At 37.2% G+C, this 71,689-nt stretch overlaps 4 protein-coding genes, 1 long non-coding RNA gene and 1 pseudogene across 11 annotated transcripts in view; 4 read left to right on the top strand and 2 right to left on the bottom strand.

Moving 5' to 3' along the window:
* The window catches only part of LOC120106261 (uncharacterized), a 1,192-nt gene extending 754 nt beyond the window's left edge, over positions 1-438 (top strand). Inside the window, exon 2 of the long non-coding RNA XR_005508461.3 lies at positions 280-438. This is a non-coding gene — a long non-coding RNA (uncharacterized LOC120106261). The remainder of the gene's footprint in view (positions 1-279) is intronic.
* A 16,302-nt stretch (positions 439-16,740) lies between these two features.
* On the top strand, positions 16,741-26,007 carry LOC103697153 (MADS-box protein AeAP3-2-like). 2 transcript variants are annotated; one of them, XM_039119232.3, is made up of 7 exons: positions 16,741-17,555; positions 22,703-22,772; positions 22,849-23,010; positions 24,381-24,422; positions 24,510-24,551; positions 24,678-24,892; positions 25,570-26,007. In XM_039119232.3, coding segments are annotated over exons 1-7 (720 nt in total). In that variant the 5' UTR covers positions 16,741-17,367; the 3' UTR covers positions 25,571-26,007. The 2 variants fall into 2 exon arrangements, with proteins under 2 accessions (XP_038975160.3, XP_088572854.2); XM_088716728.2 differs by lacking the exon at positions 25,570-26,007 and having other exon boundaries at positions 24,678-24,896.
* A 2,014-nt stretch (positions 26,008-28,021) lies between these two features.
* LOC103720167 (putative protein S-acyltransferase 19) lies at positions 28,022-44,065 on the top strand. The gene is made up of 9 exons (XM_008809760.6): positions 28,022-28,488; positions 32,331-32,444; positions 32,559-32,969; positions 37,307-37,375; positions 37,466-37,537; positions 37,632-37,760; positions 41,894-41,974; positions 42,055-42,258; positions 42,565-44,065. The coding sequence occupies exons 1-9, from the start codon at positions 28,444-28,446 to the stop codon at positions 43,540-43,542; spliced, it is 2,103 nt and encodes a 700-aa protein (XP_008807982.1). The 5' UTR covers positions 28,022-28,443; the 3' UTR covers positions 43,543-44,065.
* Positions 44,066-49,396: 5,331 nt separating this feature from the next.
* Positions 49,397-58,951, top strand: LOC103697151 (uncharacterized). 2 transcript variants are annotated; one of them, XM_039120857.3, is made up of 10 exons: positions 49,407-49,676; positions 50,461-50,705; positions 55,758-55,869; positions 55,956-56,027; positions 56,107-56,230; positions 56,338-56,783; positions 57,000-57,127; positions 57,860-57,949; positions 58,247-58,388; positions 58,468-58,951. In XM_039120857.3, exons 1-9 carry the CDS (start codon positions 49,554-49,556, stop codon positions 58,356-58,358), a joined length of 1,452 nt encoding a protein of 483 aa, XP_038976785.3. In that variant the 5' UTR covers positions 49,407-49,553; the 3' UTR covers positions 58,359-58,388; positions 58,468-58,951. The 2 variants fall into 2 exon arrangements, with proteins under 2 accessions (XP_038976784.3, XP_038976785.3); XM_039120856.3 differs by having other exon boundaries at positions 49,397-49,676; positions 58,247-58,951.
* Positions 58,952-61,339: 2,388 nt separating this feature from the next.
* LOC103697150 (dehydrodolichyl diphosphate synthase CPT3-like) lies at positions 61,340-65,541 on the bottom strand. 5 transcript variants are annotated; one of them, XM_008778951.6, is made up of 4 exons: positions 65,383-65,541; positions 63,838-63,902; positions 62,897-62,966; positions 61,340-62,820 (listed from the first exon to the last, which is right to left on the bottom strand). In XM_008778951.6, exons 3-4 carry the CDS (start codon positions 62,908-62,910, stop codon positions 62,088-62,090), a joined length of 747 nt encoding a protein of 248 aa, XP_008777173.3. In that variant the 5' UTR covers positions 62,911-62,966; positions 63,838-63,902; positions 65,383-65,541; the 3' UTR covers positions 61,340-62,087. The 5 variants fall into 5 exon arrangements, 4 of the variants coding, with proteins under 4 accessions (XP_008777173.3, XP_008777172.3, XP_038976787.3 ...); XR_015975758.2 differs by having other exon boundaries at positions 62,724-62,820; positions 62,915-62,966; positions 65,383-65,523; XM_008778950.5 differs by having other exon boundaries at positions 61,340-62,966; positions 65,383-65,523.
* A 4,380-nt stretch (positions 65,542-69,921) lies between these two features.
* On the bottom strand, positions 69,922-71,637 carry LOC103698288 (trans-resveratrol di-O-methyltransferase-like; annotated as a pseudogene).
* Positions 71,638-71,689: the final 52 nt, after the last annotated feature.

Below are 71,689 nucleotides of genomic sequence, written 5' to 3'. Positions count from 1 at the left end.
AGCAGCACATCCATCTGAGAGTATGTTTTATAAAGTATGGATAAATGGCAATATTTTTATGTGACTTGCATTATCATGATTATGAACTTTTATGGATAGAACATGCATTGCTTTATGACCTGATTTGTGTATATCATCTATAAAATGTTTTATTTTACATCAACTGTTGGCTTTTTAATCACTGCATTGGCATAATTGTACTTGATCCAATAAGATAGTACCTGGTTACTTACTGAGCTGTGTAGCTCATACCTTTTTATCTACTTTTTTTCCCTACAGATGATTAAGACCACTAGGAGCTGGGAGCTTGATGTTATTCAGGGTTGGGGTAATTGAAAATGTTATGTAATAATCAGATTTTAGAAGCTCTGTACTGTTCCAACTTCATGAACAATGTTATGACATTAGTAAATGAAACTATTTATTTTTATTATGAAATTTTATGTGGCTTCGTGTTATTGTGTGCATAAGATAGCAATAGCACGGCCGTGTCATGATCCGGATTTGGGGCGTGACATTTAGTGGTATCAGAGCCGAGGACGGCTCTTGTCCGATGGTGGGAAGGGTGTGAGGCCCAATAGTCCCACATCGGAAAGACTCGTTCCAGAGCCTGAGCATATGAGGCGGGTATCTCCTAATCTTGCAGACGCGTTTTGGGTGGAAAACAAAATCGGAGAGGGGTGAAGGACGCTTGCGTGAAGCCCCAGAACCGGACAATATCTGGCAGGGGAGCCCCGTGTTCTCCCCTCATGTGGCCCCCACGTGGGCACTAGGTGCCTCACGTGCCTCGCAGAGGCGGGGGCGTGACAGTGCTTATGATACATGATTTCAGTAAGATATATATCTTAGGCTCAAAGATAAATTTTCCACCCTAGCATCATAAACCATCCTCATTGATTTTTTTTTCTAAAACAAAAAAACAAATAAAAGAAAGGATTGTTGGAATCCCTCGCACGCCGCAGAAAATTTCAGAAAAATTCTGCGCGCAGCGGAAGACATGCGCGAGATTCCGTTCATCGCATGAACATATTTTAAAACCGTCGTTCGTGGATAGATTAGGATTAAATACTTTTTATATGATTAAGAAGATCAGATCTTCACCTTGTGCGGGTAGATGATCACCGCAATCTGATGATCGTGGTATTTGTTGAAGGTTCGCTTAAAGCTGCACACGCGTCCGGCCTCTACAGGTATCCACACGAGGAGAGGACCGATCAAAGCTCTCGAATCTCCCCGGGGTGCTAGCTCCCTTGCAGAGATGTCTTTTGATGGTTGAAAACCTCCCTTTGAATCAACTCTTGATTGCCTTGGGGAGGAGGAAGAAGAAGGATGGATCCAAGGAAGAAAAACAAAAGCCTTGCAGCCTTTTCTTTTCCCTTTGTCTTGGAACCAAAAATGGACGAAGGAAAGGATGCACGTCTCCCTATATTTTTCATTGTCTCACGGCTGAAAAACTAGATTGGAGAGGTGCTGTTCATGGCTCTTAAGGAGAGGAGAAATTCCCACGTACTTCCAAGGAGGGAGGTCCAAGGGGGGGCCCGCATGCCCTCCTTTTTTTTTTTTTGTTGGCGGCTGAAAAACTGAGGAGAAGGGGGCTTCATCACGGCACAAAGGGAGGAGGAAATTAACCTAGTACGGCTGCCCCCTTGCCTTCATTTAATTTGGCATGTGGAGCTCCTAAAAAATAGGAGCTCCAAACCTATCCATAAGGAGAGAGGAGGGGCGTACGCCCCTCCTTCTTTTCCTCACGTAAAACCCAAGGAGAGGGGCGTACGCCCCTCCCTCTTATCCTCTCATGCCCCACGCCCAAGCCTCATCTCATGAGGTGCGTGGGCTCCACTTTCAGCCTCCTTAATTTCCTCATGTTTATCCATAAGATTAAATCAATTATGACTCTTAGAGTCCTAATCTAATTAGGACCCAATTGAATCATGACTCAATTGAACTCTTCAATCCTAATCCAATTAGGAGTCATCTTAATTTATTAGATCAAAATTAATTAGGACTTTAAGAATCCTAAACTAATTAGGACTCATATAATTTTAGTCCTAATCCAATTAGGACTTTAGGAACCTACTCCAAGTAGGACTCTAATTTAATTTGAAGTCCTAATCTAATTAGGACTCTAGGAGTCCTACTGCAAATAGGACTCTTATTAAATAAGATCAAGCCCAATTAATTAAGTCCAATTGATTTAATTAAATTGCAATCCAATTGCAATTATTCCTTCTTCTACTCACTAACTTTTAGTGAGTTAAAATAATTATCAATCAAATTGATAATTATAAATTATTTGTGATTGCAAATCACAATTCAACCATCAGATCGGTCAATACCTCTAATGTGTGTGACCCCATAGGTTTTATTCTGTCTGGTAGTGAGATATACTGCGATCTCTATCACAATATTATTAAAAACTCCTTTCAATGGGTTGGAACAATTCCAACTCAACTCACCAGGGATCATCAATCATCAAGATAGTCCATGTGAGTCTCACCATCCACTAGTGACACCTAGCAGCATGTAGTGGCTACCCAGCAGAATGGAATGATGAACCTCTAGGTGCAGTTAGTATATAATACAGTCCTTCTATCGTGGATCCCTACAGGACGGAGGTCATGGATAACTCGTCAAACTCCATCGTCTGTCATATGTCAAGATTTATTCGACTTAAGTTCGAGAATGGAAAACTCCTTTTCCACTGTACATACTACCCCGGCCGAGGATTTACGAACTCAGTCTCATAAATCACATAGGATCTCTCTTAACCTATCAAGATCGATAGATTCCATCTAGATGCACCCCTACTCCTATAATGAACCTACTGCAGCCAATCTGCACCACAAGAACCCAATTGGCTAGGGCTCATGTTTATGTGCTCGTCAAACTACAGCAACCTCACTGTGAATAGCCGAGGCATCGCAGGTCAAAGGACCAGTCATACAACTACAGCATCAAGTAAGTCACTGACGAGTGGATAGACATCCAAGTGACTACTTGCTATGGTCACGCTCAGTACCCTTGTTCTCTAACAAGCACTTGCACAATTGCTCCAGTGTCGCCACACTGTGGACTCAAGACTCGTCCATCAAAGAAAGCGATCTGTGCACTAATCTCAGCAGATCGATCACCGTCCTCGTGATGATCCATCGATCAGGAGCAATTCAGAAATTAATCACCAATGACACATGCCTCAAATTCTCAACTCTTGAAAATATGCGTCATCATCTTATTAATTTCTTGGACGATTAATGGACACATAAGAACATGAATGAAAAGAATGCCCATTCTAATAAATTCATTATTAGGTCAAGTATAAATTTATGTCCCAGAATAAAATAATGCGTCAGCCAAATTGGCTTCTAGGGCATACTTCTAACAATCTCCCACTTGCACTAAAGCCAATCAGCTATAAACCTAAGCCCCATCTTCTCAAGATGCGCTTCAGTTTTCTGCTGACTTATCTGCTTAGTGAATGGGTCCACCACATTTCCTGTGGAGTCTACTCTCTGATCCTTTACTTATTTCTTTTCAAGGTAGTCGCTTATTAGGTTAAACCACCGCTCTATGTGCTTCGGCTTCTGGTGAGACCTTGGCTCTTTAGCTAGTGCTATGGTGCCTTGGTTATCGCAGTAGCGTGTTATGGCATCTGATGACATTACACCTAACTCCGCAATGAACTTCTTAAACCAGAAGGTTTCCACTGCACCCTTAGATACGGCTTAACATTCAGCTTCTAAGGTAGAATCTACAATAATCGGTTGTTTGGAACTCTTCCAATTTACTGAACCATCATTGCATATAATCTGATGTAGACTTTCTATCATTAATATGTGTGCATCCTTCTACCTTCAACTCTTGATCTTCTTCCAAAGACCAAGAACATGTCCGTAGTTCTTCTCAAGTACTTAAGATTGTTCTTCACAGCTATCCAGCGCTTCTTGCCTGAATTTGACCGATATATGCTTGTGACACTCACAGCATGTACTATATCAAGTCACGTACATAGCATGGTATACATGAGGCTCCCTATAGCCGAAGCATAAGGGATCTTGCTCATCTGCTGAATCTCTTCAGATGTGTTGGGGCACATCTTCTTGGAGAGATTTATCCCATGCCTAAGGGGTAATAATCCCCTTTTAGAGATTTTTCATGCCGAACCTCTTCAGCACTCCCTCTACGTACATATTTTGTGATAGGACAAGCATCCTCTTAGATCTATCTCTATAGACCTTAATTCTCAAAATATAGGATGCTTTCCCAAAGTCTATCATGGAGAATTCCTTGCACAACCAAACCTTGACCTAAGTTAGTATGAGAATATCATTCCAAATTTGAAGGATATCATCCACGTACAATACGAAGAATGCAATAGCCCTCCCACTAACTTTCTTATAAACACATGGTTCCTCCTCATTCTTGATGAAATCAAACGATTTGATTACATCGTTGAAACGAGTGTTCCAACTCCGAGATACTTACTTTTGTCCATGGATGGACCTTTGCAACTTACATACTTTGTGATCACCATCACAATATCATGATATGCTGCAACAACAAGCAATATTCGAATGGACTTCAGCATGGCTACAGGTGAAAAAGTATCCTGATAATCAGTGCCCTCGCACTGACTATAACCTTTCGCCACTAGCCTTGCCTTATAGGTCTCTACCTAGCCATCCGAATTTAATTTTCTCTTATAGATCCATTTACATCCAATAGGTATTATACCTTCTGGTGGATCTACTAAGGTTCAGACTTGGTTGGAATGCATGGAGTCCATCTCTGACTTCATTGCTTCCAGCCATTGCTCGGAATCGATGTCTAACATCGCCTCTTGTAGGTATTGGGATCCTTACCTTGATCCCTATCTCCCATGAGGAACACTTCCTCTACATCCTCTGTAAGTATACCTAAGTAACTTTCAGGAGAATGGAAGATCCTACTAAATCTACGAGGTGGAGGAGGTACAACATGTACTGGCTCAATATGAATAGGTTCTATAGGCACAATGGCTCATTGCTCTTCAGAGACTTTCTCTTAGAGCTCATTTTTCCTCCCACTGTCTCGATCAAGGATAAACTATTTTTCATGAAGATAGCATGTAGGCTCACAAACACTTTGTGATCCTTTGGGACAAAAAATTGTATCCTAATGACTCTTTAATGATATCCAATAAAACGAGCATTAATTGTCCTATCCTCTAACTTGTCCGCCTGTTGTCGCTTGACGTGGGCCGGACATCCCCAAATCTTGAGATGACCAAGACTCGGCTTCTTACCATGCCATATCTCATACAATGTGGTAGGAACAGACTTAGAGGAAATACTATTCACTAAGTAAATTACTGAAAGTAGGGCATCTCTGTAAAGAAACAAGGGTTGATCAGTGAAGCTCATCATGGACCTAACCATATCAAATAGGGTTTGATTCCTCCTCTCTGACACCCCGTTGAGCTGAGGTGTACCAGGAGGGATCCATTGTGAAACTATACCATTCTCCTTGAGATAATCATGGAACTCTCTATTAAGGTGTTCACCTCCTCGATCCGATCGAAGAACCTTAATGAGTTTTCCTGTTTGTTTTTCTATTTCATATCTGAACTATTTAAACTTTTCAAAAGATTCAGATTTGTGTCTCACACACATATCCATACCGTGAGTAATCATCGGTAAATGAAATAAAAATTACAATCCCTAACCTGCGCATCGAATGGGCCACACACATAAGTGTGTACTAGGGTAAGTATCGCAGTGGACCTCTCCCATGTCCTACAAAGGGTAATTTGGCCATCTTTCCTTAAAGGCAGGATTCACAAATCGGATATGACTCAGAAGTCAATGAGTCTAGAAGCCCATGTTTCTCCAATTTGTTTATTCTGTCTTCTCCTATATGACCAAGCCTGAGGTGCCACAAATACTTTAGATTTATCTCATCTCTAGATCTTTTGGATCTTATGGTACTCACTGTTTGCTCAGATACATTCACAGATACATCTAATGTATGTGATAGAAACCGTCAATCATAAAACCACGTGCAACCATTTTATTTCTTAAATAAATGGAACAGTAGTCTTATAAAAATCTTTCTGTGATAAACAAGATACAGAAATCAAATTTCTGCTAGCAACAGGTAACAGTCCCTAAGTATCTTGAGCATATCTGACATTCCTTCTGAAGGTCTGTCACCCTTCATGTTCATTATGCTTCCTATGTATGTAGGACAGTTCCTCTTCCAATGGCCGTTGATGATGCAATGGAAACACTTTTTCTTGCAATTGGCCTTTTTCTTGGAACTTCCTTGCTTGGCGTTTTCTCGGTCTTCTGCTTCTTCGCAGGCTTCTTCTTCTTCCAGATAGACTCTCTCTTGGAAGTAGAAACCAACTCGACAGCGAGAACTATGCCCCTTGAACTCTTCAAGGTCCCTAAGGTAGTTACCAATTTATTTAACAATTCTATTTTGGTGCATACAATCTTGTTCATATGGTAATTTACTATAACTGTTCATATGAAGCTAGAAGGGATTGCAGGATCAAATCCGTTTGCAATTCCTTGTGCATGGTCATGCCGAGCTTCTCAAGCTCCTCTAAGTCCTTTATCATGGTCAAACCATGATTATGGACAGACTGCCCATCACGCATCTTGGCCTTGAAGAGCCTCTTGGACACTTCAAAATATGCTGCGTGACTCTGTTCACCATACAACTCTTGTAAATGATATAATATGTCCCTGGCAATCTTCATGTTCTCATGCTGGCATTAAAATTCATTGGACATGGATGCCTTTGTGCAGCACCTAACTTCATTGTCATTGTTCGTCCACTTAGCATGCGTCTTACGCTGATCAGTGATCGGACGGATTGGTAACACGGAGATTCCATGGTCTAGCACATACCCTAATTTCTCACAATTCAAAACTATTTTAAAAATTTGCTGAGCCAGTCTTTATAATTGGGTTTGGTCAAACGGTTGTTCTATAGGATATGAGTTAAGAGTCTAGAAGCTGAATTTCTAATCCTCAGAGAGTAAAGATTCTAATTAGAATTTTGTACTTGATCTCTATTTATTTTAGGGCCTTTTAAAACAAATATACCTCCCACTATTTTCTCGAATCTCTCACACTCCTCTAGTAGAGAAACGGAAACCTTGCGACTCTAGGTTTCAAGTGGGGTGCTACGGTCCCACCAATTTACATACCACCTCACCTAACAGTTATTGGTGACAAATAAACGATGAGTGTACAACTCTTGTACAATGCTTCTCAAGCAAGTTGTAGCGCTATCCGGTCTCTAAGTAATGAAGACCTCACCTAACAGTTATTGGCCCCATTCCTTAGTTAAGTCGGACCCACCGTATAACCGCAGAAGCAAAGCCGTCATTGGGTCCCTCACCTAACAGTTATTGGGCCCAACCCCATCTTTACCCCTACAACATCTCATGCCTAATAGAGAGGTCCAGTCCCCCGATGCAACTTGCCCACTGTATCCAGCCGAGACAAATCAACGCCGGAAAGACCTTAGCAGCTCTACTACGGTGGAAGACCGCTAGACTTAATATTTTCGAGGAGATTTAATTTAGGTCTCTTTCATTTAATTATCTACATCTCATGCAAATAATTATCTACCCGCTATGCATAAACATAAACATCCAGGCATAATAACAAAAATTAAACTGGTGATGATCATGGATCCAGGATGGGGTCATAGTACAAGCACATGCACGTCAATTGGTTAGATCGTCTTCAACTCTTGATTCGATCTTGAGTACCCTAGGTCCAATTTCGATCAACTCCTTGATCCATCTTCAATCAACCCTTGATCTCGATCCGCGCAAATCGTGCTTGTAGAGGCATGCACCGATCAACCATTGACATGCAAACACATCACAGATTACATCCCAGATAACTTTAAAAATAAATAAAATTAAATAATAGTTACAACTCTTTTTTATGAGACACGCAGGTCTCTAATACATCAATATAAGATGCACGCAAGCATCTGAAAATTTGATTTACATGCATCACATAACATCACAGAACATTGCAGAACATTTCAGCACATGTATAAGGGTACATCCATGATCATCACCATACGCATCTCATGCATTAAATATAATTTACGGATCTGAATATTTAATAGATTATGTCATCTCATGAGTTGCTGATCATGCAAGATATGATTCTAAATACTTGTAATCACATTAACAAAGCAATAGAATTATTAATCTAATCACATAAAAATCAGCATGCAGAAAAATCAGCAAGCTGAAAATTCTGCATGCAGAAAAAATTCAGCAAGCATAATCTTTAAATTTTCAGATCTATTATGCCTTAATCATTTAATCCTAATCTTAATCTACGCAACCTGGGCTCTGATACCACTGTTGGAATCCCTCGCACGCCGCAGAAAATTTCAGAAAAATTCTGCGCGCAGCGAAAGACATGCGCGAGATTCCGTTCATCGCATGAACATATTTTAAAACCGTCGTTCGTAGATAGATTAGGATTAAATACTTTTTATATGATTAAGAAGATCAAATCTTCACCTTGTGCGGGTAGATGATCACCGCAATCTGATGATCGTGGTATTTGTTGAAGGTTCGCTTAAAGCCGCACACGCGTCCGGCCTCTACAGGTATCCACACGAGGAGAGGACCGATCAAAGCTCTCGAATCTCCTCGGGGTGCTAGCTCCCTTGCAGAGATGTCTTTTGATGGTTGAAAACCTCCCTTTGAATCAACTCTTGATTGCCTTGGGGAGGAGGAAGAAGAAGGATGGATCCAAGGAAGAAAAACAAAAGCCTTGCAGCCTTTTCTTTTCCCTTTGTCTTGGAACCAAAAATGGACGAAGGAAAGGATGCACGTCTCCCTATATTTTTCATTGTCTCACGGCTGAAAAACTAGATTGGAGAGGTGTTGTTCATGGCTCTTAAGGAGAGGAGAAATTCCCACGTACTTCCAAGGAGGGAGGTCCAAGGGGGGGCCCGCATGCCCTCCTTTTTTTTTTTGTTGGCGGCTGAAAAACTGAGGAGAAGGGGGCTTCATCACGGCACAAAGGGAGGAGGAAATTAACCTAGTACGGCTGCCCCCTTGCCTTCATTTAATTTGGCATGTGGAGCTCCTAAAAAATAGGAGCTCCAAACCTATCCATAAGGAGAGAGGAGGGGCGTACGCCCCTCCTTCTTTTCCTCACGTAACACCCAAGGAGAGGGGCGTACGCCCCTCCCTCTTATCCTCTCATGCCCCACGCCCAAGCCTCATCTCATGAGGTGCGTGGGCTCCACTTTCAGCCTCCTTAATTTCCTCATGTTTATCCATAAGATTAAATCAATTATGACTCTTAGAGTCCTAATCTAATTAGGACCCAATTGAATCATGACTCAATTGAACTCTTCAATCCTAATCCAATTAGGAGTCATCTTAATTTATTAGATCAAAATTAATTAGGACTTTAGGAATCCTAAACTAATCAGGACTCATATAATTTTAATCCTAATCCAATTAGGACTTTAGGAACCTACTCCAAGTAGGACTCTAATTTAATTTGAAGTCCTAATCTAATTAGGATTCTAGGAGTCTTACTGCAAATAGGACTCTTATTAAATAAGATCAAGCCCAATTAATTAAGTCCAATTGATTTAATTAAATTGCAATCCAATTGCAATTATTCCTTCTTCTACTCACTAACTTTTAGTGAGTTACAACAATTATCAATCAAATTGATAATTATAAATTATTTGTGATTGCAAATCACAATTCAACCATCAGATCGGTCAATACCTCTAATGTGTGTGACCCCATAGGTTCTATTCTGTCTGGTAGTGAGATATACTGCGATCTCTATCACAATATCATTGAAAACTCCTTTCAATGGGTTGGAACAATTCCAACTCAACTCACCAGGGATCATCAATCATCAAGATAGTCCCTGTGAGTCTCACCATCCACCAGTGACACCTAGCAGCATGTAGTGGCTACCCAGCAGAATGGAATGATGAACCTCTAGGTGCAGTTAGTATATAATACAGTTCTTCTATCGTGGATCCCTACAGGACGGAGGTCATGGATAACTCGTCAAACCCCATTGTCTGTCATATGTCAAGATTTATTCGACCTAAGTTCGAGAATGGAAAACTTCTTTTCCACTGTACATACTACCCCGGCCGAGGATTTACGAACTCAGTCTCATAAATTACATAGGATCTCTCTTAACCTATCAAGATCGATAGATTCCATCTAGATGCACCCCTACTCCTGCAATGAACCTACTGCAGCCAATCTGCACCACAAGAACCCAATTGGCTAGGGCTCATGTTTATGTGCTCGTCAAACTACAGCAACCTCACTGTGAATAGCCGAGGCATCGCAGGTCAAAGGACCAGTCATACAACTACAGCATCAAGTAAGTCACTGACGAGTGGATAGACATCCAAGTGACTACTTGCTATGGTCACGCTCAGTACCCTTGTTCTCTAACAAGCACTTGCACAATTGCTCCAGTGTCGCCACACTGTGGACTCAAGACTCGTCCATCAAAGAAAGCGATCTGTGCACTAATCTCAGCGGATCGATCACCGTCTTCGTGATGATCCATCGATCAGGAGCAATTCAGAAATTAATCACCAATGACACATGCCTCAAATTCTCAACTCTTGAAAATATGCGTCATCATCTTATTAATTTCTTGGACGATTCATGGACACATAAGAACATGAATGAAAAGAATGCCCATTCTAATAAATTCATTATTAGGTCAAGTACAAATTTATGTCCCAGAATAAAATAATGCGTCAGCCAAATTGGCTTCTAGGGCATACTTCTAACAAGGATATGCTCAAAGCTCTAAGATATTATCTCTATAACTGAGGGAGAGAAAGAAAGCTTGCTTCAGTCATCCACTAGTGTTGCATATCAATCGCTCACCAAAATATCATGATTTAACTTTCTTTACACCTAAAACCTAAGTTGTCTACAAACAAATGAATGGAAAAGGAGTTATTTATAAATGTTGGGTTCCTCGCTCCAATTTTTGCAAATAAAAAATGAAGACAAGGAAGCTTTATAATTCCAAAACTTCATTCATACTTGAAATATTTGAAATTCGAAATGAGTCATTTAAAAAATGCAGTTTAGTTATTGAAAGGAATAACATTCATAAACAATAAAAGGTATATTTTTGATAAAATTTGATCGTGTAATAAGGAAACCATTTCCAAACTTGAAATTTTTGAATTTTGAAAATTGTGATTCCAAAAGAAAGGCTTATTTACTATAACGAAAATATTCCTAAATCAAATATTATTTTCAAACAAAAAAGATATTTGAGAAAACTGTGAAATTCTGAATATATCATTCCAACAAATTTCTGAATTACGAAATTTGCAATTTCAATGTTGCAGTTTTTAGATACAAAATCATGATTTGGGAAAACTTTATATATGCAAAAACCATATTTAGTTTTTTTTAAATTCAAAAGATACAATTTGGAAAGGGGATTTCAGTTGTCAAAAGGACAGTGCTTTAATTTAAAAAAAATAAAAGGCAAGAAAACTTAAATAGTTATGAAACCTTATTTGAAACTTGAAATTTTTGAGTTTTGAAACATGCCATTTTGAAAGTGCAGCTTCATTATTGAAAGGAGAACATTCAAAAACTACAATAGGTTTTTGATGAGACGAAGTCAATGCAGGAAAACTTTTATACTCTGAAACCATTTTCCGCGCTCAGAAGTTTTGAACCTTACAAATTGTGAGTCTAAAAGGGGAGCTATTTTGTGACAATGAGAATGTTCAATAATGACAAAAATATGTCTTGAAACAAAAATGAGATTTGAGAAAACTTTGAAATTGTGTAACCCTTCTTTTGCATTAAATTTTGAATTTCTAAACATCCGGTTTCAAAAGGAAGCTAGTTTTTGAAAAGAGACTGTTAACAAAATACAAAACACCTTTTCAATACGAAATCATGACATGAGAAAACCGAGTACGAGGCCTTCTTTTTAACTTAAAACTTTAGAATTTCAGAACATGAGTTTTGTTGCTAAAAGGATAAAACACCAATTTTAGAAAAGAAAAAATGATGGTGAGAAAACTTTAGAAATGCTCGAGAGTTGTTTATGTTGCCGCTAGATTCTGAATTTAGGTCAGACTTTGCATGCAATGTGCTAAGGTCAATCAGAACCAAAGTGTGCTGATATTGAATTGGACCGAAATACTCTGAGGTTGGTTGAAAGCGAGGTGGAAGGTGGGATCAACCTACAAAGAAGTCTACTAGCCAGAAAGTTTTCGGCAGAAAATTCTCTTGATGTTTAAGTTAAAGATCTAAAGCAACAATGGAAGAAAGAGAATGAGTAGAGAGGTGTCCAAGATTACTTACCTGAGAGTCTCCGAATCATTCCTATATATAAGATAAGATTAGTGTTTGTTATCTGATTTAGTGGGATGTGCTATAACTGCACTTTAACAGTTGATTGCACATTAACAGCATGGTAATGGCTTCACACGATTAGCATGCGGCGATAATCGAGCCGATCGTGCAATTACTGTCGTACTGGCGTAACCATCGATCTTTATCACCTCGAGCAGAATGGCACGTTGGTATATTTCGAAGTCATTCACCCTGATTATGGCTGAGGTCAACGAGATTGGCTCAACCCGAGATTGAGATGAATTCTTCCTGTCATGGATGATATAATGGTTTACAATGCTTTGGGCCACATTGAATACAAGGTCAGTGGAGTAATTCATGAACATTATTTATTAAACGACAATTAGGTCGGTCATAGAAAAAATGGTAGATGATGTCCGTTGTTGCATTAGGAGATATTTGTGTGACCAGTCAACCTGATCTTATAACAAGCAAGATGTTGACGGAGTTGGCAAAAAACATAATCTAAACTATTATAAAGTTTGACTTTGAGGAAAAAAGGAAAAAAACCTTAACCACATGTGTTTAAAAATAAAAATTAACAGAAGAAGTAGCTTACAAGTTCAAAATCAATACAAAGGACAAGGACTTCCATCAAGAGTACCATAAAATGCTGAATTACTCGCATTAACTTGAGTTGTAAATAACTCAAAGATAACTTCATCAATCTTTGAAGGTTATAATTGACTGAATTGATAAATTTTTTATGTTGGAATTAAAGATCTAGATTTGATTTTACAGCACTTTGGCATTTGACCAGACTTACACCTGTCCTAATGTTATTTTTGTTTTCTCAAAAAAAAAAAAAACTTATCCCCCTTTTTTTGGTGAATGAACTTTTTTTTTTTGAGGAAATAGTGAATGAACTTATTCTCATCCTTTAACCTCTGTAGGAATAATTCATAACCTTGGTTCACTAACTCAACCTTAGAAAAACTAGATAGATCTACATGAGAAACTCCTCTCCCTCCCCCTCCCCCTCCCACAACCCACACACCTCACCTTGAGAAAGGCATAAGAGATGAGACGCGACCCACCAAATAAGGTAAGGTAGAGGAGAAAGCAAGGAAGGACACCACTGGTTTCCTCCAATGTAAAAGGACGGTGAGAAACTAATAGATGGAGCCCATATTGTTGCTGTCTGCTTTCCCTTGGTGGTTGTCTTCAGCAAATCACGCGTTTTGACAAGTGTCATCCATCTATTAGTAATAAAAGAATGTATTTTGATTTCCTCCAGTGGAGATATCTCTTTGCGTGCTTCCTGAGATCTTCTCATTTAAAAATTTCCCTATGAGTGGATTTTTTCTCCAGCAATGAAGCCTGGCCACTGCGGACTTCTAACACATAGAGCGATTCCACTATTTTAGAGGAAACACTTTCTTATCTTTAAATGTAATTACCATATAAAAAGATAAAGAACAATCTCGACTTGAAAGTTTACGGTATACAAACCGGTAGAATGCGAATAGTTGTCTGTGTTTATGTGCGTGTGCGTGCGTGTGTGTATATGAGGGAGAGAGAGAGAGAAGAGAGAAGAGAGAGGAGGGATCGGAGATGTGGCCGGAGGGGGTGGTTGAGATTTTTGGTAGGGGGAGGCAGAAGAAATAGTGACTGCATGGTGTGAATGGGGAGAAGCAGCTGCTGAGGAGTCAATAGAAATAAAAGTTCAGGGAAGTCTCGTGGGATGGGATTTTATGAGGTCCATAAAAGGAAAGAAAGAAGAAGAAGAGACCAGGGGACCAAGGATGCCAAACCCAAACCCTAGTTTCCTCTATCAGAAACTCATCATATTCTTTTGGCACCTATATACATATAGATTACTTATGACACTTTAAGAACCTGACATAGATGATCAAACCACCATTAATTACCACGCACTCCCTCATTCGTATATGGGGCCCACATATGCACCTTACCGTCTCTTTATCTTGGGGGTCCATATGAAGACCATGGTCCATTTCACGCGTCTCAGTGGGTCAATGGACTTGCATGTGGTTGACAATTGTTTTTTTCTCAACTTTTTGCTCTCAAAGAACTTAATTGGAAGCTAATATTGCCACCAATCTTTTCTTAAAAAATGTTCAAATGGTACAATTAACTACTCAACAATTTACAATAATTAAATCCATCGAATAAAATAAACTTTTTTTCTCGGAAAAGAAACTACTTAGCTTTATATTCTATTTAGATAAGTATTTAGTCATGGAAGCTTATTAATCTTTTACCAGAGTTGTATCAACTTTGAGTTCTATAGCTGAACTCATGTTTGATAGCAAAATCTGCTTATTCCAACACTGTCTGCTTAAGCAATTGACAAGAAAAATGCTTAAATGCTGGTCTCCTTAACATTCTTAACTACAAGCAAAAAGACAGCTCCTAAGCCCACATATGGCCATTCTAATTTATCCGTCCATACCATATTATATATACGTCTTCATGTTTATTCTAGCTGGGACCAACCCAATTCCACTACTACCAGTTTCAGAAACTGTGGGCCGACGTTAGAAATGTGGATTTTCTTTTATTTCCACCATGTTACTGATTTCATAAGGAAATAAACACAATTCCTTGTATCAACAGCCAGTAGTTTTGCCCACGAGTAGCACTCTGATAATAAAGATCAGGTACCTTGAATAACTTCTTTTTTTTCTTTTCTTTTTTGAGGGAAAGTAATATATGAATAACTAAAATAATCTAATATGTTTTGTAGTTACTGTAATCGCAAGAACAACGTGATTAATCAAACTTAGGCTTGTCCATACCTGAATCCCAGTTTTAACCTGTTTCTTTTCTTCTCTTAATCCCAAGAAAAGTAGTTTCTTTTCTCCCAACAAGAGAATGATCCTTTGTAATTGCACTAGCAAAAAAGAGATGAGCAACTTATTTCTCTGTGGAGGAGCAGAAAATGACCGTTAACCAGAACCATGAAAATTAATGGGGTCTCAAATTAACACATCCAGCAGAGACCGAACATTACAAGCTGAGGAAAGAAAGCAAAGTATCAAGCAAGAAGCTTGAAAGCCATCGATCAGGCATGCTTTGCATACGCTTCTGCTCAAACTCTTTCATCCTGTCATTGTTTGTTTCCTCTTGCCATCCCTCCATCGCATTTCTCTATGGCTTTTATTTTGTTTGCATCCATTTTTTGGACTTTAGATAGTCATATAGGAAGGAAAAGATTAATTTTTCTAAATATCCTTCTCAGTTCTTGTAAATAGCTTATCATATCATAGAAGCAAGCTTATTATTTAGCTGAGACATATCTCACTTTAGTTAAATTGCGGCATATCTTACAGACATACTAAATGCTATAATATAATGTTGTACTGCTCTCACCCAGAACATTGTGGTTGTGCTCTGTAACCTTGCTACATATATCTATCTCCTGAGTTTGTAAGGCAACTTAGGTTAAAATGAAAGCTTATAGAATATCTGAAGTCTTGAGATACTTGTGAGTTGAATTTAGGATAAAAATTCTGATTGTTATACTTCCTTGATATTTTTGTTAGGGTCTTAGGCAAGGTTAGTGTTAGGGCCTTCCAAGGCATAGGTATCATCTGATGAAGTACATCTTTCAAGGTTTTAGTGCTTGAGGGAGTATTTGGAAATCCTAGTTGAAATCTAGGGTTTCTATGCATTAGAAGCTTTTCAGGACGTTGAAGAGGGTGGTGTGAGTCATGCTTGAAATCTCTGACTCTTTACCTTTCCTTGCCCAAGAAGGAACACTGAATAGCCAAAACCCAATAGAGCGCCATCATCCCATGTGCTTGCAGTCTTTTATCAGGCATTGTGCACTCTGTCTGTTTCCTAATGGGGTCTAGGGTTTTTTGGCCAACATCACTCCTTTTCACTTGTGGCAAAGTCTCCAGGTTGCACTGGTCCTGCAAGAGTTTCCATAAGAAGCAAAAACCAGGAAAATGGCGAGGGCTGCTCAGGTCAGGGGCAGTTAGCAGTCCACAACATTGTTCTCTTTCGTGACCCATTGGGAGGGCATGCAAATGGGACTTTGGTTTCCGAGAAATTTCTATGAAGGCCACAAACCCATGAGATGGGGCACTTTTCTTGTTCTGAAGAAATGATCCAATCGGGCTATATGTAATTTTTAATATTCTCATGTCATAATTTCCAAAGATGACTGCCTGTCTCTCCTCTCATGCATGCATGCATGAAATTATATACAAGTTTTTCTTTTTTTAAAAAAGCCAAAAAAGAAAACATATATATAGATATAAGGTGCAGCTTTTGATAAAAGAAAAAAAAAGCACTTCCATAGCATTGCATGCGTCGATATGCATGCAAGCAACATGTGGCTCTCCTACTCTCCGTCTCTCTCCCTCTCTCTGTCTTTCTCACCAACTTGGGCTTGTAAAACAAGCGTAAAATCCATCCATACATGGAAATCTGATGTTTTTTGTGGTCCTAAAAGGAGTGCAAATTTGTAGTTTGCGTAGAAGTTATGGGCCATTTGGGAGGTCATGATATTCTTCATTTATTAAATTAGACTAGGACACTATAGAGGCCTTATATTTAGCTCTCTCTGTATGCCTCGTTCCTGACCTTCAAGCAAGCAAGCCATAGCAGGTGACACTCAACATGACCTTCTCCTATGTTCCTCTCTCTTGCATTCTTTTTGCTCCTTCCCCTTCTTCTGCCACCTCTTGGTTTCAAAGGAAAAAAGAAAGAAAGTATCATTTGGATGCTTTTAAACGAAATTTTCTACTTCTGATGACAGTACCCCGTGTCTACTAATCCCTTCTATAACCAGATCCAATTTAAGCTTATTTACTAATTCTAATACCTCTTTTGTTTTGCTCTCTTCTGCATTCAATCTCTTATTGTTGGTTCTTCACCTTAAACTAGGAATACTCGGCTGTCAAGAAAAGGGCAGTTTGCCTTTTCTATCAAAGAAGAACAGAAGAAGAGTTTAACAACACTCAACACTTCCTATGGGTCGTGGAAAGATAGAGATCAAGAGGATCGAGAACCCAACTAACCGTCAGGTCACCTTCTCCAAGAGGCGGGGAGGGCTCCTCAAGAAGGCAAAAGAGCTTGCGATACTGTGCGATGCGCAGGTTGGGGTTGTCATCTTCTCCAGCAGTGGCAAGATGTTTGAGTATAGCAGTGCACCTTTAAGGTTTCAAAGCTCAAGATCTTATGAATTTTTTCACTTCACCACTCAAATTTCATAGTAGTAGATTTTTTTTCTTTTCATATATATCTGACGTCTATGTATGTTTAGCGTTTGAATTCCATATGATCAATGCCTTTTCCCTTCATATCATGATAACAATTGTGTGCAAGATCATACGAAGGTATATCTGCACAGGAAAAAACTTGATTTATATCTTGGTTCATAGCTTGTAAGCTTTGGGGCTTTAATCAACTTATGATTCTTAAATTCAGCTTTTCTCCATCACCAGAAAATAATAGTTTCTTCCTTAGTGAGATATGGATCTAACCTAAGCATCTTTGAATTTGATAATCATTCACTACCTTCACCCAGGAAATAGTTCCTTTTGGCCTGCTGTCTCATGTTTTACTTAGACTATAGTTACACTTATTAATTTATTGCTGAATAGTAGGTTATCCTCATGATTACTGTTCAAGATTTGCTATTGATTGCTACCAATTACAAGTGTAGCGAATTTGGCATCGCCTTCACATATGGCTTGACTGTGTATTTCAATTCATGCCTCGTAGATGTCATTTATCCAACGTTTAAGAGAAGTTTTTTCTTCATAAAAGTTTTACTTGAGTTTGGAGCGTGTAAGTTCTTGTCTTTGTGTGAAACTGTGTAATACTTTGGCAATCTAAGTTCAGAAAAGACGCTTATACTGTCCATTTGATCAAAGAGAGATGGAAAGGAAAAAATAGTTTGCTCTATCATGTAACACTCACGGAGCCATACCTGTAAAGACAATTGCGAAGGATTAAAATCTGATTACTCATCAATTATTGCAGACTTTGATATAAAGAATATTTTTAAAGAAACCAATATAAACCTTCGCACATAACTTGATAGATTTAAGCTTTCTTAAACAAACCTGATAGATTTAAGATAAATCTCGCATTATCTTGCATGTTCAGTGGATTCTTAAAATATGACTTTATGTATTTACCTGTATATCTAATCCCCATATAAAATGTCATACAACTGAAATTACATTTTGGAGTGAGATAAAACAGGATCTATCAGTAGATTTAGGCATGGAATATTAGTAAATAATCCTGAAACTTTAACCGTCCAGAAAGGAAAAGAATGTTCAACTTTTCACATTTCTTTTGTAACTATAGGAAATTTATGGACACCTAAAAGCACCGGACAAGATGTTTCAGGGTCTCCTTCCTGCAAGTATACTGAGAGACTCGTATCTAAAAAATTTCTTTCAGAAAATATTAAAAAATAGGTCAGCAGATAAGCACAAATTTTTTGTGGCTGCTGGAATAGTGTTTAAGTCAAGTATTATATATGCAGTTTTTTTCCTGCCTTATAGTGTGAGGAAGAGGGTGAGTCTTATTCATGGTAAGAATATTCAGTAAAATCGCATTCAACATGAAATTGAATACCTACTCTCTTTTATCTTCATCTAATTATATATATCTCCTAATAAACCTCTATTCTGACTTCAATATACTTCGATCTGCAAAACTCATTAATGAGAAAAAAACAACGATTCAGGAAGGGAATTCCCACATGACCTTTTACATAAGTACTCAGAATTGTTTATCATGCAGTGCACTCAAAATATTGCTCATGAAATTTCCCTATGATTAAGCTAATATTTTCTTTTATACCTTTAATGTGCACGATAATACTATTCAAAAATTTGCTTTGAGAAAACATTATTTATTATGAATTTTGATTTCTGCCATGTAGAACTTCTAGTCTAGCCTTACTGTTCTAATTTTGTTTGTTAAAATAATATTCAATAATAAAAGTATAAAATAAGATAAATTTAAAATTTGAATATTAAAGAGAACATATTGCTATAGAAGGGTAAATGGTTATACATTAGCAACTATTGAATAAGTGATTCAAAATATAGTATAGAAGAGAAACATCAGCTTCTACTTTCAAAGCTTAATCTTTGTTACTAAGTTTACTACATCAAGATCTTCATAAAATAGCTGGGCAAGGGATTCTTTCTCCTCAAAGCTAGTAACATTATAAGCACATGTTCTGTAAATCGAATATAAAAATCATTCAACATGCATGTTGTTCATTTCACAAGCATTTTGTGACCACTTTTGATTAAGAGCAATGTCAATTAGAAGTTTCTCTACAGTGCAACTACCCACCTCTGCAGCATACTAATCATGTTTATAACTGTCCTATTTAATCCCTATTATTATTACATTGTTGTGTATTGTTATAAAACAATAGTACAGTATATAGTATCAGATTTTACCTTACCTCGAATCTCTCCTTCAAAGAGAAAAATTGATAATTATCAATTCTTGCATTAGTGTTCGCAAGATTTTTTTAAAAAAAAAATTTTATGAAAAAGGGAGGGAAACCCACTTGTTTACTCAAGATTGAAAAGCTATAAATACATTCATTCACTACCTCTTATAAATGTCTATCGCTTCTAGGCCTGCTGTAATTGCTAAATGCAATATTAATTGGCATATTTGCTTTCAAACTATTTTTGAGTCTCTAAACTAATAAAATAAAAAAATATAGTACATCTTACAGTTAATAATTTTTTATCATGTAAAAAATGTTCTTATCAAAGTTGTCAAGATGTAGACAATTAGGAAAAGTTAACACAGTGAATAAAGCAATACCAACACTTCAAAACAAGATTGTCTTTTACAAAATTCATAAAAACTTTAAGCAAAGTCAATGGTATGCTATTCTCATAATAATTAAGGGGCTTGAAGTCAAACTCAATTACAAATGGCCATTTACAATCATTTCTTTCCTTGCAACTAAGCCTGAAATATCGAACTTAAGTTTCCACTTTACCCAGAAAGCTGATCTTGACTTCATGTTAAGGAGCTCCAAGGTCAAGTTTCTGTAGCATTAAATGCTACTTTAACACTCTCCTGTAGCCTCCCCCCCCCCCCCCCCCCCCCCCACCACACACGCGCGCCTACAAATTACAAACATCTATTGATAAATAATTTAATGATGATTTTAATGCTTAAAAGCTATACTTCTTATGAATCAACTTCCTGCAAAAATAAAAAAGAGCAGAACTTTCAGTTCTTAGAACTAAATTTTTCATGCTTCTACCACTTCAGTAGAAGCAAAAAAAAACATCTCAATTTGACGAGAATATGAACTTATATTTAATTTTAAAACACCATAGGTTACCTATTAATTAGTTTGACCATGAAATATTGTAAAAAATGCAGTTCAATTTGTTTCTACTTTTATCCTTATTTTTATGAAAAAAAAATTTACATAGTGACATATATAAGAATTTGGTCCTCGGAGATTGCACTTAATACTCATGTAGTGTTTCAAAAGAATAAATCGCCCTTCTAGAATGCGTTATTTACCTTTTTGTCAGAGGATAAAACATAATATTCAGGAATTAATGTACTATCACAAAAGTAAAACCAAACCCTGAGCAAGACTTATGTTGCGTTCAAATCTAGGCTAAAGTGGGTTAAAGTGGAATAAGACCCCTTAAACATCTTTAGTACACTTTAACTTGCCAAAACAAGAATATTAGTCCTTTTCTTTTGAGGGCAAAATGGATAATTCCAAACATTCAATATTTTTTGGTTGAAGAGTAAATAAATAAATTTACTTTGATTTAACTTACTCCATAATCAAAAAAAGCCTTAGGTTCATACAGCTCTTCATTGTTTGGGCACTTTAAAGATGTTTGCACAAAGCTCAACTCATAAAGGGTATCTACAATGAGCCCAACAATTTTTTCACTCTTGCTTAAGCATGTAATTAAGTTTTATATAAAAGGATCTTTTAATTAAGTTTTTAGCATCCATTACCTTAATTCTTTAGAATAATTATGAAATTCAAAAACTTAATCAAATGTGCCAGTCCTATTAACTAAAGCCAAATATATTTTGTCAAAAGACATCAAACTGTATCATTATTTGACCTCATGCGCCACAAATATATCATACTCTTACACTTTTGAATCCATTCCATTTGTCCAATGCACCTCACCAAAGAGCATCTTAGAACATATTAAATAAATTTTCTCAAAAAATGAAAGAGATTTAAAATAGAAAATGACAAACAAAATATCTTAAAATAACTTTTTAATATCCTATAGCTTATTGGCACTAAATATACAAATCAACACAAGTCTATTTGTCACATCAAGTCAAACCACATACAAGTTACGGTCAATTTTAATCCACTTCCACTTGGAGTCGCATTGGGATTTATAATGCCTAGCCAAATTTACTTGCCTAAAAGGGCATATGGCTACAAAAGTTCACTAAAGGCTATCTTATATTTTAACTAACTTACAAGGAATAGTGTTTGGGTCTACTAACTCCATTCACACTTTTACTTTAGTTCCACTTCCACTTTGGATCTCGTTGTATTTTATGGTGCCTAACTAAATGTACTTGCCAACATGACTACATAAGCTCAAAAAAGTTAATTTTAATTAACTTGCAAATACATTGCATTTGGGTTCAGTAGATCTCTCTTGCACTCCTAGTTAGGGGTGATTGAGCGGTGGTTTGATCAAGATTGGTAGAAAATTAGCTTCGAGCTTGAAAGGTTAGATCAAGCTTGATTTATTTACCATTATTTCCAGCTTGAATTGAGCTTAATTTCAAAACAAGCCGAAATAAGCCTAATTGATCAGCTTGAAAAGTTTAAATCAAGGTAAAAACTAAATCAAGCTTGAGTCAATCTTGTTGGAGCTTGAATTAATGCTTGATTCAAGTTTGGTTTTAAATTTGAATTAACGGATTCTTAAATTAATAAATATTCAAGCTTCTTGAAATGACCCTAATGTCGTGGACTGTTGAATTTATACATCATTGTTTTTTAAAATTTTCAAGCTGATCGATTAACATGTTTTTTAATCCTTTTCCTTGTTATTCATGATATTATTAATTTTCTTTCTAATAATATAATGATAGATAGCTTAGTATTATATTTTTGGATTTTTTTAAATTTTAATTGATTAGCTTAAATTCATCTACATTAACATGTTTTTTTTTTTAATTCTTCTTCATGTTATTCATGATCTTATTACTTTTCTTTTTAAAAATATAATAATAGATAGTTGTTACAAGTACTTCATTTATTTACTTTTATTTTCCAATTATTTTATGTTGTAGCATGCGTCAAATTATAGATAGATACCAAAGAGCCACTAGTACTCGCTTTGAGGAGATTGATAACCAACAGGTATGTCATTCATTCCTCAAAGTTGTCAATAAATTACCTGACTCAAATATTTACTCTTTCTTCCTTCCCCCATTAGCAAATATTCTGTGAGATATCAAGGGTGAGGAATGAAAATGATAAGCTTCAAGCTAGCATGAGGATGTACACTGGAGAGGACTTGAGCTCTATGACCATGAATGACTTGAATCAGCTTGAACAGCAGCTGGAGTTCTCGGTTAACAAGGTCCGAACAAGGAAGGTAACATGATTTCATCTTCTAAATATCACATTATCCCTTTGAAGTGAACTTGGCGTGTATTAGCTAACAGCTTAGTTCAATATTACATAATAGCCAAGGTCCTTTTTTTATTTAATGAGCTTATATAAATATATTGTTTTAATAATAGCAAAGGGGGAAAAATTTGGGGGTGGCTCAGTTATAGCAGACATCTTTGGTAAGATTAGGAGGTACCTCAGTAATAGACATAACTTTGTTTAGTATCACGCTTAAAGTGTTCTCTTTTTAGCATGTGAATTAGCTTTATACTAGCTTACTGACTTGGTTTTGTTTGACAGTATTATCTAAAGTGCTCTTAGCTTGTTTTGAGCATGTAATATCAAAGCAAGCCTGTAAGACCTTTATGTTTGTACATCAATCCTCTGAAGGGAACTAAGATTTTGCAAGTTTGGTATTGACATCAACTCTGAGGTGCTTTTGCTTGTGAGCTTATTCAAGGCCTGATGGTACCGATCCTAAATTAATTAGCTTTTTTCTTTGAATTAAACTAACCCCATGAAATAGATGGATAGTTGGTTTAGCTTGAATGATTAAAACAGTCATGGATTTAAGCGTCTGAGCTAAGCTAGTTAGATGCTACTAGTGTAGCTTCCATTCAGATGCACAATAATTGTTTTTACAATTTGGATATCAGGAATAATTTGGAGCTAGAAGTTAAAATGTATCGGGAAGTTTTCTAAACCCAAAGAAAGAATTTTGAGTTGTTAAAAAACTGAGAAAAATTTAAAGACAGAACTATACACAACAGTTTATATGTCTAACTATTCATTAGACTACCTCTATGTGGATAATTTGATTATAGTCATAAGGATAGCTGACAGTTAATTTCTTCAAACAATATTGATTGTCCTGGTGTAGCATGTTGATTTTTGTTCACCAACTGATATAAGCACAAAGAACCAGAGATTTCTTAACTTGATAGCTTAGGGGAATAGTGTGAGAAGTTCTCAAAAAGCTAAAGACAGGAAACATTTAGAAATATCCATTGTTTTATTTATTTACTTACGTGCAAGTTTTCTCTATGTTATTCTTGTAAGTAAAGAACTGTGCTAATACTATTATTACCTTCTCTTCCTCTCAAAAATGATGCATATAGATTCAATACTTTTGATAAAACATTAAGCATGATGAAATATATATGATTAGAAAAAAATGTTAACTTTCAGACAACTCTGCCAATCATTATGTTCCTTACATGTCACTATATTGATGACATGCCTTCATATGAGATAGCTTCATGTACAATCATCACCCTTATGTTTTAAACAAAGCATTGCAAGTAAAGCATCAATCCAATATTAAACTTTGCTCTTCTTTATATTCTGTTACAGCATCAGTTACTGAACCAACAGCTAGACAACTTGCGTCGCAAGGTAATTCTAGCATCGAAGGGCTTAATTTTCATCTACTGTAACTGGAATAGATCTCAGCTATCCTTGCTTCTTTGGCTTGTGAAACAGGAGCACATCTTAGAAGATCAGAACAGCCATTTGTATCGCATTGTAAGATAAACTTCCAACCATTAGATTACCAGCAGCAGTTCATGTCAGATTTACTTCATAGCATGGAGATTTCCTCAGAGTTACAATTCTCATTGTTACAATATTAATTTTGGTCATTGGTATTAGCTATCAGAGCACCAGGTGGCAATGGAGCATCAGCAGGCTGCCATAGAGCACAAGGTGCCGGATGTGCCGATGCTGGAGCCCTTTGGGCTGTTCTTCCAGGACGAGCCATCGAGGAATTTACTGCAACTTTCACCCCAACTGCACGCATTCCGTCTCCAGCCAGCGCAACCCAACCTGCAGGAGGCCAGCCTCCCAGACCATGGCCTGCAGCTGTGGTGAGGACTATCTCATCTAGAGCTACAAATGGTCTGCATTCATATATCTAAACCTGAACTGAAACAGTCCCAAAGATTGATCATTTACTAGTCCAAACGTAGGCCAATTGCCCTGGGTTTGGATCAAAAGGTTTCAACTTTCTACCATTATGGATAATGTTTAGGTTGATGAAAGTCTCAAAAAAAATTTTGAGTTCCCTCCGGAGCAAAATTCCCACCTCAAACTGGAGTTTGAGGGTTTGGGTATCTGGGAGAGGGCCAACTCCCAGTTGTGTAGCGCATTACCTTTAGAAAGCAAAAAAAAAAAAAAACACTATTTGCAGTCATAATCTTCTTAATCATCAATAGCAACACAAGTTAGTGACGACATCATGACCTTTATTGTCTTGGCCCATGGCATTAAACCTAATGTAATAATTAGCATTCATCATCCCACATAGAGTGTTATTGCAACCTTGCATTGCAAACATGTGCAGATCTCGAGGTAGACTGCCTTGCGAGATTTGCAAAGAAATGGTGATGAGCAGCGTTGGATTCACTGACCAAATGATGCAGTATTTTGCTTTGTTTTATAGTGAAGTAGAGAAGTACTTGTTTGAGCTTTGGGTATTGTGCAACCGAGTTTAATTGCAGCTTTTTATCTATAGGGCTTGACTTGTTATATGGATTTTTAACAGAGTCCCAAGCTCCAAGAGGGAAAAAGGGAGCAGGTGAAGAGAATCTGAGATTGGATATCATCATCTCTCTGTTAGATTTATCTATATCTTATAATACAAACTGAGGGCTTGTCTTTATTTCTATATTTATGTGGTCTGGGAGTTTGCGGATTTCATACATTTGGTTGGTTTGTAATATTATATGCGTCAGTTGGAAAGGATGATACTATTCATGCTCTGCGGATTAGCTTGGTGCATTGTATATTAATGTGTACTCTACGGCTTTACATTGGAGTCTGTATTCACTCCCACATGGTAGGTATAAGATAAAGGATGTTAGGTAGTAATGTGGGTTGTTGATCAGGGGAGACAAGTGGACCTCTAAGTGTCACTTGGCCACATTATTATGTGCAAAGCCAGCTAGAATAAAGAGCATACCAACTCATCTAAAGATATTTAGAATTCATGACCACTTAAGAGTATAATTATCTATCAAGTGGGTGAAAGTGAATATTACAATTTAAATTGGACGAAGAATTCCACTTTGATTGAGGAATCGACATGTCAGCGAGTAAAATGATGCGAAGGATATAATGGGCTCTTACTTGCTTTGGAATACATTCTTTTGGATATAAATTTCGTGGTATTTGATATAAGGTAATTGCATCCTATGGTGATGGGAATATGATATTTTGATAGTTGCTGCCCCAAAAGGTTGCAGCTTTTGTATTCTGTTCCCAATATACGCAAAATCTTTTTTAAGAAAAAATATGCCTGAAAATTATGCAGCAAGTAACCAATTTGATGGCATATGTTTGAAATCTACTAATTAAAAGTTCACCAAATTTTATAAGATACACAAGTTTCTGATTTTTTTTATCTGTTGATAAAGGTGAGGTCTGAATAATTTCATTGATCAGTCTGTAATTGTATAGAATGATAGGGAAGGAATAGGGGGTTATCCCCCACTTATTCTCATTCTAAACATGGCCTAAGGGTGATATCAGCCATGTTGGTTTTAGGTTTCAGTAAGATGTAGACATGTTGGGGTTTTCGATCTATGTTTTGTTCCATACTTGGCCTAGGAGAGGATTGGATTTAGGTCCTGTAATGAAAATATATTAGATTTTTCGGTCGGCTATAGGTATGTTAATACCTATATCTTATCCAGTGCATACTTGATTTAGATGAGTATAGATTGGATGTGGTTTTTCCTTAGATACCAAAAAATATCATGGGCAATCAATCAAGTTACAACTATTAATGTTTTGGAAAATATAACAATGAAACATCCGATTAAATGCTCTAAAAGTTAAATTACGAACAATAAGCATTTAGTAACCAACCATATAACAATAATTGACTAGAACTTGAGAAAAAAATATACTTAAAGACCTATACATGTTCTAATATTAATTTTTCTTCTTTCTACCTAACTAAATCAATAGAATAAAAGTTTATATGCCAAGAGTTTAGGGGTTAAAAAGTATATAGATAAAATTAATATTATATATAAATAAACTAGATAATTACTTGGTTTTTGGATAGGCCGTGTCTAAAAAATCTTAGAAAATGAGGTTTGATTTAAAATTTTTAATTGGTCTGACTTTGGACTTATAGCCAAACGATGGGGCTTATGTTGGGCACCAAGTTTGAGTGTTGGAGTAGTAAGCAATCACAATCATCCATTTTAAGAAGGTGAATCCATCTCCTAGTTGGTGGATTTGTACTACGTAGGAATGAAGATAGTCTATTAGTCTCGTCTACTGTTTTCGGAAATATCCTTATCCATGTTCTATTATTGAAGTGAATTTGATCTATCAAGATCATGCGAGGGAGAAATATTCAAATACCCGTGAACCATAGGAAGGCCAAACTCCCTCTTTGTATCCACATCCCATGACAAGGTTTTATGCAAGGGCCAACAAATTGTAATGCGTAATATGCGCACATCTTTCTCATAATCCAAGCAAGATTGGAAAATATGATAAGTTAACTCATGACTTAGCCAAGTCAAATCAAAAACTCGTGACTCACTCGATTAAGTAGAGTCAAAAAATAAAATTAGCATATAAAAATTAGAGAACTCCGATCACATTTAAAATTTAAGAAAATGTTAGTTGAGCTTTACCAAATTTTTCATGACTCGGACGAATCACAAGTCAAAAAGTCAGTTTTATTTGATACACGATCCATTTAAGCTATCAAGTTGGCTCATCCGAATCCAAAATGGTTTGAATCCGAACATAAGTTTTCCAACCCTGAATCCAAGTTGACACCTTCCATTTTTTTTCTCTCCTCCTCAATAGTCAATATACAAACCCTAATTAATCAAAAACAAACAGGTGCTAACTCCAAAGTCTCAAGAGCAATTAAGCCCTTAGTCACAATTCAATAAGTTAAAATCCCACAGTTCCTTTGTCCCCCTCCTTCCACCTAGCATTTAATGCATGGGCAATCCAAAATAAATATTGCACACAGCCTCGTATAGCGAACATCTCACATGTGGAAGGGCACATGCGATCGCACCCGAGTCATCCGAAGGAGAGTAGAAAAACCGAGAGAAAAAGAGGAAAAGCAACGCCCATGTTCTGCTGCGGAGCCCTCGCTTCCCTTTGAAGCCCAAAAAGCCAAAGCCAAAGCCAAAGCCTTCTCTTGTCTCCCCCCGGAGGCTTGAGTGTGGGGTTCTTTTACCTTTGTTCTTTTCCCCCTTCCCTCTGTCCACCCGAACCATTTCACCCGGAAGGGAAAAAGAAATCCCCGCTGCCCTCCGTGGGGCCTCTCGGGCTCCCTTCCTCTCTCTCTCTCTCTCTCTCTCTCGCTTCTCCGCGGGGTTTTTCTCCCCTTTTCATGCTCTGATCCGAGGGATCCAAAGAGGACGCCTTGGGTGCGGCCATGGTGAGGCGCCATGGATGGCAGCTCCCTGCTCACACCTTCCAGGTAGTGTTCTTTTTCTGTTTCTTTTTTCCCTGGGAGGTTTCTTGCGGGTCGGGTCTCCACTGGCCCTTGGCGGCTTCATATTGGAAAAAATTGGAATCTTTCGTATTTCTTTCTAGGTTTTGTTGTTCTTATCTTTGATTGCTTCTGGATTTCACAGGTCCTTCATAGAAGAGCTCAGTTCCGATTTCCTTTTACAAGTTGCATTTTTTTTTTCTTTCCTCATTAACTTTAATTAACCCAACATGCTCGCAAATCTTCCAGGTTTACTCCTAGGGTTTTTCCTAGGGTTCGTGATATCTCTTATGGGTCGTTCTTGCTTCTTTGCAGAAGTATTTAGCTTTTCATTCCTCAAAATTTTTGTGGGAAACCCACATTGTTCTATTTCCTAGATTTATTTTTGTCTTCCTCATCGATGCTGGATTCATCTGTGTTTATGTACACTGGAATGGCGTCAGAAGGGCTTAAATATCTTCTATCTTTCTTATAAAATTCTAGGATGTGTTGCGTTCATGGTTCACCAGGTGGTTTATCATTGCTTCACCGCAGCAGTACTCAGTTCACCTTTTCCTACATCCCTTTTATTTTTGTGGTGAACCTGCATCTACTCTATTTCTTAGTTTCATTTATGTTTTTTCCTGTTTGTATGTATTGCAACATGACATCGGAAGGGATCATGATTACATCTTTTTTGTTACATTTTACCTTTCCCTGAAAAGTTTAATATTGAATTCTGTCATGAACCTATTCTGGTTGCATTTTTCCTTTCTGAGCACAATTTAGGTTGGTTATTTTTTAGATTGTTGGATGTGATTTTGTATCTGCACAGAGGCCCTTGAATTTCCAGTTGCACTGATTTGTACTTTGTGTAAGTTCAATATATGTTTAGTGGAAGATGACATGCTTGATAATAGGGTATCTGTTGTTACTGAAACTATATTTAGATAAGACGACCACAAATATGATTAGAACTACTTTTTTTTTTCTTTTTATTTAAGTTTCTCAATATATGTATTTGTTCATATGTCATCCAAAGACAAATTTTACCTATGATATGTTTCTTTTCCTTTTCTCTTAGCTGTTATAATATGGGTCAATCATTCTGAGTACTGTTCCTTGTGTTTTCATTGATCGTGAAGAACACAAAGTGCAGATTATATCAACACAGCATAACTAATAATAGAAAAATTACTGGTGGGTTTGGACATTTTCTTCCCTTTTCAAGTAGAATGTATAAAGTTTGCAGCTAAGTAAAGCACTAGAGAAATTTAACTTAGCCAACGGTTCCTAGGTGTTGTGGATCAAAAAACAAAAATGTTGGCTCTTAAGTTGACATCAACTCTCAAAATGTAATATTGGACTAGGCGATTTTGGAGGATAGGGCCTGCAGTGTAACTCAAACAAGTTGCATTACTTATGTGTCTGTGCATGTGTGTGTGTGTATGCATGTGTGTATATATATATGTAGTATGTATGTATATATACCCAAAAGTATGAAATAAAATGTCATAAATTAATGGGAAGTATTGCCTTAGTGACATCTACAATTCTATATAATATATATGTATTAAATAGATAGGAGAGAAAGCTCTCCCCTCTTCAAAAATTAGCAAAAATGCAAAAAAAGGTCCAATTTATTGTCACATCATCCGTTGTTTTACCGTTAGTTACCAGAAGCGCTTGCAAATTCGGGAGGATGAGTATGGAGAAGCAGCTCTCATTAAAATATTATTAATAATAAGAAATGCTTTGGAACTGGTTGCTGGGTGCAGGGATGAGTTTCTGAAGAGACTCGGAAGTGGATGCACCACCTGGAAGATTTCTGCTATTAAGGCTTTACCATATTATTAAATGTATTAATTTACTACCTCATTAAACATATAAACCCGATCGCTGTTTACCTGATGGAGGGACGATTCCTTTTTTCTTGGTTGAATATACAATATGATGGACTCTTAGAAACGTGTGCCAAATAGGTTAGCTGTATCCATGGCAATCCAATAGTGCTTATTTACTGATGTAGTAGGTCAGGCTGGTGTTCCTCTTTCATGTTGGTTTTCTTAATTGGAAATCTCAAAAATTAAAAAAAAGAAGTCTTAGGGACTCCTCTCTCTTTTTTCCCATAAGAAAAGAGAAGTTCAATGGACTTCTCTGAAGATTGATCAGGCTGGCCCTCCTCTTTCAATTCAGTATTTGGCTTCCCTAACTAAGAATATCAAATTTTTTTAAAAAATAGAAGTTCGATGGGTTCTTAGAAATCTGTTACCACCAATCTGTGGTAAACTCTTAAAAGTCTGTTGCTGATGGACTATATTCAGGTCAGCCCTCCACTCATAGATCATTGTTTGGTTTTTTAATTAGGGTTCTCAAAAAATAAAATATTTATGTAGTAATAAAATAAATTGAGTCAAGTCCAATTTGATGAGATCCATACATGACCCAGTTTGCTGTCAGATTTTAATTCAGTATAGATTTGAATTTGTTTCCTTTGTTTTGCCGTATTATATTAGTTGTTTACTTGATTGTCCTTATAATTAGTATTTGGAATCATAATCATACTTCTTAATAATTATTTTTGTTTTTATTGTATCTCAACTTATAATATAATATTTACTTTTTGTAAAAATGATATTGGTTTATTTAAGCCTTCATTTACTTTTTCAAATTTTACTTTTAATTCTGGAAAGCTAATACTTCTTTTGTTATCATATATTTTTGCTTTTTATAGTAATAATTTTCATCTGTCAATAGTTCAATATTTATTTCATTTCTATTTTACGATTTTTCATAGTATAGTTTTTTTTTTAATTTTTCCCTGCATTGGGATATTTTACTAGTTCGATACTATTTCATCAATCAATCTCATCCTCCATATTTAAACATGATGCAAAACATTAAGGTGGGCGCCTTGATGGCTGTTGCCTAGGTGGTCATCTTTTAAACCATTGGCCAATCAACAGGTAGGTGACCTAGCTTATTAGATATGAGTACTGGATACTCATATTTAGTTAACTATAAACTTAATCTGGTGCAATAAATTATTCAATTGGATATTATGAACTATTTGTTTGTTGCTCACCCTTGTTTTTTTTATTTTCAGTTGGTGAACAAAAAAATGATAGAAAACCAGAGTACACAGACTGGAATTTAATTTGAATTTTCAGAGCCCATTGTCAAGATAATAAGGTTAGAAGAGAAAGCTAAATTAAAGAATGTATACAATAAACAAATCACATAACAAGACAAGCCAAAGAAAATCTTAGCCTCCTAGAATCTCAAGGGTTTCTTGGGCTAATATCATCTCCATAATTTGGTCTCTTGTTTACAAATAGTTATCTTTTATGATTCTCCAGGCTACATGAGTAATGGTACATAATTCTGGCACCTATTGTACATATGCACACATTTCAGTATGTGTTTAGTCTGATGAATAGGCATCCTCATATTTCTTGTTTGAACTTGCAAAGGAATTGTGCATAAACGACAGTACATGGTGCAAGAATTCCAAATTTTATATACTTGTGCTCGTGCATTGGAGAGTCTAGGGAACTTTTGTTATTGCTTCTGCTTTTCAAAATGCTCTTACAAAAGAAAAACTTAGAAGCTAGGTTTTCAAGGTTCCCCTGAAACTGCTTTTCCCCCATTTTTCCTTCTTGTAGAAGCATTTGTTAGTTGATACTACCAAACACATTTTTTTTTTGAGAAGTAATTTATTGCTTTAAAGTCATTGGCAAGAGCTATTGTGATATTTATCATAATTCTACATTGCTGGTTGAAAGGAAATTTTGGATCTTTGCTGATTGCTTATCTTTTCTGATCTTTTCATCTTGCCTTTCTTTTGATAGGTTGTTGCTATCACAGTGTTCTTTCTTCTGGTTGTTGCATTCTATGCCTTCTTTGCACCCTTTCTTGGTAAACACGTATTTGAATACGCTTCCATTGCTGTTTACACTCCTCTGGTATGTGAACTCTTCCTACCTTGAGGAAATCATACATGCATGTCTATCCTCTGTTAATATGATAGGTCCAGTTTTAATACTATTGATCCTTTATTTCTCGTAATCTTATTTCAGGCACTCACAGTTTTTATCCTTTATGTCCGTTGTACACGTATAAACCCTGCTGATCCTGGAATTATGTCCAAATTTGATGATGAGTTCTTCAATATTCCCAAAAATAATCCTGGGATTCCAGGCATAGATTTACCTGACAATCATTATAATAATGCAACTGGAGCATATTCTTCTCCATCATCAGCTTGTAGAACCTCTCCGGATGGCAATCCCAATAAAAATGCTTCACCTGGAGGAGATGTCAGGATAAACACCCCAGTGGGCCTGCCAAGAAAAAGTAAGTTTCGTTGCTGCAGATTTGGAGGATTTATCTGTGCATTATTTGTAAAAGAAGACTGCCGCAAACCAGAAACCACTGAGCATCAAGCTGGTGTGGAAGATGCTTTGTTCTGTACATTGTGCAATGCTGAGGTAAAGGTTATGGATGATATGAATTTAATTGATGGAAGATTGTTGATGATAAATCATGAATTCCATTCATTTTTGTGCTTCAGTGATCCATGTAAGATATCCTCATGACATGGATGAAAGAGGAAAAGCATTATGGAACTGTACTGTTGTATTAAAATCCCTTTATATGTCATGCTAAACTCGTCATTTCAAACATCACTTATATTAAGTTTTTATACATGCCAGCCACAAGTGGACACAGTAGATATCTGAGGATAATTCTTATCTATCTTCTTTCTCCTCTCTTCGTTAAAATTATTTGAAACCTGTCATGGCAATAGACCATAAATGTTCCCAAGGCCCTTATTAATCTTCTGAAGGGAAGGAAGGTGGGAATTATCAAGGGCATTACTTATCATTTACTATATTCACTTGAAATATTCTACCAAGTCTGAAGTATTCAGATTTGTTCATATCATCCTAATGATCTATTTATTTGGTATTTCTTTTTTAAATTTAGAAAGTCTTCTTGTTTAAATCCATTTTTAGGATCTGCTACTTTTCTATGTATCATATTCTTTTTGTTTATCATGTTGTTTTCCTCCGTTTCCCAAATTATTTTGCTATGTGCATCAGGTGCATGTGTGTGTCCAAGTGTCAGATTCTTCTAGAATCTAACAAATTCTTCTTATGAATACATATCCAAGTGTTATACCAGTAAACATATTTAAGTGTTGGGTTCAGATACTTAAGGTTAAACTGAATGGTCCAGGTATTTTTTAAGTTTTCAAACTTTCTATATTTGTGCTTCAGTAGCCCAACACTTTTTTTCAATTGTTGTCTTATTCTTTCAAGAGGTCAATCACCTATATTACCCTCTCACTTTTATGTGTATGTAAGAGTGGACAGGTTTAGTTGAGGCGTAATATGGTAATTGGAGAGAGTAAGCCTATACCGCCCCCCCCTCCTCCCGAAAAAAACCCTCACTCCATTGGCAGGCCAAAAGGCCATTTGGCAAAATAAATGAGGGAATTAGGGGATATGCCGCTGCCCGCCACCATGCGCATGCACACACACACACACACACTTCCCCATCCACACACTGCTTAAGATTTATTCTGATATGACTATAGGATCAAGGACGTGTGGTTAGGGTTAATGTTCTTAACCTATGTTGTTGAACAGGGTACTATGACAGTAGTGTGCATCTTCTGGATATTATTATCAATGATTATCTCTCCTTTAATAGTTTGCTTGTGTATTCAGTACTACCAAACAAAACTGTATGTGCTCTCTTTAGTTACTCTCTTTAGAGGTTTAGACTGCAGTATGTCAAACTATCTTGCTGATTGGTATGTGGCCTGCTCAACTGTGAAGAAGAATTTAATGATATTTGGATTGTTTTTCAAAGAATCATGTTGAATTAAAAAGAAAAGAAAACTTATTCTTGAAGATATGAGGGAATTGATGGTTGTTATACTAGAAAAATTAACTTGAATTTGTGGATGAACATCTGAGTAAAGAACTGTTTTGGCATTTCTTCATTGGTTTCTGTTTGTTGGGTCTGCTTATGTATGGGAGAATTTAACAGGATCAGGAATTTAGGGTTTTCTCTTTTCTAGTTTTTACAGGGTTTACTCTTTTCTAGTTTTTGCATCGAATATCAGAAAATAGGATTGAAGCGAGTGATGTGGTGGACTGGTGGAATTAAGGATATTTTTTGGAGAACTTAGTGATTGGTTATGGGTACTGAAAAAGTTAGGAGTTTTAGGACTTTCAGACACAGAATTAAATTTAAGACAACTGTGCAGATTTCTGCGAATTCCAGGATTTGCATGCTTTGATGGCTTTGAGCAATTAAACAACTAATACTTCAAATTGGATGACAAGTTGGAATTAGAAGAAACTAACTATAGGTACTTAGTTGATTAAAGGTGAATGGTTAGATGGGAGAAGGAGAGATTAGAAAAAGAGAGAGAGAGAGAGAGAAGGGAGGAAGAGATTGGAGAAAAGTAGATGCGAAAGGAGGTTGAATCTGGCCTAAAAAAATTAGTTTTTCTAAACCAAAATATTTTGCATACATCGCTCTTTTAACCAGCCTTATAGGCTTCTTAGATTTATTTGAACCTCTAAACTTGTCCAATTTGAACTCCTAGGTGTAGGATATAGTATTGCGAACGAGTTACTTAGAGCCCAGTTATTAGAGTTCGATCAGAACTCTTAATAACTAACTAATCCCATTCATGAGCACCTAAAACCTTTCTGTAAATTATGAAATTTAGATTCCCTTGTAACACGATATGGAAAACATTCCAAAACTAAGACCTGATGACTTAAAGACTCTCTCAACCCTGTATATAATAGATTGTGCATATATGTCTATGTATGTGTGTATGTTTCTGTATATGTATATAATATGTTTATTATATGTATGTATGTATCTAGGAACTTGATGCGCCAGTCATGAACATAGGACTCCTAAGATAACACTAAAAGAAACCTAATAAGAAGATTCAAGAATATAATAAGATTTAGAAGCACACTAATTTTTTTAACCTCTTTTTTCTTTTGCTATCATTTATCCCTAATAGTTAATGTGATGATAAACTAACCATCAAGGACTGCTGTGCCGGTACTGAGCCCGGACCAGTTGCCCGGCAGCATGGGTCGCCTGTACCGACACAGTACAAGAGGCGGGGGAGAGGGAGAATGGGAGAGAGGAAGAGAGAGAGAGAAGGGGGAGGCTGGCAAAGAGCTAGCGGAGGGCTGGGGAGTCGCCGTGCGGAGGAGGCGGAGGAGGGGCTCCGCCTCCGGTCCCCTATTTCTTTCGAAATAGAGGCTTGGAGGGGGCCCCTTTGATTTTTTTAAATAAAAAAATTAAGTCAAGTTGGCAATGGGTTTGCCGACTTTCACTTAAAAATCTCAAAAATAAAAGAGAGCACCTCCGGGCCCCTGTTTCGAACAAAACAGGGGACCAGAGGCAGAGCCCCTCCTCTGTTTCTGTGCGGCGGCTCCTCGGCTTCCGTCAACCTCTCTCTTCCTTCCTCTCCCTTTTCCTCCCTCCCCCGCTCTCTCTCTTTTCCTCTTTTTCCTTCTCCTTCTCTTCCTCCATTGCCGGTTCTCGTTTTCGTTGCTGGAATCGTTTTGGTCTGCGGCTTGGGATGCCCTGAACTGGGCAGTTCGGAACAGTTCCGCCGACCATGCTAACCATCTTGTTCTCCTTGACTTTGTCAAACTTAACCACCGCATCCAAGTCATTAGTAGTTGAAAAGACAATGGGTGAAGAATCAAAAGAGAACAAATATATAAGCTGCAGCACCTCACATCAAGACCAATGACAGAGATTAACGACACCTCCCAGGAAATGAACCAATGTTCAAAGCCTCTATCTTCAACCATTTTTCTGTATCTGTAAGGTCCATCCCATCGTTAGCAATGGGAATTTTCAATCTGGTCCCCTTTTACTTTTTCCTTCTATTTTCTTCAAAACTTCTCTTCCCCATTCCTGCACCTGAGCCCACTCCTTCATCCACTCCCTGATTTAGTTAATGAAATTTAGATATATTTAACATTAAGTATTTGAAGAGTGGGCTTTTCGTATCATTTTCTTAGCTATTGTAGTTTTGTAGGTTGATAAATAAAAGTAACTTAGGCCTTGTTTGGGTAATCCAGTTGGGTTTGTGGATTGGGCAGCCCTTTTGAGCACGGTCCATATCAACCCAACACCCCATAGCCCAAATCCTGTGGGAAGAAGAAAAAAAAGACCTCCTTGGGTCCTTCTTTCTCTGTGCAGACCAGCAGGCACATAGGTTGGGTTTAGGCTGGGACTTCAACAAGCCTTTAGTAGATGGGGGCTAGGCAAGCCAACAGGACCAATTCCTGCAGGAATTTCCAAATAGGCCCTTGGTGATTGAGGAATTGCTCTGAATGGCTTTCTCATCTAGATCTTTTACTATTTTTGAGTTATTGCCTTATTATAAGTTTTATCATTACCTCAATTTAACACCCTGGTTACCTCATAATAATTAAATGTACTACACTTGTAAATAATTTGGCATACTACATATCCATGTCAGTTTAATGATTTGGATTAGAAATGTCCATATAAAATGCTTGTTTCCATCATTTGGTCCTGAAAAATTTTTGTTTAATGATAATAATTTGAAAACCTTCTTTCATGAGTTATGCACATCTTTATGTGCTAATGGTTTCCTTTGTGCTGGGCATCTGCTAATTAGAATCTGTTATATCTGATTTATGGCTTGAATTAATAATGCTACGGAACAGTTCAGTAGTCTTCAGAGTAGTTGAGATATTTATGACTTTCTTGCTTATTTCTATATTCATTCACCTTTCAGGTCCGCAAGTTCAGTAAACATTGCAGAAGTTGTGATAAATGTGTTGATGGTTTTGACCATCATTGTCGGGTACTTTCTCCTTTAACGCTTGAATTATTAATTTCTAAATTGTCAATTTAACTGAAAGAATTTCATATCTATTTATACATTTGTCTCCAGTGGCTGAATAATTGTGTGGGGAGGAAAAATTATATAACATTTATTTCCCTTATGGCCGCTAGCCTCATTTGGGTATGTAGCAAATACTATGTAAATTTGTTGAATTCTTTAGACATGAGCTCTTCAATTAGTTGGTTTGAACTTTTAACATTTTCTTTTGCACCAGCTTGCAATCGAATGTGGGGTAGGCATTGCAGTTCTCGTTCTCTGCTTTGTCGATAAAAAGGGTACAGAAAGCAATATTAAGGAGAAACTAGGAAATGGTTTTTCTCGTGCTCCATTTGCAACTGTTGTGGTAAGTTTGATGCTTCAAATTTTGTCCTGTTTTGTCAAGATGATTAATTGTTGCAGGTTGTGGGCCGCTGCCATCCTCAATTACCTATGATGTTTTATAAGAAAGTATTGGTGGGTTTGTGTCTGGGGCTACCATCTTCATGGGGGCACTAAGGAGATATTATGTGCCACTATTTTACCTTGTTCAAAAGGTTTAGAATCAAGTTTTGCCTCCCACCTCTATATCTAGACTCTAGTGTGAAGCATGTGTTTTAAGCATGGTATGCAATACCGTACCAAACCAGACAGTATAGAGTGTACCATGTTGCACCGGTTTGATATTGGTAAGTGGTATGGAGGGCATACTGACACTGGGTACGCCAAACCAGCCCCCGTACCAAGTACAGACATAGTGATAGGGTGGCACAAGTATGAAGCCCCGTATCAAGACGTCGTGCTTTGGTTTTGAGTAAACATCAGGTTCCTACTTTTGATGGTTCAGAAGATAAAATTGTAGATCTCTGAGAGGCCTTTTTGATTTCAAGATCGCTAAAATCCTATATTTGTACGAGAAGTTATGCCTTTAGGAAGCTTGCTGGTTCCATGCAAATCATGGCAAGCTTGGGTCATTTGTTCAAACAGGTCTGCCAATTCATGCAACGTCATATTTATCTCTTTCGCATATTTAAAACACCATTCTATGTTATTGGGCATCAAAATTTAAGGTTACCTCCTTTCTAATTAGATTGGTTCTTTAGGAAGTAATGGTGCATTCTAATATTTCAGGTTTAATTGTTGAAAGTTTTCTCTTGTGCCAACACCAGGTATTTCTTGTCTTACCGCCGCCCTCCACCCCAAAATATTTTCTCTCTTCTTTAATGCAACTAGATGTCAAGGTTATCTTTTTTTTGCATGAGAGTTTGTGGGAATAAGAGTATTGGGCAGTATGTTCATGAAGCGTTGAAAGAGTTAATATACCAAGTCAAGATCTGGTCCAGCAAAGTCTGATTCCAGGTTGGAAAATATTCAATGTAGTGGTGGTTTTCTATTGTCTTCATAGCCAAGTTGGTTACTCTAATTTGTTTTAGTTCTTCTGGTCATATCCACTGGGTGTATTGTGTAAACAAAATTTAAACAGATTTTGTTATTGCTTGGACACTAAGGTTGTACAGCCCAGGTATTAGCTGGCCTCTATGGAATCTTGCACTTGAAAGATTGTTCAAGGTTGGAAATTTGTATGTGAAACTGATGGACGCACCAATGAACCCTTATGGCAAGATGGAAAGTGACCAGGCAAATCTGCAATTATCTGGGCATATATCATGAACTATTGAACAATCTGACTTATTAAATTATCACTAGATTTGTTGCTTTTACTGACTTTCCTCCGCCACCCCATTTTTCTCATTTTGATGTCATCATGCACTTATTGTACTTGGGATGAAATTCTGCTTGTCCTACAGTCATTTGCATCTTATAAGTGTACTAAGTATTGATAGGGCCAGTTTGCCATTTAAATTTCATATGAACCATTGAATATTGTATGTTTTTAGATAAAAATTTGATAACAAAATGATTTGATTTTATTCATGGTATTACAAATACCAGAGGAGCTATATTGTGATAATCAAGTTGCATTACACATAATCAGCAGTTTGGTGTGTTAGAAAGGACCATGGATCACCGAACCGGGCTGTACCGTCCGGTTCAGGCTGAACCAAGCCGACCCGGTCCTTGAACGGGTCGGTTCGCTTAAGAAAAACGGTTTCGACAACCTCAATAATACCGGTTGTAATCGATAATTTTTTAGTCGGTACTGGCTGGAATTGGCTCGTACCGGATCCGTCCGGTTCGACTCAGACTCGGTGCGAACCGATTGGTTAGCACCAAGTCGGGGGCCAGTGGCCCGCTGTGGCAATAATCAGGGCAATGGGCTGAGCACAATGTTCCACGCATTTCTATAGCTGATCAGCCACAGCCAGAGGAGAGCCAGTCACCACATGACTCCTTGCCCGAGACATCCTCTCAAACATGATATGCTGTATCGGTCGGTACCGAGCGTACTGTACCCGTATCGATGGGTATCGGTATCAGTACGCCAATGTCGGTCCGCCTGGCGTACCGCGTACTATACCGTACCGACACTTGGTACGTCTATACTAGTGCGGCACTAGTACGGGGTTCGGTACCGATACGGCGAACCTTGCTCTCAAAGATATGATCGAGAGATGCTCGGACGAGGTCACTACGCTACTCAGTCGACTTGGTCAGGAGGGCGACATAGTCAGGTAGAGAGGCGTACGAAGGGTAAGAAGGCAACTCCAATGAAGAGTGTCGTGGAGTTCTGGAGCAGCAGTGATGACATATCTGGTGGTTATGGATCTGCTGGTCATAGAGGTAGTGGAGGACAGGAGACCACTATTCATGAGATACAGCCACAGAGTGGTTTTCGATACATCGGTGAGTCCTAACTTATACATGCTACACGGGATCGGAACTATGGTGGACGATCTGGCAAAACTCGCGAGGATATGATTGCATATAGAAGACAGGCTCCTCGAGGTCATTCAAGAGGATACGATGCAGCTGCAGATGACCTCGCACGTAGAGTAGGATTTATAGACGTATCAGGTTTCGAGTCTTATAATGGATCCTATTATCTGAAGCCACAGACAGCCTATGATTCATACGGATACGGATATGGATATGATGTGTCTGAGGCATCTTTCGGTGGTTACTATGCTACGCAGTTCGGAGCATCTCATGGGTCGGATTTTGCTGCCATCATATTCGGATGGACTCCTCCACAACCATATTATCAGCTAGAGGACATCTCTCAGAGCCAGAGCTTTATCGAGAGATTCGAGAGTGTTTATAATCCGGTGCGCATTCCTTATGGGATGAACATACAAGATTACAACGCTGTTTGAATAGAGGGGTGGGTTATTGTGCCTCCCGATTATGCTGATGATGCGGATATCTACGAGAAGCATCGCCACTCGATCCGATTTTATATATCATTATGCATGTTTGTTGGATCTAAAAGTATGTAATTGATTGTATCTTGATTTGAAGATATTTTGTGTTTTTTATTTTATGATTTGTATTATTTTAAAGCAATAAGATGCATCATTTAGTTTAAACCGGGATCATAGAAACATCAGAAAATATCAAGAAAACATAAAAAAATATCAAATTAGACTTAAATTCATAGAAAAAGTTCGAAAAGGGAGAGAACTCCAAAAAAAAAATTTAGGGCGTGCCGATGCGTGAACTGGCATGCCAACCAGTTCGGCCTCGGTTCAGTTCAGTCCGAACCAGTACCGAACCGTACCGGATATCGACCAGTATGGCACTTGGTACCGGTTCGGCGATCTTTGGAAAGGACAGAACATACATATTATGATAGACTATCATATTGTGAAAGAGAGTTGAGAGCAAGCATTTGAGTACTGCTATCTATTTTTGTGTCGTGATTTCAATGACATGCTCACCAAGGTATTGGTAAAAAAGATGATCGGTAATCAATATAAGTTGGATGTGATGATATCTGTAGCAAAAGGGCAGAGAGAATTGCAGATAAACAAATTGGCATTAGTTAGGTTATAGTACTTAGTGTTTCCATCCGGTCATCCTGCATATTCAGACTCTGTTTTTTCTTTTAACTTTGTTATCTAATTTGGCTGATGGTCTTGGAATGTGGATGGTGATCCAACTGGAAGTATTCAGTCATGAACCCTACCAGAATAGTTATTACTACAGAGCAACTTATGAAGGGGTAGATACTGTTCACTTTTGGTACAGACCATGCAAATTTTCTTCATTATGCAATTCTCCTGTTCTCTCTTGTCCTTTCCCATTGTGAAGGGGAAGTTGAAAAGTGTGCAAAAGCATTAAATATCAATGCCTTGTATTCTTATTTCTGCTAAAGAAATTGGGTAGCAAAAGTGTTTGGCCTTTATTACCGACATAAATGTTCTCATAATTTTTATAGAGATATTATTTGCTTTGTCATATCTAATAGTTCTAAACTAAAATCTTACTTCATATCTTTTAGAAATACTCGTTGACTGTACAAATATGATCTCTTTACATCCATGTAAGAAAATAACACCTTTAATTGTAGAAACATAATTCTAATTTTTGGTTTTGTAGGCCACATGTACTGCAGTATCATTACTGGCTTGCGTGCCTTTGGGTGAACTCTTCTTTTTCCACATGATATTGATAAAAAAGGTTAGATCAGCACCTTTGGAATGTTCAAATTAGCAGCAAATCTGTTATAACCAGTTGAATCTTTTCCTCTTATATGCTAGGGAATTACAACATACGAGTATGTTGTTGCTATGAGAGCTATGAGTGAAGCACCTCCAGCATCTGCAGATGAGGAAGGACAAAATGTCCTTTATTCGCCAACTAATTCTGCCACAACTGGTTTAAGTGTTGGAAGCTCTCTAGGCATAGGCCTTCAATATAAAGGTGTATGGTGCACTCCTCCAAGGGTATTTGTCGACCAGCAGGCAAGCTTCTGCAACATGTTCATTTTTTCTGCTGTATTAAAGAAAACAATGGATCAGTAAAATGTTAAAATACCAGTATCTTAGCTACTCAGACTAATGAGAGCATGCATGGACATTGCATGGATGATTGGGTGTAAACAAGACTGGCCATCCAATTAATGTTGTTTGATTTCTCCAACTATAATCTTTTATATCTTGTGACAATCTAAACTTCAAAATAAATCAGAAAACGGGATAGAAATTTTAATGATATCCATATGTGGTTGTTCCTTCAGTGGACTGATTTCTTACTTTTGATTTCAACAGGATGAAGTCATCCCACATTTGGAGCCAGGTATGATACCTTCGACTGTTGATCCAGATGCAGCCGGTTATGTTGAAAGAGCAAACAAGTCCAAAAAGGCTGTTAAGATCAGTGCATGGAAGCTTGCCAAATTAGACTCCAACGAGGCGATGAGGGCTGCAGCCAAAGCCAGGGCATCCTCTTCAGTCCTTCGGCCCGTTGATGCTCGTCGTGTCCCTGATGTGGACTTCAGCTCCAGTGGAAATGCAAGTGTGAGAAGTAGTATGAGCCTGGATTTCAGTGCAACTAAAGAATCACGGAGTGAACTGAAGCTTTCTCCAAGGAACTCCTACCCACTAAGTCTTGCAAGCAAGGAAGATTATGAGACCGGTACACAAACTGCAAGCAGCTTAAGCAGTCCGGCTCACATTCATGAACCTGTTGCCCTTGGTTTGGTGCCTTTGCAGCGTTCAGTTCCTGAACGGCGTCTACCCAGCCTTCCAAGAGGGCCTTTTCCAACTACCCAACTGACTAACCCAATGTTCCAATCTGCCACTTCAGTTGTTAGGGAGAATAAAAGGGCCTCAGTCGTATGGGATCAAGAAGCTGGCCGGTATGTGTCAGTACCCGCGACTGCCAGAAGTGAAACTACAATTGAAGTTCCAGCCAGAACTTCTCGGGCTTCCTTGGTAAATCCTTCTGCAGAATCTAGTGCTTATGGACGAAGACCAACCCATCCTAGTGCTGGTGCCTCGGTGATGCCGCCTATGCCACCACCAGAGAGATTAATGTACACAGGGCAGTCAATATTTTTTGGCGGGCCACTTTTAAATGCTCCTGTTAGAGATATGCAGGGCAACGAGACTGTTGGATTGAGACCAGATGCTGAGAAGGAATCTCATGTGTTCCGTGAGGCGCGCGGAGAGAGAGGTCAAGCGGCGGACTCGTTCCCTTTATTTGTTCCTGGAACATTTCAGAAGAACCCTGCATCCAGACCCTAGTGATTTTTTGCTTAGTGTATCTTCTGATTTCACCATTTTGGAGCTGTTTAAATGGTGACAATGGATCTGCTCTTATGGGATTTATGATGAGAAGGTGCTTCAATGGCATAATTTTGGAGGCGCTTGAGTCTGACAATCGAATCATGACTGCTTTTTAAGGGAATGATGCACTGTTGTACGGTTTCAAACCTGCAAACCGAGCTGCTGCTCCAGGTGAGAAGATATAACCATAAAGATTGATCATCTGATACAAAGCACCCAGATCATCTGGGGTGATGTTTGCTTCTTTGCTGGTTGCTTCTGCCTGCCTGCAAAAAAGCTGGCCTCACTTGTGACGATGATCATCAGACATATTTTCTTTGGAACAATTATGCTTATGTATATGTCAGCTTGTACATTCATTTGAGGACAGTTTGGTTCATCAGATATACATTTTTTATTTTAATTTTCATTACACTTGAAGTTTTAGGATCTTGTTTGATGTCTTCTCCAATTTAAAGTCTTTTTTTTTTCATTTTAGAAATTTGAAAGCTTCCTTGTTGAAAATGTTTGGAAAAGAAATTATTACTAGACTTCGCCGTACTCATTGGAAGACCTCTAGATATGGATCCTATCACAAGATTTTCTTGAAAGTGTACGTGTGGCAGAGTGCATGGAGCTGAGGTGAGCTTTGCTTTTGCAGTTGGTTTCAGACGATCGAGATGGACAAAATTCTTTTTCTTTTTTTTTTGGTAAAATTCTTTTTCTTTTTTCCCAAGATTTAGTTCAAAGGAATATTTGTTTGCTACGGTCATGGCAGAATTGGGTATAAGAAGCAGAATCGTTGTTTTTGAGTCTTTAAAAAGATGCTAGAGAAGCTGGGACACATCCATGAACGGAACTCAAAATAATCGATATCCTGGAGATATCGGCTAAAGGGAGACGGATGTGTCCTTTTTTTTTTAAAAAAAAAAGGAAGAAAGCTAATGGACATGGTCAAAACCTTCCAAGCCGTAGCTAATTATGGGGCCTCTTCTAAAATTTGACCCGTTTATAATTGCAGTGGACTCAACCCTATTAAGAAAAACTCTCACCTACCCCCAGGGGAAAAAAATGCCAATAAAGAGCATGAAGTAGTTGGCGTATACATGTGCGAGGATCCATTAATGTTATATTTTGGCCAGCAAGTCTTCTCCACAAGCTATTGGGCTGCATCACAAAATGACCAGATACTTTGCTTTGAAACGATCTGTGCCATCCAGGGATTGATATAATTGATGGACATAGTGATCCATACACTCGAGGGATAGTTTGCTTGATGGTTATCTCACAGAACTATCATGAAGAGGTTTGGAAGAGCCAGTTTCTTGCATATGGATTCAAGGAAATTCTCTATTCATATTTTACATTCTCAATTCTTTAAATTTGAAGACCCATCTTTCAAGCTATATTATTTAGAAAAAATTACAGAGAGATCTTTTCAAATTTGGGCTAGTTACACTTAGATCCCAAAAGTTTAAAGGTCTCTATTAGCCACTAAAACTTTATTTTTATTGCAATGTGGCCCAACCATTTATCAAGATCCCGGCACCATTAATGGAGTGAGAAAAAAGACTATAACATTCTTGATTCAAAGAGTCTGGGCCATATCTTTTACACGATCTTAAAATGCTCCATACTCTGTAATTCATCAACTTGCATAGATTTTAAAATGCTTTATCTTCTGTTATTCATCCATCTGCATAGATCTCAAAGTGCTCCTTCTCTATCATCCATCTATATGCATAGATCTCAAAGCATCCCATCCTATATCATTCATCTGCTTGCATAGATTCCAAAGTGCTCCATCATCTATCATTCATCCACTTGCACGGATCTTACTGCGCTTTGTCCTTTATCATCTATCCACCTGCATAGGCCTCAAAGAACTCCATTTTCAATCATCCATCCACCTGTACAGATCTCAAAGAACTCCATCCTTGATCAATTATTTGCCTACAGAGATTTAAAATCTCCATCCTTTATCATCTATCCACCTGTATAGATCTCAAAGCCCTTTTCATCCATCCACCTGCATAGATCTCAAAGCCCTTCGTCATCCATCCACTTGCATAGTTCTCAAAATACTCCATCTTTTATCATTTGTTCATCTATACAGATCTCAAAGCATTCCATCCTCTATCATCCGTGCACTTGCACATATATCAAAGTTTTCCATCCTCTGTCATCCACCCATCTACATAGATTTTCAAGCACTTCGGCCTCTATCATCCATCCGCTTGCCATCATTTTTTATCTACATGCACAAATCTCAAAACACTTTACCCTCTATCATTCATCGGAATGTATGGATCTTAAAGCATTCAATCCTCTATCGTCCATCCACCTACACGGATTTCAAAGCACTCCATCTTCTATCTTCCATCTGTCTATATAGATCTCAAAGCGCTCCATTCTCTATCTTTAATCCACTTGCATAGAATTCAAAGCGCTCCATCCTCTATTATTCAGCTACCTACACAGATTTCCAAGCACTTCCTTTTAATTCACACTAAACAAGATCCCCTTGCTAAATTAGTGGGAAGGGCGATTTTAGAATTTTACAAAAATTTAGTTATCAGATGATCCTCGTATGATAATATTTTGTACCAGATATAAATAGCTAGGCCATATTGCAACAAATTTGAAGTTTTGATGGCTAATTGATATTTTTAAAATTTTTGAGATCTAAATGTAAATGGTCCAAACTTGGAGAACCGTAATTTTTTCTATTATTTATTGTACATAAGTTTCTAGAGTTAAGTTTAACTCTTTTTGAGATAAATATTTGTAGAACACCATATTAGGTTGTTATCTTCATTATAAATTATACATCAAAGATAATATTACTATGTAAGTAAGATATATACATACAAACAGACAGATAGACAGACAGACAAACAAACATCCATTCATGGATACATACATAAATATGTATGTATATATATAACATGACTATTAGATCAATTACCAACTAGTTTCATCTTTCCATTGTAGAGATTTTTCTCATTAAATTTAAATTTATGATATCTAATTTATAACCAAAATTTTGAGAATTTACTGTGTATATTATATTGCTAATTATCTTCTAATTTCTTAATTTCCCTATCTTTGCTTTCATCTCTGTTGTAGTTTTCTTTTCTTTTTAAATTTGAAACAAGTTTCGGTATGGTTTTGATGGTAAAATCTCTCATATTAAGCTTCACAAGGGAGCAAAAAGGTTGCAAAGTTGTGGATCTTTCTTTCCAAATTCAGAAGAAGGGCTTTAGAGGGCCTTAAGTTAGGCCACCTAGATCCAAACACTTTTTATTTTCTGTATTTCAAAATAAAATTGTTAAGTCCTTATTATATTGACTTACTAGGATTTTGCCATGCATATTGGTTATAATTTCTAAATTCATCAATTAAGTTAAACTGAGGGAGTAACTATAACTCTTTTTGGCTAGTTATGCTCTTAAATCCTTAAAAATGTAATATGTTTATCGTTAAGGCAATGCCTATCTAAAGTCATCCTTAAACAAAGAAGTTGTAACGGCTAATGGTAGTAATGGAAAAATAGTGAATTGTCAAATTTTGATCTGGCAATGGGAAGTTTGAACTTGAATAAAGTGGGAAAATTTTATTGTCCCATGTATTAATACAGTTTATAAAATGAAAAAGTAGGATGTTGGCTTAAACAAACTATGAAATAGATATACAAAAGAGGTTTATAACGTTGACATGAAAATTATGGCCAAATACTGGGATCGATGGCTCTTAAGAGGCTCTTAAGAGGTTGACCTCAATAGTAATATTTTTTCATACCTATGTTTTCATTAGGCAATATCGAAGTAGAAAATATTGCAAATGCAAGAAAATAAAAATGATGGTTAAGAAAAGACCCTAATATTGAAAAAAAAAAGGATATGCAACCATATGAAGGCAAACGTATTATATAGAATATGCAAAACAAAAGGAAAACAATGGCGAACTAATCTCAAACAATTTTTCATAGGTTTCTTCTCTTTGGATACTATTCGCTGTCCTTCTATAAGGAAAAATAAAATCAGTGATTTATCGCCAATGACTTCATCAAGATTACCAAAGAGAATCTTTCCTTCCCTCTCATGCCTCAGCACTCTCCCCTCCCCTTGTCATGCCTCTTCATAGCTCATTAGTTGGGAGTCCAATTTATAGAAGTTTTATTTCTTCCAATATTTGTGTTTCTCATCAAGTTTCTTAAGTAATTTCCTAATTTGGTTTCTTGGAAAACTTCTACCTGAGTGGGAAAGACCTTTCTTGGTAATTTCGGTCTCCAAGACTTTCTATGAGTTTTTTTAATATGATTTTTTTAAATTTTCTTTATTTATTTTATCAGTCCCTCAATCCTTCTCTAAAACTGCATTACTTAAGTCCTTGATCATTGCTCAAATTAGAGCTTTGGCTTGTGGTCTTATTTTCACTCCCTCTAATTTCAGTTGCCTCCTCCAGCCCCTTCTTCTTTCCTCTATCCTTGATTAGAGTTCTACGGTTTACGTTCAGATCATTATTGATAGTTGTTCTATTAAGATAGGTTAAGATGTAATATTTGGTTTGTGTTCAAGGAATCTAGAACTAAAAATTTTCAGAGTCAATTTGACTGACAAGCTTCCCATTGTAAGATGATGGGAAAGGCTCCGCTGGATTGTAAACAACTAGATGCTTGTTAAAAAGTTTTATGATCCAAGTGAAGATTGCTTAGCATCCAAAATGGGATACCGCTAGTATGGGAATACCATATCCCTACATTATCTTGGACCATCCAGTTAGAAGGAATACTAAGACTTAACTTTGAGGACTATGACCAGGAGAAAGCATATTTAGGTTCTGATTGTTTTACTTTCTTTCTTCGATTGTTTTAGCTTCATGTAAATTTCAAACAAACAAAGAGAAATCCTAAGTGCAATCTTCCTCCTCCGCCTTCTATTCATGGCCATCTTGCTTTACTATTTTATTTTCAAGCTATCGATGAATTAGTGAGCGATTTTTCCTTCTATATGTTTTTTTATAAAAATGATTAACTAGATTTCAATTTAAAAGACCGCTAATTTTTATACAAGAAATATACAAGTTAAAAATTAATATGTAAATTTAAAATATTAAAAAAATAAATAAGCATATTTAAGAAAATGTTAGGGACTAACATGCAAAAAAAAACATCTTTTTTATTACAGGCAGTTTCGTTCCTCGTAGATGAAGGCTCTGCGAGATGGCTGTCGTATCAGGCTAAACCATTTGTCAAGCCTCTGAAAGGAAGGAAAGAAATAAAAAGCCGAGGACAGAGAGGGGAGAGGAGAGACGTTGGCGATGAGGAATGGTTACGGCGCTGCCGCCTAGCACTCTTCCCTACATTATCTTGGAACATCCGGTTGAAAGGAATATTAAGACTTAACTTTGAAGTCTATGAACAAGAAAAAGCATAGCCTCTAGTTATTTTACTTTCTTTTCTCAATATCCATAGTTTTAGCTTCATGTAAATTAAAAACAAACAAAGAGAGATTCTAGGTGTAATCTTCCTCCTCTATCTTGCTTTACTATTTTATTTTTAAGCTATCATTTTTATTTACTCGATGAATTAGTGAGCGACGTTTCATTTATATATATATATATATATATATATATATATATATATATATATATATATATATATATATATATATATATATATATATATATATATAAATGATTAACTAGATTTCAATTTGAAGGACTGCTAATTTTTATACAAAAAATTATACAAGTTAAAAATTAGTATGTAAATTTAAAATATTAAAAAAAAAGTAAGCGTATTTAAGAAAATGTTAGGGACAAACATGCCAAAAAAGCCTATCTTTTATTACAAGCAATTTCGTTCCTCGCGGAGGAAGGCTCTGCGAGATGGCCGTCGTGTCGGACTAAGCTATCCGTCAAGCCTCTGAAAGGGAGGAAAGAGATAGAAAGCCGAGGAGAGAGGGGGGAGAGGAGAGACGTCGGCGATGAGGGATGGTTACGGCGGCACCTCCCAGGACGCGGCGGCGAGGATCCGGCTGCAGCGGGAGGCGGAGAGGCGTAGAATCCACGAACTGAAGAACAGGTTCCCCTACGCCGGCACCTCCGAGGTACTAATTCACCACCGCTGTGGGCTTTGGTTTTTTCTGAACCTTCGTAAAATTCCCTTATTTGTCCTGATAGATTTCCTTTCCCTTCCGCGAAATCAAAGAAAAATTCTAAATTTAGATTTAGTTGTGCTTTTGAAATTATTAGCTTGTTCCTTGAGAAGGGAAGGGTAAAAGGAAATCTTTTGCCCCCAAACCTTAATCCTTATCGAAAAGCCCCAAATTTACTGGCAACAAACGGAAGGATCAAATCAAACTGGCAAAAATTGAGGGCAAGAAAAAGAGAACCATAAAAATCGAATCTTGATCATAATTGAATACAAAAAAATCGAACTAAACTATGATTAAATCGGAGTTGTCACGCTGAGAATATGGATCTTCCCTGAGCAAACGTAAAATATCATATCATTGCTCGAGGAATTTGATCATCTGGCGATGAAATGTGATGCTTTCGAGTCAGAGTGATGCACTGATTGATTGATTTTTGTGGATGCCTATGATCCTTCCAACCATGAGGAAAACTAATCCGGTGATCATATCTGAAATGAGAAAAAATGATGGGAAGACCATCTTATATCTGTCTATTCATTCTAATTGTAATTGGCTACATGCAAGCTAATTATATTGGTTTTTTTTTTTTTTTGTTGGGGGGGGGGGGGGGGGGTAATTGATTTTGGTGACCTCCTTGCTTCCTTTGCATTGCTGCTTGTGTTATGACATTTACGGTAATGCTTTTCTTTTTGACAATTAATATGTGCATTAATTCACCTCTTTCACTATCGTGCAGGGTTTGCATCAGCAAGAGGAAGATTACGAAGAGGAAGAATATGGTGAATATGAGGAGGAACCTTCTGAGCCAGAGGAAGAAGAGGAACGAGAACCACCAAAACCCACCAGGGAGGAACAAGAATTTCTCAAATTGAGGGAGAAGCTAAAAGATAGGATCAGGCAAAAGTTGAAGAAACAAAGTGCTAGTGCTCTTGGTCATTCATCTCAATCCCAAGACAAGAAGAGGACAACATCAAATGACAAGTGAGCGATGTGCATACCCATGTTCATGAGTCCTTTGAGCTTAGCCTCACAAAGAGTTTATTGGCTTTTTCACCATTAAAAACAGAAATCCTTTTTCCTTTTTTTGTTTGGAAAGTGTTAAGAACAAATGCTTAGTTTGATGGCAAGGATCATGAAACATCAGCTACATATCCATAGGGATGTCTGTATTCTTACGCTTCCTCTTGGTTGAACCGTTAGTCATCATCCTAGCGAACACTCTAATTTTGAACACCACCTTCTCTTGAGAAACTCGTTAAGATAGAGTTTTAGATTTCTGTACTGGTTGCTTGATCTCTATTAGAAGTCTTCTTTAGCTCATCAAACAATTAATGGGTTCTGCTTTTGCTTGGATTTTTGGTTTAGTTAAACTTAGCTTATAAACCTTCCATATCCAGCTAAAAGAGCAACATAGTTCATATTTATTTGATGCTGGAATTTGTAAGACTGACCAGGCATATGCCTTTTGATTAACAGAGCTAGCTTTGACAGGCTTGTCGTGATTAGTAAGTGATTCGTTCATGTTAATCTTTAGCTGCATTACCTCCGCCTCCTTTGCAGGTCTTTCTTCAAAACCCATTATCCTATGACTTGACTAGTGTCGACTCTAATAACCTATTATACAAGTTCGATAGTTTCTATGTAGTGTCTGTCACATCTCTTCTGCTGGGTACTCTGCAGGACATTAGCAGCATGTTTTGCTTGATTGCTCCCCTGTATTATGCTTATGTCCTCCGTACTCAGTAAATGCTTTATATCCTTAGGTTTTTTAATAGACAATCTGTCTAATAAATCTTCTATTTAAAGGTGCTCAGACTTGGAGGGACTCTTTGGGTCCTCTACTCAGAGACACCATGTTCCATGATGCAACTATGAGGGATGCACTCAAAAGCTCACTTTACAAATCACAAAAAAGATTTTAATTTTATGTTGAGCTATGTAATCTTCTCCACCTATGAACTAATGGTTCTTAAGTCGGTGACTAGTTTTTTAGCTGACCTGATTGAAAAGTTATGTTTTTTCTTGTAGTTCTATTGTATTTAGTTTGTTGATTAATTTAGTTAATATAGGAAATATATACCTGAACGACAATGTTGTCATTGTGAATCTGAGTATTTCTTATTTATCATGGATATCGAAAATGCTTCTTGTAAGATCAACCATAGCATGGATGACTTATCATTATAGCAAATCTGGTTGTCGCGTCATTCTAGGTTATTTTGTCATTAGCGATTTTGTGAATTGTGCAAGGCTTGAATGATCACACCCCTCATTCATTTGGAGAAGGTTTTGGGTTTGAATCTTGGGTGTACTCATGATATAACATAATTTTACATGCTCATCTGAAGTTACAAAATATGATTTTGTTGTACTGGGTATTTCATTGTGTAACGAAATTGAATAAAAGCCCTAAAATGATGAAGCTGAAAATTTTTGATTTTGACTTGAATTTTTCAAATTCATGTTTCTCTCTCCATATTATCGTGTCTTCTTTTTCATTTTTCAACCTTCTTTTTAGAGGGGTTGTTCCATTATAACATGTAGGTCGCAAGTTCAAAAGATGGAAGCAACCTCTCAGCATGTAGGGGTAAAGCTGCGCACATTTGACCCTTCCAAACCCTGCAATGGCATGAACCTTATGCACTAGGCCATCTTTTTTTAGGAGAGGCCTTGATGCAATGGAAAGTTTGCTCCATGGTGACAAAGGTGTCACTGGTTTGAAACATAGAAACATCCTCTTGCATGTTGGGGGGTAAAGCTGCATAAATTTGACCCTTTCCAAATTCTACAATGGTGGGAGCCTCGTGCACTGTGACACCCTTAAACCTTCTCTTTAAAAAAATTCAAACAACTCCTAAAAGTCCCAATTTTCAAAATTCGAAAAGTTTAAACTTAGGAGAAGGATAAAATCATGATTTTTGAAATTAGAATTCTCCATTCATAAACCTCAGTAAAGCTATATGGGTAAGAGAAGGTTTTTCAAGATTAGCTTTGTGTAAGGAGTGAGTGATCTCTTGAGCTAGTATGATGGTACCTTGGATTTGTCTTACCTTAAAGATGCGGATTTTCTATCAATGGCTTTAGTTATGACTTATGACTGTCTTAAATTGAATAGAAAGAATTTTAGATATGTCACTTGGAGTTCCTTTTTGTATTTTTACTCTTCCCATTTTTGGAAAATGGAAGTTATGTAAGTATCTTTGTAAACCTTCCGCACTTTGTTGTTGATTAAATTTAAAGAAAAGAAAAAGGAACTTCTAATGATTGCTCTTTCTTTTGACTAAGCAGTAGGTTCTCAAGAAAATGTTAAAACCTTATTTGGACAATGGAAGAGGGTTTCCTTTTCTCATTTGGAATTTTATTAAAGATTTATTGCTATTTTGTAAGATAACTTATTTGATGTTTGGATATGACCATCAAAATTGAGATCATCCCCTATCCACATCTCTTTTTAAGGTGCAACAAACATGTGATGATACAATCTCTTTCAGTTTGATGGAAAACTTTATTAAGATCTTTTGTTAGGTTTAAAGATGCATGCTTCTGAAATATTCCAATTTCCTCTAAGATAACTTCTTCTTTAACAGTATTTGATTGTTAAAAAAAGTAAATATCTAATTTTTTTGTTCTTCACGAAAGAAAGTGCATGACAACCAATCATTTCTCCATGTCAATTCCCATACGTCGAACACCTCCTAGGTAACTTAGACAAGTTTTACCCTCTAAAAAATAATAAATAAAAGGACACTTGAAGGATTACATGAAACATTTACAAAGGTATGCGACCAAGGTTTGCCGTATCAGTCAGTATCAGTGCGTGCTGACCGTGTCATACCATACCGATGCCGAACTGGTATGCGATATGGGAGGTGTTCCGATATTCGGTATGCCGAACCGGCCTACGTATCAGACAATACCAACACTGTAATAGGATTGTACAGGTACGAGGTTCTGTAGCCAGACGGCAAACCTTGTATGTAACCAAGGGTCTGTTTGGTGATGTTGCTATTTTTTTAAGTTTAGAAAATACCTCATGGAAGGTGCTACTTCATGTCAAATGGAGAGAGGGAGGAGAAGCGCATCACCATTGCTGCTACTTGTTTTTGTTTTCTCGTTTTCAGAAGTAAAAAAGTTTTAGTACCAAAACATTTTAGAGGTCTTGCAAACAGTGACAAAATGATAAGGGCTGGCATCAGGATTATTTTTCTGTTATGTTATTTTTCTTCTTTGGGTTTTCAAAGGTAGAATAAGAAATAAAACATTACCAAACAAGCCCTTAGTTGGTTTTTTTTTTGAGGATACCTTAGTTGTCAGTTATAATTGTGTTTCTAATTTACAGTTGGGATGTGAAATTTTAGGTATGTGTCTGTAGGGTCTAACAACCTCTCATGGCCAGTGATAGTGTACCTATTTGTCCGAACAACTCAAACTTACTTCCTTCTATTACATGATCTTGAAATCCATGTGGAGGACAGTTGAGCCAAGCACATCTTGATTGCCTTGTTTATGTGAAGAGAAGATTGATTTATTGTATTTTCGTTTAAGCCTCAGATATCATAATAGGATATTGATTGAAGTTAGATATGACCCTTCTTAAATCTCATGACTCTTAATATGATATGGGACTGATTAGACCTGGTTATGTACAAACAGGTGGAGAAGGGTGACTAAGATAATTCAATAAAATCAAGGGAAAAACCCAGTTTTTTTTTTTTTTTTTTGTGTGTGTGTGTTGGGGGGGGAGGGGGTCATCAACATATTCCCCACTAAAATACACTGCTCTTGATGGAAGAGGGGGTCGGCTGAGGGTTGGGGCATGGGAGTGTGAGAGTAGACAGATATATAGATGGTTTGTACAATGCAATGCTTTTTTTTTTTTTTTAATGCCCCCTTAAATAGGATGGAAAATGCCATTAGGGAATCAAGCATGTATGCCATGCCCTAAAACATTTTTGCACCTGGGAACTATTTGCTTGAAGTTCCATATGGCTCGAGGGACAAAAATAACTAGCTGTCTCCCTTAAATCTCATTATAAGAAAATTTTTTGGATTTAATTCTATTATATTAACAAAATAAAGGGCTTTAACCTGGCTTGTAGGTAAAGACTTACAAGGAGAAATAGTTGGGGAAATCATAAAAGCAATGCATCTAGTGGTTGCACTGTATTATGGGCTTGATGATCAAAAGCTAAGTTAATACGGATTAGAACATGTTGCATCTGTACTAACTGTAAATACACTTGCTCATTTGCTCTGGAGTTTCCAGCATGTCAAGTCAAGAAAACATTCAAGTGCCTATGCGAGCGCCTGTGATGATAGTGTTCAAAAATTGGATTTCCATCATATAAATTTATCTTCATTATTCCAGGTGTTTAAATGCCTGGTAGTCTTATATGGATCAAGTATCGAGAAGAGGTTTTTGTTAAATTGATTATGAATTTTTGGTCAAATGTAGCTGTTTTTCCAAGTCATATCTCTTTTTATCCAGCTGGATAGTATATGCCATAGGTTGTGGTTAGGTGGAAGCAATTGGGGTTAGCGTGCATGGCACCCCTTTTACCATCAGTTTGTGAGTGTGACAGCATAGAGAGACAGGTAGGAATCAGGAAATTTTTTTCCTTTAGATGAAGGTGGTGGTACACACTGGAATTATTCTTATCCTATGCTCAAGTCCCACAAAAGGGTGTATTGGCATTTATTTCCTTATGCCAAAGCATGCAGTTGACATTAAACTGCTACTTGTGAGTATTTGGATTTTTATATACAAAATGGTCTATTCATCAGCCTTTCTTTTGGGCACTGAAAAATTGCATGATCAGTAAATTGATTCCAAAAGAGAGCAATTACTATGTGTATTGTAGCTGTTAATTAAACTTGCGGATTACATTGTTGGGGAAAACATTTTGTGAATGCTTGATGGTGTTAAATTTGCTTGATTTTCGTCTTTTCTGGATCTGGTGATATTTAAATATCTAAGGATGGTTTGATGATGCATTTTTTTCCTATTTTATCTGACACATAACTTTCTTGCAGATTTGGCTCCTTTTTTGGCCCTTCACAACCCATTATTGCTCCACGAGTCATTGAAGAAAGCCGTTTAATTCGGGAGAATAAGCATATTGTGGCTAAGGTTTCGAGTTCTGGTGTATGTTTTCTGGGCCGTAGGTTTCATATTTTTATTATCTTTCATTTCAACTGGGTAAGTAAACAACATTTTACTTGTTTATGCAGAACAAAAGAGATCCCACATCTTCCGAAGTAAGGACCCATGTCCACCATCAGAAAGCAAGAGTTGTTAATGAGGTAGGGAGGATTTTACCCCATTGCAGATTGTTTTCAATGTCATTGATTTGGGATGCATAAGATGTCTATAATTTTGCAGGTAAAAAAGAAGGCACAGGCACTTAAAGACATGCGAGATTATTCCTTTTTATTGTCAGATGATGCTGATCTTCCCTCTGAAAAAGAGCAGCCTTTAACCAGAAATGTTTCTGCTCCAAAGGCTGGTATGTTTTTCTTGTAATAAATAAAGATCTAGAAATTGAATGTAAACTATTGGGCATTTTGGTCTTTTCATAGAGGATACTTAAATACGTTTCTGCTTATGTGGAAGATGGTAGGTCAGCCCAAACACCATTGAAGAGCAGGATACCTACAAGCAAACCTGTAAAGCCAACTTTGAATGGTCATGAATTGAAGAAGCCGACTTCTGCCATTCGGCCTATGCAAACCAAAGTAAGTTCTGTGAAAGAAGCTCCTGTAAACAGATCCAAGTCAGCTTCAGTTGAACCTAGAAAAATGCTTGGTGGTGGTGCTGGAAATGGGCCTGTCCAGACTACAGGAAATAAAGCTTTACCCTCCAAGGTTCCTGCTCAGATTACCAGTATGAATAAGCCTGCTGGGAAGGCCATAAGTGATCCTGGTTTAAAGAAGAACCCTTCATCTGCAAAGCCACATTCTTCTGCCCAACATTATCACCCTGATCAGAAAAGAGTAACCCAAGTACCACATAGAGTAAAAACAACACCAAAACAGCCATTGCCTTCCTCAAAAGCTCAGGTTTCCTTCCATCTCTGTGCACGCATGTGTATACATATATCTAATTGCTAAAAGAAGAGTGCATAAGTAGAAATATAAAAATGTATATGCATTACTAATAAATGGTGATTGTTTGGCATTGCACTTTTGATTTTTCTGTATAGCATGGTCATACATTTATAATTCTTGTTTTCTGATATGCTGTTGTCACATTTCTTATATTGAGTTTTGATTTAGCCTTCTAAGCAAATCCCATCACGTGGCATCCATGACGACCGTTCAAAGAAAAGGCCTGTGAGAAGACACTTGGATGAAGAGGAAGATGATGTTGATGATGTTCGTGGACTTATCAGAAAAATGTTTAGGTTTGTTTTTGTTCCTGTAATTCATCGAACTTCTTTTAGCTTCTTACCATTTAAAATTGTGAAATGTTTTTGAGGTAACCATTTACAGGATATCAATAATTTTAGCAGATTGGTGAGAGGGATGCCGAGTTTTGCACTAATTGACACAAAACTGGTTTTGAAAATTCAATATTGAGATGTACTGTTATAGATTACCCTGCCATGCTTGCTATGAAGCAAGGATTTGACATGGGATACAGATGCAACACAATATGTATGGCTGATCCGGAAATTTTGGGGACAATACATCTAGGATAGAAGGATAAAAACACCTTCTTTTATATATGTTTAGAAGGCATATATAGCACATAGTGGATTATCAAAATAACAGTCTATACCTTGTACCTTAGAAAGTATTGGGAGCCTTTTTAAAATTTTTGAAAATAGGATACTGAAATGTATCTGATACAGACATTTATTGGTATATGATGCAAACATGGCATGTTATTTCAAGTACCGAGGCTTCCCAGATTGCTTGTCAGAATTCTGGGAAGAGTAATATAAATAAGTCAAATCAAATTCCTCCATTATCAAAAACTGTATATGTTTGGAACCTCTTGTAACAATTTGGTTTGTCACTCTTCATGGGTGAATGGCAACTCATTTGTTGCAGGGTTAAATTTTGAGTTGAGATTCCATGTTAGAAGTTGAATATGGTTTTGGTATAATGCTGTGTTTGTGTTATGTATGCAGGTATGATCCTAGTAAATATGCAGGGCAAGATGAGGATGTCAGTGACATGGAGGTTGGTTTTGATGTTATCCAGAAGGAAGAGCTGAGAAGGTATGGAATATTTCTTACATTACGCTGGCTGCAGGCACTTTTCTTAAAATCTCTTAAACTTCTTGAACTGAATTAATTAGCAGAATGAATTCTATGTCAGCCATTTGAGATGTCTGTCTTGATGCTGTTTTTCCATTTGCATGTTGAAGCAATATGTGTTGTAAGATTGACCTAACAAGAAAAGCAGTTTGCATCCTGGCGATGCCTCCCCTTGGTTTGGGGCTGCTTTAGAGCATTTGAACAGAAACTTTCGCATTATACTCTTAACAATGATTTTAATGAATGCCTGTGCTACAGTTCCCAGATTGCGAGAAGGGAGGATGAAGAGCAACTTCGCCTCATTGAGCAGGAAGAGGAAGAAGAGAGGCGAAGAAAGCTAATGGGAAAAAAACAGAGGCTACGCCATTAGTGATGCTGACTGAAACCATACCTTTGAAGGGTATTCATTGCTAAACTCCATCTGGTTGTTGTAGAAGCAATGAGATACCAAAGATGGAATTGCTTTGCTGCTTTTCCAGGGTTATAATTTCACTCAAAGGAAGATCGTTCAATTGCTATGTTGGTTTTACAGCCATATGAAGGTTCAGTTTCCTCCTTCGAGTGTTCAACTGATGTAATTTATTTAGCCGTGAACTCTCTCATGTGGCCTACAGCCCCCATATCCGTTCGCTGGATGTACTCGTGGGGATGGAAGTGAAAGAAAAATAAATGGTCTCATTCATCCGACAAGCAGATGGTACTAATCCTGAGTTCCTCCTGGATCCTTTCAGAAATGTCTATTGATCACCTCACAAATTTTAGCTTTTGATCTGTTGCCAAATCATTACCATCATGTCATTTTTCTCATTTTCTGAGTTAGATCAACTTTATTATTATTGTTATTTGCCATTTTCTATTGATGCCAAATCTTAGGCCTTTTGGCGTCCATGAGTCTGTTGTACTTCAACTCTCTTGTGTGTCTCCATTATTTTTTGAATAATGAATGAAGGGGAAGTTGGATAATCTGAGGGAAATTTGGCATGCCACTCTGTTCAGCTTGTCTTAACATTATCAAAGATTGGGGGGAAAAAGAAAAGCAATCATATCATCCTCTCCTGCCCATTCGCGGTTGGTGGAACGAAGGCTGCCTCAATTCTGAACCGTCCGGTTGGGAAAACACCCGCCATGAAGCTGTTATGTGGTATGAAAATTTTGTCCCTGAAGTGCAGTTTGGGTTCCCATTTAGCAGTGGTGAGAAAGGGTTTTATCCAAACTGATTCGAATTTAATGTAGAACAAAGCTTTCCTTGAAAAACTGAAAGATGTGTACGATTGGAGTCAAATAACTTCATTACCGAGCTGGGTCGCATTGGCACCCCCATGAATAGCTGAATAACTTTACCTTGCTTTGCAAAGACTCGATAGGATTCTAACGTCGACAACTTGGGATGATCTCTTTCACCTGGAGAATTGCAGATCAATACCTACCCCTACTTTGGATCACTGCCTTCTAATTCCGGGGTTGGATATGCCTCCAGAGCGTGTAATGATAATTTAGGTTAGGAAATTTTTGACCCTTTTTCCCTGAGTTAGATGACCTCATCAAAAACAGGGTTGAAACGAAGTCAGCGCAGGTAATGAGGCTACCGACTTGGTTACAAAACTTGGGCCCTAATGTAAGAAAGTATAAAATATATAAATAAATCTATTTTATCTTATCGGCTTAAGCTTTTGGGATAAGTAATGATTTTAATATGGTATCTGAGTAAAGATCTTAAGCTTTTGGGACAAGTGGTGATTTTAACACTTATCACTGGAAGTGGCTGGTAATTTGTTATAAGAGTGGTGCTATCATGTGAAGAAATCTTATGGAAAGGACTTTGATGGTTTCAGTCTGAGGATCCGGAATATGTCTTGCTTCCATAAGTTGGCAAACAACCGAAAGAGAAGGAACAAGATATCCTGGACACTCTTTCTGAAAGAAGTCCGATACAACAAGAAATCTATAGCTTCTTTTCGTTCCTCTTCCCTGAATCTTTTCAGCTTTGTGCGGAGAAATCTCCTAGCCCGGAAATTTATGCGGGAAAAGCAGAATTATCTCGACTCCACTACGCTTTCATTGCTTCAATCCCTAAAAAACAAAACGTTGAGATTGCAAAATACTTGCAGACCCATCTCTCTGATGAATGGTATTCTGAAAATAGCATCTGAAGTGCTGGCTATTTGACTCCAGTCGCTTATGAACCAGTTCATAGGGGAGACTCAATCAGCGTTCATTAAAGGAAGATCAATTCAAGTTGGTCTTATAACAGTGCAGGAGAAGGCGGATAAGGTTTTAATTAAACAGGGCTTTATGCAAACCGGATTTTGAGAAAGCAATGATAAGGCTCGATAGAGTTTCCTTCTTGAACTGTTGGAGGCTGGACATTTCGGCATGAGATGGAGATATAGAATTCTGAACAAGGCAAATGCAAAAATTGCTCCAGGGGGTTTAAAGCAAGGTCATCCTTTATCACCATACTGATTCATGGTGGTAGTGGACGTTCTGGTGTTGTTCTTGCAGAAAGCGAGACATGTACAATACGCGGACGACTCGATCATCTTCGGTGAAGACAAGGAGGAACAGATAGTGGCATTGAAGACTACTTTGTATGGATTCGAAGATGTGTTGAGGTTGAACATCAACATTGGATGAGTCCTAGGTTGTATACACTAGCAATGATACTTCCAGGGAGTCTCAATGTGCTGCATGGCTTCACTATCAGCTTGGTCATTTCCCCATTACTTATCTAGATCTACCGTTAAGCCCCTAAAAGCTGAAAAAGACTGATGGGCAACCTCTAATCCAGAAGATAGAGAGAAAACTGGATGAGTGGAAGGCCATTTACTTTCACTAGGGGGTAAACTAATTCTGCTTAATGCAGTGATATCAGCTATTCCTCAGTATTGGATGTTGGTCTTCATGCTACCAGAGTGGGCCAGGAAGAGAATAAATCAGCATATAAAACAAATTGATCAGGCAAAGATCCTCCAAGTGCTCAGCTTCATGAACGTAAAGTTTAATCTGTACCGTAAGTTGTCAACCATTCTGATAATACTGCATTTTGTTATAGTTCAGCTTTTGTGTTTAACCTAACCTAGACATATTAATTTGACAGACATTGAATTTGGTAAACCCTCTTAATAAACACCAGATGTGGATATGACTACACATAGATCTATATCCACTCCATAAAATGGCTTTCCAGAACAGATTAAAGCTTACTTCTATATCAAGCTTTACATTTAGCATAGTTCAGCATCCAAAACTAACATAATTGATCGTGCTACAAAAAAAATTGCGTTTACTGAGAAATATGGACACTAATAAGAAAGCTGCTGACAAACAGTTTGTGCATTCTTGGAAAGCAAATGGCCAGAAACTAGTCGTTATACTAATGATATTCTCAAAAAGAATTAGTACAATCATGTTCTTGAAAAGCAATATCACAAATTTCAGATGGAAACTTAAAGGAACATGTTCATTTTGAAAGGGAGGCGTTCCTCTTCTAGTTGGTCAGGCTTTTCAGCCATGCCATTGCCTCATTTGACCAGATGCCCGTGTAAGTCAAGGTACAGCAACTATTGCAGCATGTTGTCTGAGACCTTAAATGCAGAAGGAACTAACATATGCTGATTAACTAGTACAGGCACTAAATTATAGCAAAGAACAATGTTCACTTGTCAAACGTGCTCAATGGTGAAAACCAAGAGACTGTATTAAATGACTGTAACCTTAAATAACTTTAGCCTTGGAGAAAACAAGAGCAGCTGACAACAGCAGCAGCAGCAAAGCAGTTTGAATGGATGGGCATATTACCATGGAAAACAATGGAACCGCCATATGACACATGTAATCTGTCAGGTTCACCCAAATCCCCACCGTAATATAGTACAAAAAAATATAATAATTTTCCTTTTCCAAATTTCAAACCTCTTTATCAAGGATGCCATCCTCAAACAATCATGCCAACACAAAATTGCAACAGCATGGCATTTTAAAACAGATAACCTTGGCCTCATTTCTTCTGACTGATATAGAGGCTCATTGTCATTACAACACACTTCGATGTAATGAAATACAGTACAATTCCTGTGAAGCTAAACATCAGAGTCAAGTCTCAGTGTTTCTTTTTACTTAAGCTTCTCCTATGTTCTAGATAAGGGTAGACCCTCTGGTATTCTAAAACAGCCCAAACCAGGTGCCTAAATGAGAACTCAGGCCATAAAGGGACTGGATTCTGCAAGTGGCTATAAGTAGTTTGCCATAGAAGGAAATTACTCAACCGAGTCTCTCCCGATGTCCTCATCACAATATCAGGATCTGGACAATCAGCTGTGTAGAAGTGCTGCTCCAAATCAGTGACTGAAATCGCACCATCCATGCTATCTGCCCAAATTGATTCATCAGCATAACTATTGCAGTACCTTTCTTGTATTCTGTCCCTCTTTTCCACAAATGATTCTTCAATGGCATGCACAATCTCATTTGTCGAGGTGTAGGCCACACATACTGAAAACACTGGTCCTGTGTTCCTGGCAGTGCTTGCCATTGCCTTCTCAGCTGCTAATCGTACCGGTTCGCTCAAAAGACTCAGGTTTCCCCAGAAATTAATTTTAACTCCATATTTGTTCACAATGCTTTCTTTCATTAGCAATTCATCAATCTTCTCCTTCATTAGATCCATCAATGAATGGACCTCATCAGGTTGTCGTTTAAAATTGTCAATACTGAAAGCATACACGGTGACATACTTTACACCCATCTCATAGCAGTATTGGAGAACAGAGGTGAGAGCTGTGAAACCAGCCCTGTGGCCAGTACCCTGTTTGACATTCCTGCTCTTGGCATATCTACGATTTCCATCCATGATAAATGCAATATGTTTAGGTATGGGACCAAAAGAGAGCACAGAAAAGAGGCACTTACGTAGAAAGCACCATACACCTTCAAGAAAATTGGATGCACTGCTTTCATGATGCTTCTTCATTACGAAATCCTATTAAATATGAAAATACATATTCAGGTCATCAGTCACCAATTACAAATTGGGAGGACAAACTATGAGAATCCATCCACAATAGATAGAGGAATAGCATCAAGAACTCCCGATTTATCTCAAGAAGAACAACATTCTTTTACTTTTTTCCTATTCTTTAGAGAACAAAAATATCATAAATTTGAGGATGAAATATCAACACATAATGCACTATCCTGATTTTATTTCTAAACATTATAATCTTATCAAAGAGTAGAGGCCATTAGTAATACTGTTACTGTCTGAAAGTAACATAGTTCACATACTTCTCAATATAGTTCACCCCTCCCTTTGGCAACTATAAAAAAAAAAAAAAAAAAAATTGCATGCCCATACACATTACTACCTGAAATATTTGAAAGTAAACTATTTCATGATAGATTCATTTTTCTCTAAGTTTATTGCATGTTCTTTGTGTTAATTTCTCCCATGGAATATACTAGACATAACTCCAAAGGAAAATTAAGAGCAAGGAGCATAGCACCATCCTCACATGATGAAATCAGAGATTTAAATTTACTCTGGTATTAAAATTAGAAGAGCTTGTCATACAAACCAGAAATTTCCACATCTTCAAAGATTCATTTAAGCAAAAATCCTATCTATCAGATTTCATTTTAGCAACAAATTATCTCTAAATTGATCTGTATGAGAAAACTCGTGACTATACTATCAGAAACATGGTCCTTGTGTCCAAAATGATTAATTTATATAAAACTGTAAGGATGTAACTGTCATGAGATCATACATTCTTGCCGCTATCCTAAGCTTAAACTTTATTTTGCAGCTAGATAATACTTGAACACACACACACACATTGAAGTTTTTTCACCTGCTAATTATTTTGGGCAGATCTGTTGGTTTCACCAGAATGGTAGAAAACATTCACGCATTCATCTGCCAGGAAAAATAACACTGAAATGAGATACTTCGCCAAGGCACATGAAGTAATACCCAGAAATGACATTACTTTGATTGAATTAATTGAAACAATAAGTTTTACAAGGGTGTTTAAGTTCAGTGCAGTATGGACCAAAAACCATGATGCATATTGCATTGTATTGTTTTGTATTTAAATCAAGCTTCCCAAATACAACCACAGCCGAAACTCATGAAGCTTTGAGAATTAATAGGAGTTGGTTATTTGAATGCACCTTTGTCAGACAGTACTTGAATGACCAAACATCAACATAACAAAATCCTTTCGATTTTCTTCATATAAACAGATTATATATAGAGCAAGAGAATAAAAATAATTATAGATGCTTCAAGCATGGGGTATGGAAGATGGATCTTTTCCACAGTAGTGAAAAAAATATGAGGTTGGTACATATAATTAGTCATTTATGCCTTCTGTTTTAGCGGTGGTATATTGTTAAAAGCAAGGAAGCCTAGACGCAATATTATCTATAAATGGAAGGACGCCTGGACCCCTAAAAGTATTGAGTTAAGTCGTAGCTTAACAGAATGCCAAAATTGTAAATGAAAGTCCTTCTTCAGGCCTTCAAAATACTGTGGAGCAGGGGAACTATAGAAGGATGACAAGCAACCAACAATTATCTCGAGAAAAATTTGAATCCTCCAAGGTATAATTCATTGATACAAATTATTTGAACAATAGTAATTGGTAAATATTAACAGTATCAAATGGAAACTATATAACAAGTTATAATAATAATTCAGTAATGGACCTCATGGCAACCTAGGTGCTCACTTAATGCAGGTTGCGTATTTAGTGAAACAACATACAATTAGAGCCAGCATTAAGAAGGCCATGGGAGCTTCACTATGATGGTTCAATTAGGTTATGGGCGAAAACTACTAGGTAACAATGCTTGGCTAGGAACTTTTACCCGGCAACTCCAGGAAGTTCTCCTGTGTCAATTACAATAGATTGAATATCTTCAAATCAATCAATACATTACTGAACTAACGAAGAAAACAGCAAGGGAATCTATGTCCAAAGCTTGTTATCCTTGTCTCTTAACATCCAAACCAACGATTTTGAGCCATTCAATGGACCTGTTTTGCTCCAACGCAGTAGAAAAAATACTGAAAAATGCAAGGAATTGATAAATAAAATCCATCCACCAAAGCACATTGAGCGATGCTTCTATTTATCCCTTTTTGAAAAAGGTGGAAGTTAAAGAGGCTACTGTTAATATTATATGATACAGAGAAATAATAAGAAGAAAGCTTCAATTTTGTGGGCCGGTTCGCTAAAAAAAGTTACGGATTTAGTAACTACTAAGAAAAAGAGATTAGATGAGTCAAAAACACGGGATGGAGAAACGGAGTGTAGATAAAAGGATCGCGGCCATGGCGAACGAGCAAAAGCGACGGAGGTACAGAGAGACAAGGGTGGGGGTGGGCGTACCTTGATCTCAAAGATAAGAGAGAGAAAAGCCTGGACGGAGGGCGGCGACGGCCGCCGGCCGGCCGGCGGCGAAGAGAGGAATAGAAGAAGCGAGGCAGGAGCAAGCGAGCGGGCGAGGACGAGCGGAGGACTTTCTTCGGCCTTTTTAGCCTCAGAAATATTAACTTCTGCTCCTCAGTAAATAATTTTAATTTGATGTATGTGCTTGTCCACGTCATGTTGTGACTCGAGTTCACCCACGTGGTGGTGCTCCTGGGGAAGTTGGGGTCATGTTCTATTGCTAGAGTCAAAGCCCGAGGCCCCACCATTTTGGGCGCTAGTGGATGCTCTCAGATCTAGCTGGTTGTGGTAGCTTTTAACGGATGAGTACTTTTCGCAAGCTGCTTTATCTAATTTTGGGTGGCCATGATAGTTTTGGAGGAGTGCGGTGGCATTTGGAATATGTGTCATCTCACATTTTTTTCGTTATAACACCCCGTTCACATTTGGTGGAAGCTCCCATAATTGAAGGAAAAAGAGAAAGAGAAAAAACAAAAAAAACTGTCGGCAGCTCTCACAAGTTGCTCGTGCACGACCCAAATACAAACACTACTCGACTCGACTATTACCGATTTCAAATCAACTCGAATAACTTGAATAATTTTTCAAGTCGAACTCAAGTAGCAAAATACTCGATTTGAAGGTTCGCAAGCCTAATCAAGTATATAAATATATATTTTATAATATTATATTTTATTTATAATATACTAATTTTATATTTAAAAATATATTTTTTATGTATATTAATCTGATCTAACTCTTATTTGGCTAATCCTAAGAGTCTCTGACAGGTTTTCAGCCGCACCTCCTAGCAGATCCTCCTTGCTCATTTGCTGGCTGTCTGAGGCCGATCATTGCCGATCGTTGCTTATTGTCGTTGAGACTCAAGAGCCCCTCCCCTCACCTTCAGCCCACACCGCAACATCGCCCCTCAGCTCTAGCCCCAACATAGACCATAACCAACCTATTTTTAAGATTCATCTACCGACCACACATCAGGGTTTCAAGGAGTAGAGGGTGTTGATTTATCATGATTCGGATCGTGCAATCTCCGAATGAGCTATTAAGTTCTTTCCTTGTCTCCGCTCTGGGTAGTTACGACTTTTCTTATTTGGTGCGTCGAGATCGCACTGAGCTATAACCGCTTATGCTAATACTTCGAAGATTTATTCAGTTGTTGACTCCAAATGATATGTGCCGCTCTCCTGTTGTTCAACAAAGCTAGTGGGCATGATTTCGATAAGCGGCTCATTTGAGCCATATCATTATATAATACTGAGAAATAATAACAAGAAAGTTCAATTTTGTGGGCCGATTCGCTAAAAAATTGTTACAAATTTAGTGAGAAAAAGAGATTAGAAGAGTCAAAAACATGAGATGAAGAAATAGAGTGTGGATAAAAAGATTGCAGTCATGGCGAGAGAGCAAAAGCGACGGAGATGCCGAGAGAGAAGGGTGTGGATGCGTGTACCTTGGTCTCGACGAAAAAAGGGAGAAAAGTGTGGATGGGGCGCGGCGTCGGTTGCCAGCCGACCAGAGGCGAAGAGGGGAGTAGAAGAAGCGAGAGAGGAGGCGGTTGGAGGCAGCGAGCAGGGGACTTTATTTATTTATTTATTTATGCAAGGATGAGCGGAGGACTTTCTTCGGCCTTTTTAATTTCAGAAAAAATAACTTCTTCTCTTAAGTGAATAGCATTAATTTGGTGATCAACCTTGATTTTAAATCAATACTTGTATATTAATGATATGTATGCCTTCTTTGTTTTATTGTAGACAAAAATATTTGGCTTAAAGTTATCGCTAGGATACTAGGAGGGCAACAATGAGTGTATGGTCCATAAACAAAAGATGCCCACCTCAGTTGATGTCACTGATTGTGTCTTTTAGGTATGGATGTATCTCCTGTAGATTTTAGCTTTGTTGAGGCTTGTCTTCCTTGTTAGCAAATTAAATGAAAAATTGTTTTATTCTTTGATTTGGTATGGCTTTTGTCAAAGAATCAATCAATTAAAAACGGGCTCTCAAATAGAGTGAAAGCAAAATAATAACTTAGCTTGATTCAATCATGATATTAGCCTCAATTTAATTCTTTAAATCTTTTTTTGAATTGACCCATAATCTATAATAATTTAGAATCTCATCTAAAATAGCTAGCCATTACATTTGTCTAAATTTGTACTTCATTTTTTTTTATAATTTAATCTATAATTTGCATCAATCCACAACCTTACCTAAAAAGGCTAGCTAGATGAAATATTTTTGATCCTTTAGTCTAGTATAAGTATGCGATCTTTCCAAATATAGCAGGTTAACCACATGAATCAAGATAATATTTTAACTTCAACTTATTTCCTATAAAAGATTGACTCAAAATTTTCAAGTAAAGTAAACCATCTCTATACCTATTAAATGGAAAAGAGAGAGAAAATTTGACTCCTCTCCAAAATTCAGAAAAATTAGAAAGAAAGGGATAGAAAAATCGACCGTTCTTAATTATTTTTGAAAATCATGCAAAAAAAGAGAAAATTTTGCTTGTATTTCATGCAATTGAAATAAAAAGAAAATGGGAGAAAAATTGACTCATCTTAATTATTTTTGGAAGTCATGTCAAAAAAAAAGCTCATAATTTTGTCCACTCAAAAAAATTGGCTTCTTAATAAATTTAGGATGTTCTTTACATGCACAAAAAAGAAAAAAAAATCCTAAGTTGTGTACAAAAAAGAAATTAATATATTTTTTTCAAAAATTACTATAAACACAAAAAATTCAAAATAAATTAGATTTTTACTGAGACTCTTCAAAAGGAATAAATTTGATTTTTAATGGGACTCTTCAAAAGTAAAAAATATTTTGATCAAAAAGGAATGTTGAAAAGGAAAAAAATATCATACACTCAAAAAACTTCATAATAATTATAGAGAATTACGTAAAAAAGGAAAATCCTCCGTGCACAAAAAAAGTTTGCTTCTTGTCTATTTTTAGAAATCCACAAGCTCAAAAAAAAATCAGAAAAAATTAAAATAAATTCAGAAAAAAAATATTTCATTCGTAATAAAACAAAAAAATGGCCTTCCGAAGTTATGTAAAAAAGGAAAAATATTTTATTCCTAAATGGTATTTTCTTTGTGAGTGCAAAATATATTTCTTTCAAAGAAAGAGAAAAGGTATTTCATTCCAAAAAATAAAAAATATTTTAAGAAGTCATGTAAAAAAGGAACTTGTGTAAGAGGAAATAAGTTCGGATTTTAGTTAGACTCTTCAATGTAATTTTAGGGAGTTGAGAGAAAACAAGAAAATTCTCCATGCACAAAAAAAATCACTTTTTTTTCTCCACACATTAAAAATTTTGAACTTGAGTTTAGTGTTCTAGCTATTAAAGGTAGCGGTTATGTGTACATGGTTTATCTCATGATGCATTGCAAAGATTTATGAGAACAACAATTCTGTACTTAAAAATTCTTCAACATAATTTGCGATATCTATATTACTTATTAATTATTTACTATTAGTATGTATATTTATTGAAATTGTACCATCAAATTTTAGTGGCCATCATTCTCGTTATGTAGATAGAGATTTATGGTACAACTCCTGCATAACTTACAATATTAGATGCTATTTTTGTTAAAAGGAAAATACACCAATATTGTTAAGATAAGAAATTTACAAGATAAAGATTAAAAGATAAGGGATCAGAATCTATTGCATCAAATCAAAAGAATCGACTGCTCCAAATAAGCATACATTTATTTGTCTTACTACAAACATGCAACAGTTATGTTAAACAATTTATCTTTTCTATTAATGCTGATCTTTTTATTAATGAGATGTTGAAAGCAAATTAGTAATAATTATTAAATATATTTCACTTATAATATATTTTTATTCTATTTTTAAATTTTTATTATTCTTTTGTAACATAAACTTATAGTTTCATTTTTATTATCACCCTGTCCATCGTGCAGGTATAATTGTGGAAAGAACTTTTTTTTATATGTTATTGATGCTCAAACTTGAGTTTAGCTGTACAACATCTGAAGGTAGAGGTTATGTATGGTTTATCTCATGGTTCGCTACAAAAATCTACAAGAACAATGATTTTGTACTTAAATTATTCAACACAATTTGCAACATCGATACTACTTATGGAGTAAATAGAATTAATATTTTATTAACTATTTATTATTAATATTTACTTATTTTTCAAAACATGTACTATAAAATTTTAGCAGCCATCGTTCTCATTATCTTGATAGAGATTTACGGTATAACTTCTATACAACTTGCAATTGAAAGGTATAAGATATTATAGGTGCTATTAGATGCAAATTTTGTTAAAAGAAAAATCCACCAATTTCATGAAGGTAAGAAATTTACAAGATAATTAATCAAAAGATAAGGAATCTGAATCTACTGCATCAAATCAAAAAGAATCAACTGTTTCAACATAAGCGTATGTTTATTTATTCTATTACAAACGTTCAACTGTTATGTTAAATAATTTATTTTTTCCCATGCTGATCTTTTTATTAATGAGATGTTGAAAGCAAAATAGTAATAATGGTTAAATACATTTCACTTATAATATTTTTTCATTCTATTTTTAAATTTTTTATTATTCTTCTGTTAAATAAACTTATATTTCTGTTTTTATTACCATCCTGTGCATGACGCAAGTACAATTCTCGTAAGAACTTTATTTTTATATGGTACTGATGCTTCAGAGGCATCAAAAAGTTCGGAAGAAAACAACATCTATGTATGTGTTACCTGAGAACGACTGTTTAGTTTACATATGATGCTCTTTATTTATTAATCATGCTCTTTTGATATAGGAATAGAGGATGCGTTCTTAAATGCAGCTGGAATCTTCAAGGGAAGACCTCGATCAAGGAGCGAGTACCCAACGAGCTGATCTTGTAATTTGTGAAACCTGCTTCGAAGAAAATTTTCCTCCATTCATGCTCCTGTCGCTCCTTTCCTGCTGCGATGCAAAGCATTTGAATATCCCAGAAAAGCTGCATCTCTGTCATCGTAGCACTATTTTCACTGCTAGCGTTCATAACTATATCCAAAATCAGCACTTTTCCTCCATCTTCTCTCTCAGGAATTGCTTCCTTGCACAGCTTCAGTATCTTCACGCACTGCTCGTCAGTCCAGTCATGCAAAATCAGCTGCATTTGATAGAAACAAGAAATACACCAATAAATAGTTCTAGTCTCGATTTGTAAGGAACTCGTAGAAATTTCACCAAATAAAAAAATAAAAAAAAGTCGTAGAAAGCGCTGTGCTATTCCATCGCATTAACTCTTTCTTAAAAATTAAAAGAAATCGTCGGAATATGTTAGGTGGTAAATCTTGTAAACTACCTTGAGAAACGAGCTGGTGGAATGTGTTCGAACATGTTCCCAGCGATAGCTTCGACCCGGGGACTTTTGGGCACAGTGGCAATCACATGAGGGAGGTCATAGACGATGATGCGCTTTATGCTCGGGAAGGCCTCGGCGATCGCCCTCGCCGACGTCCCGTCGCCCCCGCCGACATCGACGAGAGACGAAACTCCCTGGAACGCGTCTTTGCAGCGGGCGACCACCGACTTCATGGCGAGGCACGAGTCGCTGGCCATCGCCTCGTTGAAGAGGCGGTTGAACGCGGGGTCGTCGCCGGTCATCTCGAAAACCGGCTTGCCGTAGCTCATCTCGAAGGGGATGTGGGGCTGATCCGCCTGCAACCAGGGGGCCAGGAAGTGGAACGGCGCCAAGACGGTGGAGTCCAGGCAGAAAAGGACACAGGAGGCGAGGCTGGTGGGGCTGTCCTTGAGGAGGATTTTGGAGTTGGGGGTGAGGGAGTAAGCGTGCTCGTCCGACCCGTTGGGATCCTTTTCGACGGAGAAAAAGCCCGTGTGGGCGAGCATGCGCATGAGACGGCGGAGGGCAGGGGATTTGGTGGGGGCGACGGGGAGGAAGGAGGCGAGCTCGGTGATGGTGAGGGGCCGGCCCTGGGCGTGGATGGCGTCGGGGATTCCCAATTGGATAGCGCACTTGAGGCCCATGGAGCCGACGTGGGCGAGAGCGTGGTGGAAGACGTGGGCCTGGGCATGCAAAAGCTCGTCGGCGGTGGCTTCGAGCGCCATTCTAGCCACTCTCTTCACTCTCCCTGTAGGGGACTCGTTGTTGGTTTGCTGGTGGTGCATGGGCCTTGCGATTTATTGACGATTCATACTATATTGACGATGTCTGTGCTTGCTTTGTTTTACCGCAGACAAAAAT

This window comes from Phoenix dactylifera, chromosome 2 (genome assembly GCF_051530095.1).
Source record: "Phoenix dactylifera cultivar Ajwa chromosome 2, Ajwa_hap1_PhDact_Kaust_v1.1, whole genome shotgun sequence".
Taxonomy (NCBI): domain Eukaryota; kingdom Viridiplantae; phylum Streptophyta; class Magnoliopsida; order Arecales; family Arecaceae; genus Phoenix; species Phoenix dactylifera.
This window is presented reverse-complemented; position numbering and strand designations above follow the sequence as displayed.

Coding starts and splice junctions, on each gene's coding strand:
- LOC103697150 (XM_008778950.5), bottom strand. CDS start 62,957: ATGAAGAAGCATCATGAAAGCAGTGCATCCAATTTTCTTGAAGGTGTA.
- LOC103697151 (XM_039120856.3), top strand. CDS start 49,554: ATGAGGGATGGTTACGGCGGCACCTCCCAGGACGCGGCGGCGAGGATC. Junction 50,706..55,757: donor AGGACAACATCAAATGACAA/GTGAGCGATGTG, acceptor ACTTTCTTGCAG/ATTTGGCTCCTTTTTTGGCC. Junction 56,028..56,106: donor AAGCAAGAGTTGTTAATGAG/GTAGGGAGGATT, acceptor ATAATTTTGCAG/GTAAAAAAGAAGGCACAGGC.
- LOC103720167 (XM_008809760.6), top strand. CDS start 28,444: ATGGTGAGGCGCCATGGATGGCAGCTCCCTGCTCACACCTTCCAG. Junction 28,489..32,330: donor TCCCTGCTCACACCTTCCAG/GTAGTGTTCTTT, acceptor TTCTTTTGATAG/GTTGTTGCTATCACAGTGTT. Junction 32,445..32,558: donor TTGCTGTTTACACTCCTCTG/GTATGTGAACTC, acceptor ATCTTATTTCAG/GCACTCACAGTTTTTATCCT.
- LOC103697153 (XM_088716728.2), top strand. CDS start 17,368: ATGGGTCGTGGAAAGATAGAGATCAAGAGGATCGAGAACCCAACTAAC. Junction 17,556..22,702: donor TATAGCAGTGCACCTTTAAG/GTTTCAAAGCTC, acceptor TTTATGTTGTAG/CATGCGTCAAATTATAGATA. Junction 24,423..24,509: donor TAGACAACTTGCGTCGCAAG/GTAATTCTAGCA, acceptor CTTGTGAAACAG/GAGCACATCTTAGAAGATCA.